The 72089-nt window shown below is 40.8% G+C and overlaps 2 protein-coding genes across 10 annotated transcripts; one reads left to right on the top strand and one right to left on the bottom strand.

Annotated features, from left to right (window-relative positions):
- Positions 1-3679: 3679 nt before the first annotated feature.
- znf831 (zinc finger protein 831) lies at positions 3680-15806 on the bottom strand. 6 transcript variants are annotated; one of them, XR_013788088.1, is made up of 6 exons: positions 15668-15806; positions 10323-14617; positions 7962-8143; positions 6076-6988; positions 5910-5983; positions 3705-5625 (listed from the first exon to the last, which is right to left on the bottom strand). XR_013788088.1 is itself a non-coding variant. In XM_079483356.1 (5 exons), exons 2-5 carry the CDS (start codon positions 14569-14571, stop codon positions 6251-6253), a joined length of 5064 nt encoding a protein of 1687 aa, XP_079339482.1. In that variant the 5' UTR covers positions 14572-14617; positions 15668-15806; the 3' UTR covers positions 3699-6250. The 6 variants fall into 6 exon arrangements, 3 of the variants coding, with proteins under 3 accessions (XP_079339482.1, XP_079339481.1, XP_079339483.1); XR_013788086.1 differs by having other exon boundaries at positions 3680-5625; positions 5910-6988; XM_079483356.1 differs by having other exon boundaries at positions 3699-6988; positions 10323-10637; positions 10743-14617.
- A 9933-nt stretch (positions 15807-25739) lies between these two features.
- dtx3lb.2 (deltex E3 ubiquitin ligase 3L b, tandem duplicate 2) lies at positions 25740-53176 on the top strand. 4 transcript variants are annotated; one of them, XM_079483111.1, is made up of 8 exons: positions 25740-25796; positions 26561-26671; positions 30155-30227; positions 41252-41474; positions 42279-42415; positions 42540-43955; positions 44451-44668; positions 51195-53176. In XM_079483111.1, exons 3-8 carry the CDS (start codon positions 30192-30194, stop codon positions 51262-51264), a joined length of 2100 nt encoding a protein of 699 aa, XP_079339237.1. In that variant the 5' UTR covers positions 25740-25796; positions 26561-26671; positions 30155-30191; the 3' UTR covers positions 51265-53176. The 4 variants fall into 4 exon arrangements, with proteins under 4 accessions (XP_079339237.1, XP_079339236.1, XP_079339238.1 ...); XM_079483110.1 differs by lacking the exons at positions 25740-25796; positions 26561-26671 and adding an exon at positions 26844-27133; XM_079483112.1 differs by lacking the exons at positions 25740-25796; positions 26561-26671; positions 44451-44668 and adding an exon at positions 26844-27133 and having other exon boundaries at positions 51195-51528.
- Positions 53177-72089: the final 18913 nt, after the last annotated feature.

Raw genomic sequence — 72089 nt, 5'->3', positions numbered from 1 at the left:
ATGAAAAGAATACAAAATAATTGTATTTAGGATTAGACTTCTGAGAAATACTAAAAGAGTTACGGTAAAGTGCAGCAACACCTCCCCCTCTGCCTTTTAGGCGAGGCTCGTGTTTATAATAATAATCTTGGGGGACAGACTCATTTAAAGCAATATAATCATCTGGCTTCAGCCATGTTTCTGTTAGACAGAGCATGTCTATTTTATGATCTGTTATCATATCATTAACAAAAAGTGCTTTATTAGAGAGAGATCTAATATTTAGCAATCCGAGTCGTAACAGTTGATTATCTGTATTATGTTTGTGTTTAGTTAGTTTAACGTTAATTAAATTACCTTTGAGAGGTTTACGCATTATTTTATGTTTGCTAATCCGGGGGACAGACACAGTCTCTATTTTATGATGTTTGGGAGAAAGTATTATCACATGTTGTGTATTTAGTGTGTTCTGCAACGTGAGATGGCAAGCAGACCGTTGGTTAAGCCATTCTGTCTGCTCCCTGACCTGGGCCCCAGTGAGTCAAGTTTTAGCATTAAGACTATGTGCCATATTTCTAGACAGTAGAAAGGCACCAGCCCAGGAGGGGTGGAGACCATCACTTTTCAACAGGTCAGGTCTGCCCTCAAAATTCTTCCAGTTATTTATAAAAACTATATCATTCTGTAGGCACCACTCAGACAACCAGCCATTTAGATATGATAATCTGCTATGTATCTCATCACCACGATAAGCGGGGAGGGGGTCAGAGAATATTACAGTGTCTGACATCGTGCTTGCGAGCTCACACACCTCTTTAATATTATCTTTTGTGATCTCCGATTGACGGAGTCGAACATCATTTGTGCCGACGTGAATAACAATCTTACTAAATTTACGATTAGCCTTAGCCAGGACATTTAAATTTGACTTGATGTCAGGCGCTCTGGCTCCCGGTAAACATTTGACTATGGTGGCTGGTGCCTCTATGTTAACGTTCCGAACAATAGAATCACCGATAACTAGGGCACTTTCAGCAGGTTTCTCAGTCGGTGCGTCACTGAGCGGGGCAAACCTGTTCGAGACTGTAGTCGGAACGGTTGAGTGGTGTTTTGACCTGCGACTACACCGTCTCACAGTCACAAAGCTTCCCAGCTGCAGGGGTTATTCAACCGGAACCGAACTGTGCGCGCTAATATTGTACATGAGCTTTGTACAAAATCTGTGCGTTTCAGAGAGGGGGGGATGTATTCATGAGGGATACTGTGCAGAATTCCTAAAAGCAGTAGTGCACATAGTTTTCCACCATGTTTTTCTGAATAGCCTTCATTATAGCTTTTTTTTTTTTGTGCTTACATTGTGGTTACGGCAAAATGAAATGAAGGTCTCAGTATAGCATCTCTCTTGTTCCCTCTTCTCTGTTCTGATGCAGGTTTATTCAAGGTTACAAAGCAGAATATACTGAACATTATTAACAAATATTCTTTAGTGATGACTGTGGTGGATAAACTACTGTCACGATTGTGTTTGGCCAAGGCCAAATTTGGGTTCCTCGTCACTGGGCCGTGTTGGCTTGCTCGCCGGGAGTTTGCTGCATGTACTGTATTGTATTTGACCTATTTTTCTTTCTGTTTCGTTTTTCTTCCTGCAAAGCTGCTTTGAAACAATGCATTATTGTGTTATATAAGGCTATAGAAATAAAATTGAATACGACTTGAATTTATGAGAATCATTTGTAAACACAAAATCTGAGTTATAACAACAATGTATCATTATGTTGACCTAAAACAGAACAGTCTAAATAAATGATCATGTCATATTAATAAGTACAGTAGTGCTGTATGTATGGGCTTCTCAGCTTCTCAGATCCAGTCCAGTATACTTTTGCATTACATAATGTCAAAAACAGTGGTTTACGAGCTGCTGGTGATGATTGTGCCAGTGTGGTTTAGATCTCATTCCTATATGGTCTTCTTTTCTCTTGTTGGAAAGTGTTCACATTCCTCTGGAGGTCTTCAGATCTACCACACAGGCTAGACAGTGGTGGAAAGTGTGGTTTGTCGGATTAACGGAAGTTCTATTAACTTTTCAATGGTGAATAATGTCACAATGTAGACTTATTCTTTCACCACAGAATATGGAAATAAACAAAAACATACAGTTTGTTTAAGTGGCAGTGGAAACCAAAAATATCCCAAAAATGTATGTTAATGTTGCATTAATGAACGCAAACAACATTTAGAGCCTAAACTATTGTGCACAGCAAAATCAGTGCTAAACCGAACACGGCTCGATCACTCTCTTCAAATCCTCGTCCGGTGAAGATCTCTTTATATATTCCCATTTGAAGTTGATGTTCATCTAAGGCCATGTGGATGTAAGTCAGTTGTCGTTGTTTTCTTCTGTTCTTGTTAAACTGCGACACAATGTAACACTGCCGATGCATTTACAGAAATCTGTCAGTTTCAATGAGTTCCTGATCTGTCGCAAAACACATCATATGGCTAATCCAAATACGAATGCTTGTTTCTACGGTTTACACACACATAACACATCTTCATTAGACATCATTTGAATCTTATCTTCACAATGTCATGTAGTTATTTTGTGTAAATGACGTTAATATCTGCTTAAACTCACTGCTTCATTTTTTTTGCTGCGCACTGGTTAGATGACAAAACATACATAAACTGTTTGGACTTCTTGTTTCATGGAGGAAAAGGTTTTATCTTCTCTAAAAAATGCTCTGCTGGACAGAAAGTGATTACATTAGCATAAATAAATGATGCAGTCATTTACAGACCTATTCCAACATTTTAACAGCCCTCTGCCTCTTATCAAAGTGTTTTAATGGCTTTAAGAAATTAGTTCACACCAGATGATAAGAAATAGTATACAACGTTTACACTATTGATTAAGTTTATCAGTTTAGCACTTTAGCAGTTAAAGCCAGCACCTAATCTCAAAATGCCTGGCTAAAAGCAACTGCCAATTCCTATGAAGGCATCAATCAATCTGTTATCTCATCCTAGAGCATCTATTCCAAGAGGATGTACAGATTTGACTGTAGATCAGAGGGTTGAAAAGAGGAACCAAATATACTGTTTTGAGGTGAGCTGGTGATGTATCCACTATCATGATTGATTTGACAAGTTAGTCGCAGATTCTTCACACGGTTTGGATTATATAATAATCCGGAAAATCCCACAAAAAAACAGGAACTCCGTTGCTGATTTAAGAGTTGAAAACACATTATCCTCTCTCAGGGCTTAAATAAAGTTTCAGAAGTGAAATCATAAGCATTTGTTTTGGTAAAAGAAATAGTAACTTTTAACATTAGAAATGTTTTATATTGAAAGTTAATTCTGCCCTAATCCTCCAAGCAGAGTTATTATAGTTTTGAATAATATTTAGTTTCATTAATATTTCATTTTTACATCTTTCGTTTTAATGTTCATTTTAGTAAAATTTTGTGCAATTTTGTTTTATGATTTTTTTGTCATTTAATTATTTATTTGTTTATGTTTTATGTTGCTATATAAGATTTTTCATTTTTATTTTAGTTTTATTTGATCTTTTGTTTATTATTATCATTTTAGTGCTTCAAAACTTTTTCAGTTAATTTCTGAGGGAACATTTCAAATTTTCATTTAGTTCAAGTTTTTCCAAAAATGTTAAGGCGAATATTTCTTTGATTTATTTCAATGAACAGAAATGTTTTCAAAGTTTTTATTATAGCAAACTAAAATAACTTTGCCTCCAATTGTTTAAAGGGAAATTCTTGCATGAATTGGTGGTGTGGATTGTTCCCAGTTTTACATTTACATTCCACAATCTACAAGCATTATAATTGGCAAGAGTGAATCTGTATTTTAGCACCTTATGACCCTGGCAATAATTTACAACAGACTATAAAGATATACTAGAAATATATACAAACCTTTAACCTAAAAAGAGATTTCCTGCATAGCCATATTAAACACTGATGAACAGGGAAAATGTCAAAGCCAGGGTCTCCACAGATGTGAAAAATGTTGATCTCTATAATTTTTTTTCTCTGTTTAGAAAGAACAGTAGCGTTGATATTTTGAGAAGTACAATATACATTTATATATTCAATATGGCTTTAATCAGACTTGACATGTCTTTTCACTGAACACCCTTTCAGAAAGCACATAGATGGCATATATCAAAAATGAAAAACAATGTACTGGTGATATTAACGGTACATTAACTCAAAAACATTTCACTTTATGGTACTTCCGTGGTTATTGCACAGAGACGGTCCATCAAAAGTCTTTGTGTAAGCCTGCACTGACATTCAGTCAAAGCTGAGGAGTTTGTAATGTCTGTGATGAGTAAACATTGTTTTTAATCTCATTGCCAGAGGCCCGATGACTGATCTCTGTGAAGCACCACTATGAAAATGTTTTTTCAGCCCACAACTTTGTGCTTGTGCTGACTCAGCCAGCGGGAATCACATAAAGATCATGCACTAAAGAGAAAGTATACATTCCAGTGCGTGTCTTCTCCAGGTGCCCTCACAGAACCGAGCCACAAACCCCTACAGGTTTTCAAATGATTCACAGCACAGGTTGCACCTCTTGACATATATATGTGTGGATGCTGGGACTGTCTGGTTTTTTTGGAAGTGTAAACACAATTGGAAGCAGCTGTGGGAATGAAATTCAACCACAAATGGTTGTATGCTTAAGCAAGGCTGTAGGAACATTCAGAAAATTGTGTGTGTGTTATACGGAGAGGGGATGCACATTATTGACTAATTAATACTATGATGTCATATTCAGGTAAGGAAGTATTAATTATAGAAGAGTATGACGGATTGCTTGCACATTCTGTTTACTGTAGAAATTATGAATTTCTTTCATCTCACAGTGACCAAACCTCTTAAAGGCATAGTCCACCCATTAATTCTGTCATGAATTACTCACCCTCAAGTTGTTCCAAACCTGTGTAAATGTCTTTGTTTGGTTGAACACAAAGAAAGATATTTGGAAGAATGTTAGCAACTGACATTTATTGGACACCATTGACTACCATAATAGAAAAAAGTGAAGTTTTTGTTCTGTTTAATACAAAATAAGTTATTTTAAGGAATTTTGGAAAGCAAAAAATCTCTTGGGGTACTTTTTTTACTATGGTAGTCAATCTTGCTCACATTTTTCAAAAGATCTTACTTTGTGCTCAACCAAACAAAGATATTGATCAAGTTTGGGAGTAATTTTTGGGTGAACTAAACTTTTAAAATATTATAAACATTTTAAATATTAAGTTATTTTCTCAAATGCAAAGGTGAGAACTAACTGAGAAATTGTAAAGGGGGAATAGACCTCAAAAATATTACTTGCTACACCCCGTTCATAACCTACACTACATCATAAAGGTTTGACTGATTTATGTTTGTCATGATTTATAATAGCATTAATAATGAGCATTGAGGTTTGATTTCAACGTTTCATTTCACTATGATTTGGCATTTATCGGTCAATATATCAAGGTTATATTTTTACAGAAAACTATGACTTAAGTTGGGTTTTCATAGACTGGCTCACAAATCACTCTTTTACTCATACAATGGGAACTCCCGATGAACCCAGTTGGTTGAGATCTGTAAGACTGGTTACCATCTGAAATAGATAAAATATATATTTTCTTATTTTGTTCAACCTTTACAGTTTCCAGAACACTAGTAGTCTTCCAAATTGTAGAAAAGGTTACTAAAGAATAAATGAGTTGACATTATGTGGAGCAGTGGGAAAACAGCTTGATAAACTGACTAATTAATAAAGAATCTCGAATTGTAAAAAGGTTTCCGTATAAATCATAATATCATAATATATATTGGCAACTGATGGCCATAAAATGTTCCCAGCATAATATAAAAACAGTATGCGTATACAGTGTTTCTTACCTTTTAGTTATCTCACTTTGGCATAATTGTGATACCTCCGGCAGCTATTTCAGTCACATGAGACCAAGTCCTATCTACTTGAATGGGGAAAGACTGATATCTTTAAAATTGCTAGGATCACAATAAAACAAAAGATTTCAAACATTAAACCTGAGATTATATGTACCGTAAATCTTTTTTTATTTGCTCCAGGTACTGAGCGTGACACTCAGTCCAGAGCCCCTGGCCTAAAGAATTGATGATCCGCATTTTTTACTCTGGGGGGGGATGTGCTAGCGGCCATATTGAGAGTTGCACATTTATAGAGATGAAACATCTTATAAATATTTATAATTTTGGCCTTACTCAAGTTCAATGACTAATTTTTGCTCATCGTCACTGCTGCTATTACTGTCCTCATGTTCCAGGTAAGTTTTACTGGCTGAATAGAAAAGTTTGGAGTCCGTCTGTGAGTTACTAACTGTGGCCGGGGAATGTTTTTGGTTAGTGTGAGTGATTTGATTGTATGTTTTATGTGGTGCGTTGGAACGCATCAGTCCGGCACATGATGATGAAGTCATACTTGTGTTGACCACCTCAGTCGTTGAATCACTGCAGTGGTGTTGCAATACACTGCCTGATACAGTCGTGCTATCCGGTTTGTTTTGTGGTGAGATCAACTGGACTTCAGAGCCTTTTGCACAGGTCCAATGGGTCATAATGTTCCTTGTAAGTGTCTCCCTTTGGTTGGCATTCACCAGGATTGGACGTACCAACGGATGTCTGCATGTTTGATTGGTAAATCCTGGAGAAGGTGAAACAAGCGCATATCCAGGAGAAGCTGTCTCTCTTTGACTGGCCTCTGGAGAAGTGCCTTTTCCAAAGACTCCATCCTCGCTGTCTCTCCTGGTGTAGTTGTTACACCCCTCTTGACCTTGAGGGTGACAGGTCTGTGAAGGGATGTTGCAAACAGATGCTGCTGGATTGTTTGGAACATTGAATTTGTCATGCTGAGTCGGGTTTACACTGTTGAGGGACGCATTAATCACTTCCTTGGAGAGCTGACGCTCAGCTTGAGCTGCTGTCTGACTGGACTCTTCCTGTTTTTAATGGAAACATAAGGTTACTACACATTAAAGAATGCCTCACATTATTTTCTCTCCAGAATCCTTTCGTTATTATTAACATTATTCAGGTTCTAAAATAACTGACTGCCCAAAAAATGACATTCAGTTACACTGTGTAATATGTCAACAGGACTACTGAACATAGTGTTTTACATCTGCACGGATTGAATTATGCTTGAAACCTAATAGTTTTTAGAGATATTAGCGTGTAAAATGCACGCATTGCATGTATGATCATTATCTCTGTTGTTTCTCTTAGAATTTCTTAGAAGGGAGACACTCAAGTATGGGACAGTAGAACATTTGGCAATTCTTTTGAAAGTCATATTAAGACGTAAGAAAATATGAACTTGTTTTCCTTACTGTATTCAAGATCTGCAAATATTGCATCTTTTTTTGGCTATTTTGTAGCGTTTCAATTTTCTAGATCTGAATAAGAACATTCATTTAATTTGCAATATTGAAATAATAAAAAAGGACACTTTCTTGAAGTGGTCTTGCATTTTTTTGAGGCCGGTGTTTTGTTCAACAGCTCGGCACATGCAGCGCAAAGTACTGTGATTTGGGCTAAAACACATGCAATTTAACAACTGAGATAAATGAGATAGAAGCCGTAAACAGAACCAAATTGTATGGTTTCTATAGCAACCGCATATTCATCTTTCATCGACAGTTAGGTGGAGGAAATAGTGAATGGGATAGTCTTATTTAACCAACACATTCTCACTCCAGACTCACTATTTATACTTCTCCTGATTTTAGTGTAAGCTAAAATAAACGTGCATATTTTGGCAATAAAATATGAATGAATGCAATGCAATATCAAAAAGTCGCAATGAAGACAATTATGCTGGTGACCATGCCATGTCATTTCTTACGGAGTATTGTGTTTTTTACAGAGGTTCATCCGTGTGCATCCTCCAAAGCTATTCTTTATTTCTCTCACCTCTCGTTTGTCTTGTTTATCATTGTTCCCACAACTCTGGCATGTGTTGTTGTTATCTGCCATCTTTGTGTCTGATTTCTCCTTATCTGCATACTCAGATTCCTTGTAGACTGATTCTTTCCTCTCAGTCTCCGGATCCTTCTCAAACCACAAGCTGTTGAGAACCCCATCCTCTCCATGTCCTAAGAGTAGAACATTGAATACAAAAATAAATAAATTATTGAACGCAGCATAATTTAGATGTTTTCGGCGGCTCCGTCTCTAACGGTGGGTCTCAGTTTGCCTGATAGTTCCTATAGGGGAGATTTAAGTATTGGAGTCATTTCACCTAGTTGAGTTTGGGCAGACAGGTGTATATATTAAGGAAAGTGTTATTTGGTTCACAGCTGCGGTGGGTTGTTTGAACATCCCAATGCATGCAGCTAAACTCTGTTATTTTGCCATTCTAATAGGCTCAAGGTTTTATGAAAACTGAATCCTTCTGAAGTAGAAGCTGATACATTGGACATAAATGGTTTTATAGCCGAACATAAAACTGATATCTGATTGCAAATGTTAAAGCCAGACCGCTTAAAATGCAGATTCCTTCCGTTCAGTCTTGTGGAACATGTGGCTAGTCATCAGCCAAATAATGACAAAAAAATGTAATGATAGTTTCACATTTTATGTCAAGACACACCTACCAACACATGCTACTATACAGTTTATTATGGTGGTGGAGATATAAAATCATGATAAACAATCAGTCAGATTCTCTGGGGTAGATTTGGTTTGGCTGAACTCTTGCGCATGCCTCTGTGCCGCAGTGCTTAGAAGAGGAGGCTGTGGTTGGCTGTCAGATTGCATGTCAGCTGTCTGGAATGGAGACATCATATCCCCCTTTTACCTCTGGTTCGGTGCACCGGTGGGTCTTTATCTTCTTGTGACCTCTACTTAACACTCTGTCCTTTCCCCGGAGACATCTGATCAATCAAACACATTCCAATCCAGGCTGCTCGAGGAATCAAGAAGTACATCTTAAAAGAGCCGGACCACCTTTCACTTTAATGATAGATGCATCCATACACTTTTCTTCCTTATGAAGCTTTAAGGAAAGAATGTTTGCAAAGATGGGATGGGAAGCATGTAAATCCTGAGCCCATCCGATCGACTTTTCTACTCACATTTGTTATAGTGACTTGAAAGTGAATGTGAATGAGTTGTATTCGAACCACAAAGACCGCAAGGATCAAATGTTTCCTGCAACAGGTGGCTGCAACTGATAAGAGAAACCTCAGGTCAGTAGGGATGCGCAAGGGTAAAAAAGTACAAAGGTTAAAAGAAAAAAGCTACGTGATGACAAGTTAATGGTGTTCACCTCAAATTCACATACTCAGACTCAAATCCTTGTGATCCTATTGGATTGAAACCAGATTCTGCTTGTGAAATTGTTGCATAGTTCATGGGCATGGGCATTTGTTGTGTGTTAAACTGACAACACTAGAAAACAGATCCCACTGACCAGACTGGAAGACCATCTGAAGCCAGCAAAGAGACCTTAGGTTGGTTTATTGCTTTATGCATTTATTTAAGCATATTTATAAGACTCTGTCAAATCTGTAATAAAACTGACGTAATTAAGACATTTGTGCAAGTACAGTATATTCTTCTATTATTTAAATTTACATTAATGCATTTGGGAGATGCTTTTTTTCCAAAGCGGCTTACATTGCATTATACTACACATTTGTGCAATCCCTGGGATCGAACCTATGACAGTGGCGTTGCTAGTGCCAAACAGTAACAACTGAGCCACAGGAAAGTGTATACAATTATATTATATTAAAACTGCACGTGTCTTGGAATAACATTGATATGAATGTAACAATAATATGTCTATAATTGAATTAATATTCATAAACCAGAAGAGGCTTTTTAGCATAGGCACACTTAAGTACTTAAGTCAGTCAGGCCAAGAGCAACAACGAGTGATGACATTCTTCCTGAATGTTGAAGGTCACACCTGCAAAAGTTATACATGGGAAAATAATTTGTGAAGTCGAATTATTCCTGTGGGTGGAAAATTACTTCATTGAAATGATTGCTAGTGTTCCCAAATATTCGGCTCAGATGGCATGAAATAAGGTAGTAAGAGGCAAATGGTTAGTTCATAATGGCTTTTCTAGTCAAATTGAGAGATTGAAGTTATGATATCTTGTCACCACCTGGTGGAGAGAACGTGTCATGTGACCATGTGATATGAAAGTTAATCGTGTGCACATGTTTACGCATGGCTGCTCTGTCACATGCAAACACTTCACTTCATCTGAAATAATATGATAATATAGGCTTTGACAATTAAATAATAAAAAAGGTTCCCACCTGTATCCAGATTGACATGGACATCTTCACATTTAGAGTTGTCTCCAGGAACGAAGTTTGAAGTCCTGTTTGGCACCATGCTGTACGCTTTAAAACAGTCTATATAATTCCCAAAGGCTTGCTGGATTTCATACTGTGTAGATGCTTCATTCCCCTGGGCTCCAAGCTTGAGCTCACCTGTGTCACATTCTTTCATTTCTTTCGCATCTGAACATGCAGCCCAGCACGACTTGCTCTGGCATGGTTGTATTGTGGAGATGATCGCTTTGTCCATCTTTGGTGTTTCCGGGGGAGTTGTTATTGGGATAGTTTTGTCTGCAAAATAAAATCCGAACTGTGTTGTTTTCGCTGTTTGAACCCCTTCAGCATCTTTTAATAATGTGACCGGCATGAGTTGCCTTGTTTTGTTAGGCTCAGTACTTTTTATAATCGGCGTGTGATTTGACTCCATTAAACAATCTGATGTTTCAATGTTAAGTTCTTGCTTCCTGTCTGTAGATGTTTGATCCTGGATGAAAGCAACCTTGGGGCCAGAACAGTTGATCGTATCTAGGCTGTGAACTGAAGAGGGCTCTTTGCCATCCTGGTTTTTAAAAAAGGTTTTGTCCACTAAATCAAGTTCACTCAGTTTGTCACCAGCATCTTGTTTGTGATGTGACTCTGCGCTGAAATCAAACCCAACAGATTCGCTGTCTTGGAAGTTCTTTGATATTTTATGCGAATCGTAGAATCGTCTTGCTGGATCTGTCCTGTTGTTCACTGAGGCTGAGATAGGAAGTTTTGTCTGTGAATGTGACCAAGATGAAACGTATGTCGGGCTGATGTTGGCCTCAGCTGAATTATGAACATTTTGAAATATTAAACCACCAGCATTTTCAAATCCACAAGGCTTTAAAGTCGTTGTTTCAGAATTTTGGCCTATCTTGTCATTATTTACCATGTTTTGTGTCACGCACACATTGATCCCACTATCCCCGTACGCATCCTGTAAAAGAGATATCTGGTTTGTACAAATGCTAGACGTCACAGAACTTTCCACTGGCTTGATTTCTGGTTTTTCAATATGAGGCTCTATTAGCGCTAACTGTTCATCTGAAATGAGCTGCATGACAATCTGAAGATCTGCCGTTCGTACGTAAAACATGTTTTGAGCCTGTGACTGAATCATTTTTGCTTCAGACTGGGAGCCTTGAAAGTCACCAGTGGTCATTTTAGAGACAGTGCTGTTCAGAGTACTCTCAAATACTGAGGATTGTGTGTCTTCTGTAAAACCTGGAGGTATTTCAAATGTGAAAACAGGGTAGTTTTGGACTGTGGGTGACATCTTTGATGAAGAGTCGATATTTACAGTTGTATCAGCAGATCCACTAACTGTTGATACTGCGTCAGGTAACTTAAACGACTGCATGTCATCTGAAGCTTTGAGAGGATGCAGGGATGAGACAGGACCCGTTGACTGATTTTCCGCCATATCTCTTGTGCAGTTACTCTGTGACAAAGAAATCTGATGCTTCATTATTGGAAGTGCAGAAGGTGAGACGAATGAAAATGATGTAGGCGTTGTAGGCTGAATCTGTGTCAGTACTTTGGATAAAGTGTTTGTTTGATTCTGCCCTGAGGAGGAAAACGATAACACAGGTACTGAAGTGGTTTCACACACCGTACCTTGCATACTTTTGTCAAACGGTGAAACTTTTGAAACAGCTTGGCACTGTTTTGAGGATTGTAAACTGTTCACAGGATGACACTGGCTTTGACCGAGAGCTGGAAGGGTTTGAGGAGTGTTATGTTCCAAAGTGGAGCTAAAAGCAGGAACTCCATCTGTAGAAGGAGGAATCTTCAGCTGGTACTTGGGAGGAAAGCTGGTCCTGGCTTCAGGGAGAGCAAGGCTGCTGGTAGAAACAGATGGGCTGCCAGATGTCATATTGATCAAACAAAAAGGAGGGTTGGGTGTCTTACACAACGACTGACTCGGATTTGAGAATTGATGTGTTAAGCTGCTCTGCCAGTGGAGGTTTTGCGCCGGAACTGCGATGGGTGCGTGCTTTGCACAAGTTGGCACCCGTGGTTGACTTATTAAACCAAACAGATTTGCATTCACTTGTCCCATTCTAGGATGTGACATACTGAGCATGTGCACATCATCTGCAGTGCGCTGTTTCTTTCTCTCTGATGGGATATGGCAGTCTTTGGCTTGTATTCTTAATTGTTCCCTTTCCGCATCTGTACTATTGATGTTACTTTTCTCAAAACTGGTATATGAGCATTTAGGATTATTCTGTAACGTTAAAAACTCTAAAGATTCTTCCTTGTTCTCCAAAGATGAATTTTTTAGAAGGATGTATGAAGAAGTGGCCTGGTTCGGTGTGTGTGCTAATGACGTATTGCCAGTTTGGGAAAGACACACAACAGAACAGGAAGTAAAGTTCAGAGACACAGACGTATTGTCTCCTGGTTGGCTAATTTGAATGCCCTCTGTTGGCTCAATGCTAGGCGGAGTCCTTTTGGTCTTAAGAGGACAGTCTCTGTCAGTGTTGTAGAGTTTCCTAAATGTTCCCCCTTTGTAAGTGTGCCATTTTGTGTAGTCAAACTTCCGTGTTTTCTTCCTGTAGATCGCTTTCATACTTGATTCTGTTGCAATGTCAATGCTGTCTCCATCTGAACTAAGACTGCTGATGATAGCTCTGTCGACCGAGGATCCGTCTGAAGTAGGATGACAATCGACCGCTACCTGTCTCACTAGTGAGCGATGACATGGTGCTTGTTGGTATGTTGATATGGATGGGTAAACGTGCCCTGCACTACATCTTCTGCTAAGATTGTTTTTGCCACCCACGGTAAAAGGTAAAGAACTGCTTCGTGTTAACGGTGCATGCTCCAGGCTAGTGGAGTGTTGTGTAGGCACAGATCTGTAAATAGCCCCACCTCCTCGGTCTTGTTTTTGTGAGCTTGCGATTTGTTTGCTGCTCCTTATTTCAAAATGGAAGGAGTCTTTGTAAGTGTACGGCACGGGAAGATCAATGCTTCCTTGTTTCGACAATACCGTCTTTCTCGGACGCACATTTTCCAGTCGCTTATCCTCCACCAAAACGCTGTTTTCATATATGAGCTTTGAAATTCGTTCTTCCAGCTTCTGTTTCTCCTGAATAGATACTTTGCTTTTGGGGTCAACAGGGGTCATGTTTGAGGACGCCTGGGAGGCATCGAGTTCTTGATGCTTAATGGTGGTTTCTGGCATTGATTCTATACTAGGATCGTGCAAGCTTGAGCCCGGACTGCTGGATAAATGATGCTCGCAGCTGTCGCTAAAACCAGAATCTGTACTGTCGTGGCTTTGAGACTTTCCACGGAATGTCGGGGACTCCCATGGCTTGGAAAATAAAGCTTCTTGCCTCTGAAGGGGTGTCCGATTAGGTGTCAGTGGTCCTCGTCCATTTTCACTAGATGCACTCGTGTTTTTGCGAGCACAATTATCCGTTACATCAGGCGATAAATGCACAGTTGCGCTTAAAGAGTGGACTTTTTCCTGTAGTGTAGTGCTCAATCGGTCCACTGCAGCCTTGTGTAATGGCCATCCTGTCCCAGACTTGGTCTTACCCTCCACAGGGCGCTCTGCCGTCACTGACACTGCAGGACAAACTTCATCACTCTTTTTCATATCAGCTGACTCTTCACAATGCATCTCAGAGGTTGAACTGCCAGAGTTGTCCTTTGAAATATCCGTACTCTCCTGGCTGCTGAAAGTGCCTTTGTCAGATTCATTGGAGAGGCGTGCATGAGCCTGGGTGCGCTTGTGCTTGTAAAGGTTACTCTGCGTCTTGAAAGAAATGCCACAGGTGGTACACGGATACGGCCTCTCTCCTGTGTGGCAGCGAAGGTGTTTCTCAAGCACGCTGGGCTTCAGACAGTCCTTGCCGCAGTGTGGACAAACATGTTTCCCGGTAGACTTGGGTCTGGATGAGGCCGCTGAAGCACTTTGTTGCCGAAAAGGAGTGCTGCTGGCTATATGCAATGTCAGAGCAGATAGAGGCTGGTTGGTACACATCCTCGGCAGGAACACTGGAACAACCGTTGCATCCTGCAAGGCCCGGGGTTGAGCCTGAGGATATGGCTGCAGGCCAGTGGCAGAACCGTTGTGGACATACATAGTCGTGAAAGGGGCCTTAACGTGCATCTCTTCCTCTCTCTGCGCAGACACTGAACACTGAGGCTCGGCAGCTCTCACAAAGCTCTGCTTGCTAGTTGCCATGGTAACACAGTCCTTGTGATGCTGGGAGACGGAGCTCTCTAATTACCTAAAAAAATAAAAAATATATATTATTCTTTTTTATAAGACCTGCACTTCTGCGGATCAAAGGACACAACCCCCCTTGAAATGGAATGCAGGTTATGGAAGGCTGAATATACCAGTTGCACACATTATACAAAAAATCTTCACAGCATCATTGGAGTGGACTGAGTGGGTAGACAGTACAGAATGTAACATAGTATCAGAGAAGGCTGGTTACTCTGGGTGTTCAAAAGAAAAAGACAGCAGAAACACTTGTTGACTATTGCTTGTATTTTACACGGGTGTGCTCATAGTATACTTATGTCTACTGACTTCATACTCCATGGATATTTCACAACTATAGTCATTGTGGGTCTAACAGGTATTTACTGCAAACACATTTTCAATATTTGCATACTGCAGAAGCATCAGAGTAGTAAAAAAACGTGGCGGTAAAGTTATGACTAATTTCTAGAAAGATGACAGATAGCACAATGGAGGAGCTCCCATCTCAAAAACGTGTTTATTTTCACATTCATGGGTATGTGGAGGCACACACTTACAATTTGTGAAAAATACATTATCAGATTTTTTATCTTTATCGTGTTTCTTTCAGTTTCTGTCAAACGTGATCGCTCTTGTACTGTTAGGGCCTCTTTCTGCCTTTACACTTGAGACACAACGCCCTATTTAAAACCCCTTCCTAGATAAGAGTTGTTTTTTTATTTTCAATAAGATTTAGTTTCATGTGTAGTTTTTACTTGTTGATGCTGGTTTACATGGTAGAAACTATTATACAAATTGCATTCTTATTAAAATGCATAAAAACAAAACTGAAGGCCGAATTGACAGCCAATGCATTTAGGTTGCTTAATATCTCAACATTAACTTTAGCTCTATCTGAGTTCCTCTGAAAAAAGAAAGACATATCTTAACTACTCATAGACGTAATTCTTTGTTTTGTTCACAACCCTTTGTGAGCTGCAGCATATCTTCGATGCATCAGACCGCTACACTTATAAAAGATAAGTCACATCACAAGACACATCAACAAATGCAAGCAAAGGTCACTCACCAGAGCTTGAAACCTAACGAAACACTGCAGCGTCTAAAGGTTGCCCATTTAAATCCACAGTGTGAAAACCATTGGCTGTCTTTGGAAGAGTGTGAGGCGAAATGAACTCGTAGAGCGCATGTGACTGTGGCACCCACTCACACCACACAGGCCCTTGGTTCCTCTTCCTTGGTTCTGTTGCTGGTGGAGGAAATACAAACGTCACTCATGCAAATGACGGTGAAAACACAAATTGACATAAGAGTGAAAGAGAGAGAGGAGGGACGCTTAGAGTGACAACACTTTGAGACAAAAGAACCCAAAGTTAAGACCATGCCATGAAATGGAGAGCCACAGAGGACCGTTGAATGAGATGGACACAGATGAAGAGAGCAGATGAAGGGAGGGCGACAGAAAGAGAGATAGCGAGCGCAACACAGAACAGAATTGAACTGAAAAACAAAATTGCTTGCTTAAAGAGGAAGTACACTGAACACGCAGATCCACCTCGAACAGATTATTTCACCCACACACGCGCACACACACACACCCACAAACACCCCCACACACACTCACGGTGTGTTTGCTGTACGTAACAAACTCCTATTGAAGGCTTCTATCATTCCTCCAGTCACCCACACACTAAGGAGGAGAAATGTAACAGAATTTGTGACATTGATGGTGCACGTTTTTTATTTTGTTTATTTATTAGAAACGTTAGCTGCAACTCATCAAGTGGCTCATGTCCATGAGTCCCAATATTAGTACATCACGACCATCTGTGCTACATCAGAGCGAGGGAGGCCTTATTAAACCCTGTAAACAAAATCAAACCCTCAGGAGAAATAAAGCATCGGAATCTGTTATATTTCTCTGAATAACTGCATAGGCCTTCAGTCTCTGCTACTCGCGAAGCTGTAATATCAACATTAAATGATAAAATAAGGAGTCATATACAGGTTTAGAATCACATGGTGAATAAATGATGACAGAATTTTATTTTGAGGCGAACTATCCCTTTACTGCCTAATGTGACAGGAAAAGGGATGTTTCATCACGACTTTTCATAATTTCCTACACTTCTCAAAGCTCTGTATTTCTAGCACTATGGATATTTGTTGTTGATCAGGACGCACAGCCGTTAATCTAATTGCTAATGAGTCTTTCATACCAACGGGGTTTGATTTGTGAAACAGAAAGGTTCTTCAAATGTTAAAGGTTTTTCAGATGTTAAAGGTTCTTCAGATGTTAAAGGTTCTTTTGCATCTAAGAACCTTTTAAGCACTTTTTTAAGAGTGTATTTAATTTCCTCTAGGTGCATAAACTTGACAAACATGTTGACAGATCCAGGTTTAGTTTAAGTAGTCAAAGTTTTTAGCCTTTCTGATGGAACTATGACAGGTAACATCCAATGTCATTTTTGGTTGTTCTTAGCAGGGAGAATGAAATACACACTGTAGATGACTTCATCTTTTTATTTCTGTTTTACATTTTATGCCTAATCTGGTTGGTTAAATTTTTTACTTTTCATTTATAATGGTTTGGCTACCCTCTGGTGGCCGGCAACATTTATGTTTAATTCATGCATTTACTGTAGATCACCTACTCCTCTGATCCCTCCTGGTGTACCAAAAGCCTTGGTTGCAACACATGGGGAGGTGGGATCTTACCAGCATTCAGACAGACTGAAGCTGTTTCTGAATTCACCCACATGTTCACTAATTCGAATATATATACAGGTATATATAGCAAATGCTAAATAGTCCACTATAGGGGGAAGAAGTGAATAAAAATGAGTGAATGATTTCGGACACTGACGTAATATAACCTGCATCTGACAGGATCTGGCATCTGTCACGGATATTCATCATAACGCTTATAATGCACCAGTGTGGCTTTATGGATTGTTTAATAAAATGGTTACTTTATTAGTCACGTTTTTCTATTAGTTTTAATAAAGAGAACAAAACAATGGTGTGCCACGTTTATTTTATTACATTTATTAGGTTTATATTTTAGATTTTTAGATTTAGATTCAACTTTATTGTCATTACACATATACAAGTACAGTGTAACGAAATGTAGTCTAGGTCTAACCAGAAGTGCAATCAGCAAGTGCAGGATATACAGTTAGAATAAATACAGAATACAATATTAGGAAAATATTATACAGTGGGCATGGATTATGAAAAATATTTTACTGTAGGTATGTTCTTATGAAAATATGACAGTAGGTATGTACTATGAACAATATATACAGATGGCTATATACTATGAACATTAATGTACAGGTAGCTATGAACAGATAATAATTTAGACAATACAATAGTGCAAGTGACTTAAGTGTGCATAAATTTTTGACATTAGCTGTTAAAGTTGCAATGCAATAGGTGAGTTAATGCAGTTGTTGAAGTTACAGTGCAGTGGATGAGTTAATGAGGTTATTAAAGTTACGGTGCAGTATACGAGTTAATGCAGTTAATAAGTTGCAGTCCATAAGATAAGTAAATGCAGTTAATAAGGTTACAGTGCAGTAGATTAGTTAATGCAGTTATTGAAGTTACAGTGCAATAGATGAGTAGATGCAGTTAATAGAGATACAGTGCAGTAGATAAGTTAGTGCAGTTATGAAAGTGGTCCATTAGTGCAAATGAGCATTCAGTATAATATTCCTGGTGTACAAGTGAGCAGTATAGACTGCAAATGATGCTGTGTGTGTGTAAACAGGTAGAGCAGATAACATGAAGTACTGGTGTGTACAGTTCAGTCATGCATGGCAGCCCTGTAGTGCAATGTAAACAATGTTATAGCAGCGATGAAGTTAAAGGTAAGAGAGGTAATCAGTGGGGGGCAGAGTTCAATAATGAAACAGCTCTGGGAAAAAAGCTGTTTCTTAGTCAAGTCAAGTCAGCTTTATTTATATAGCGCTTTTTACAATTTTCATTATTACAAAGCAGCTGTACAAGAAAACATTGACTATAAGTAAAACATAAAAGGTTATGGAAGTCAAAACACAGGTCAAATAATTAGTCTGCTGGTTCTTGTCCGGAGGCACCTGAAGCGCCTACCGGAAGGCAGGAGAGTAAACAGTCTATGAGCGGGGTGAGAGGAGTCCTTGAAAATGCTGCGAGCTCGACGCAGACAGCGTTTCTTCTGGATGTCCTCAATGGGAGAAAGTGTAGTCCCTGTGATGCGCTGGGCTGTTTTCACCACCCGCTGCAGTGCCTTGTGCTCAGCATTGAACAGATCCTGTACCAGACTGTGACACAGTTGGTCAGGATGCTCTCTATCGTGCAGCGATAGAAGTTCACCAGGATAGTTGAAGACAGTTGGTTCTTCTTCAGTGTCCTCAGAAAGAAGAGACGCTGGTGAGCCTTCTTGACCAGGCATGAGGTGTTGGTGGTCCAGGACAGGTCCTTCGAAATATGAGTACCCAGGAACTTAAAACTGGAAACACGTTCAACAGCCATCCCATTAATGTGGATGGGGTCTGGTGTGCCTCCTTTCGCCTTCCTGAAGTCCACGATGATCTCCTTTGTCTTGGAGTTGTGAAGAAGCAGGTTGTTGTCTGAGCACCGTGTGGCCAGGTGTCGGACCTCCTCCCTGTATGCAGTCTCATCGTTGTTGCTGATGAGACCAATCACTGTTGTATCATCTGCAAACCTGATGAAGGAGTTAGATCCGTTCACAGGCCTGCAGTCGAGTGTGAAAAGGGAGTAGAGAAAGGGGCTCAGTACGCAGCCCTGTGGTACACCAGTGTTGAGGGTGATGGTGGTGGAGCAGATGTGGCCTAACCTAACAAGCTGAGGTTTCCAAGTTTGATGATTAGCTTGGAAGGGATGACGGTATTGAAAGCAGAGCTGAAGTCTACAAACAGCATGCATGCATAAGTGTCCTTATTGTGCAAATGTGTGAGCACGGAGTGCAGGACACTGCATCATCTGTGTTCCTATTGTTACGATAGACAAATTGGTATGGGTCCAGTGTGGGTGGTAGAGAGTCCTTTAGGTGTGCCAGGACCAGCCGCTCAAAGCACTTCATAACAATGGGTGTGAGTGCTACAGGGGCGGTAGTCGTTCAGGCACGTCAGGTTAGAATGTTTCGGAACGGGCACAATGGAGGTGGATTTAAAACATGCTGGAACTGCTGCTTGGGCAAGGGACAGGTTGAAGATGTCCGTGAAGACCCCAGCGAGCTGCTCCGCACATGCCCTGAGTACGTGACCAGGGATGCCATCTGGGCCAGCAGCCTTGCACGCGTTGATCCGGCTTAGTGCAGTGTGAACATCAGTGCATTTTAATGTGATGATTGGGTGGTCAGCAGAGGTGTGAGCTTGGTAGCGGTTTCCTTATTGTCTCTCTCAAAGCGAGCATAAAAGTCATTAAGCTCGTTCAGGAAGACGGCATCTGTGGCTATGGGGGTGTAGTGGTTGGGTTTGTAGTCACTGATGGCCTGGATACCCTGCCACATGCGTCAAGGGTCAGAATTGGAAAAATGCTCCTCTAGCTTCAGCTTGTAGCAGTTCTTGGCCTTTTTGATGCCCCTCTTCAGATTTGCCCTGGAAGTACTGTAGGCCTGTGCATCATCCGATCGTAAGGCAGTGTTGCATGATTTCAAGAGGAGGCGCACTTCCTTGTTCATCCATGGCTTCTGATTGGGGTATGTGGTGATCTGTTTCTGGGTTCTGACACCATCAATGGTGGAATTGATGTAGTCCAATACAGAGGCGGTGTAACTGTCTATGTCCGTGTGAGAGCCACTGGTGGCCTGAGAAGCAAACATACTCCAGTCTGTGTGTAGAAACCTTTCCTGGAGTGAAAAGTCTGCCCCCGCAGGCCACACCTTGATGGTCTTCATTGATGGCTTCACACGATTGATGAGAGGTGAATATTTGGGGTTGAGGAACAAGGAAAGGTGATCAGATTGACCCAGGTGGGGGAGGGGGGGTCCTGGCGTAAGCTTCAGCCATGTTTGTGTAGATATGATCCAAAGTTTTGTTTCGTCTTGTGTGGCAGGAAACATGCTGGTGAAATTTAGGTAGCACTGTCTTTAAGTTTGAGTTATAAAAGTCTGTTGTTTACTGACAGCTGCATGAAGTTCTTTCATAGCAAGCTTGGCATCAGCATCCGGTGGAATATAAGCTGCCGTTATAATGGTGGAAGTGAATTCCCGTGGCAGATGAAACGGTCTACATTTAACCATTTAATACAATTATTTAATGTATTTAAAATAAAGCACCACTGTCTATACATTCATTTAATCTATTTATTCTCAGAAAGCAGAAAGTAACGTTCAACTGTCAATACTAATATCAAAACACTTAATAAAATTAAATTCGTAATGACATCAACCCTAAAAAATGCATACATTTTGTCATACAGCTAAAAATGTCTTCATTTTAGGTGTTCCAATAACAAAAACATTTATTGTAGTACTCATAATTGAGTGTCTTATACGTGACTAAACACATGTGTTTACTACCACCTATATTTCCACATCTAAGACCAGGAACAGCATTAGACGCCCCAGCTGTGTAGTCCAAAGCATTGAGGTTTATCTTCACTTCCTGTTTATACCTGTTTATAAGAGCTTAAGCTGAGGCTATGGTTTAGAGGTGGTCATTTCCAGAGCAGATACCTGATCACAACACACTTGGTCAATTTCACCAGTCAGAGTGTTTCAGGCAGAAGCGCTTCACAGAGACTACAACAGTGTGTTTGACACAGTGATAAGAGATAAAGCAATATAATTTGCTGTTATCACTTTAAGTGCATTTTCTACTTGAAAGAATCCATGCTAAACTTGTAGATCAACTATTTAGGCGTTTTTACTTTGGAGATAATTTGAGTATTTCAGGTCAGAAATGAAAGCGAAGACGTCATGACACTCAGGGCATTCAAACAGGGCCAAACTTCACTGTGGTGTGTGAGCTTTTAGGAGAGAGAGGATGTCAGTTTCCAGAAAAAGAAAAGTTGACGAAGAAAACAAAGTTTTCAAAGATGACTGGAGACAGAGGTATGCATTCCTCTTGACCCAATCCAGCACCAAGCCGTTCTGTTTGATTTGTACAACAAACAGCACTATAAAATGTGACACATATACAGACACTTAAATAATTGTGCTACTTTTGCACTTGTCATTTATGTATTTTGTATACAAAATATAACAAATAAACTTTAAAAAAATTTAAGCATGTTTATTAAAAAGACAGTTACACCCAGACCTAGAGGGTGCTAGGGGAGAGAGGGCGCGAAGATTCAGTCTAAAATAAACAGGTGGTGGTGTTGGTGAAGTTCATGTAGAGAGGAGCATGTTGAAAGTGATGAAGTGGTCAGAAATGTGAGGTGTGACTTTAATGTTGTCTGTGGTGCAGTTATGGGTGTAGATGGCAGTGAGGGAGAGGAAGTCAGAAGCATCGGGGGACAAGACGAACACCAGAAACAGCGGCCTGCAAGAGTTCAAAGGCCGATGACATCAAGGACAAGGGTCGTTCAGCCCCCGATTAATCAATGCAGGGACAGAGGGAACCATCCTTCTCCATGAAGAAAACCCTGCCACAGCCGGAGAGGAAGGACAAACATTGCCAAATAACCTGATACGTACTTCTCCATAGCCTCCCTCTCGGGCCCAGAGAGAGAATACAGACGACCCTTAGGTGGAGACGTGCCGGGTAACATGTAGATTGCACAGTCGTACAGGCGGTGTGGAGGCAGAGATGCCGCCCCAGACTTGCTGAAAACCGCTCTCAGATCGTGATAAACCGGGGGTACCCCAGTGAGCACAACCGGATCATCCTGAAACGAAGGAATAGAAATTAAGGGAGACAGGGCAGCAGATTTGAGGAAGTCTTATCGAGGTGTTGAGCAATGGCCGTGAATTGCTGGGACATGGCGGTGACACACTGCCGAATCTCCGCTACCTCCAGCTGTTGACGACCCAGTAACACTCCATGATTGGTGACAGCGAGACAAATGGCCTGATCCCCTGCTGAGTTCATTCTTGATGACATTGTACTGTCACAGGTGTGAAAAGGGCTCAGATGCAGGAGATGAAGGCAACAAAAGGTTTATTCAAACACGGGCGAATAATCCAGAAAACAGGGGGACAGGGAACTCCTGACCCGAAAACATAAAACAAACAATAATCCAGAGTGTGCACCGAATCCATCCGGTAGAAGAAGTAGCCCAATGGGAGAGGAGAAATCCAAACCGGCTTCAGCGACACTAGTAGAGGGTGATGGAACATAAACCAAACCGCAATCCACTTGGGAGAATGAGCAAAGAATTCATAGCGACATTAATAAGGAGGCTGGTAATGGGGAACATGTGTGGGTAATGACAATGATAATTAGCTAAAACAGAGACCAGGCAGGAGGGTAGTAGGGAATTTGAAAAGTAAATTAATAAAGACAATATATAAATAATAAATAATTAAAAAAAGAGTGAAACAAACTTAACAATTTGCTGTTTATGAACAAAAAAAGAAGCTATTTTGAAGAATGTTGGCAACCAAACAACAGCCATTCACTTATATTGAATGGACCAATGCAAGTCAATGGTTACCACCATTGTTCTGTTACCAAAATTCTTCACAATATCTTCTCTTGAAAGTCATACATGTTTAAAATGCCAAAACGGTGAGTACATTCATTTTAAGTTAAGACTACAGACACGTTTATACTTTACTTTACTGTCAAAGACAGCTAGTCAGACAAAACCGTACCAAACACTATTCTGTTTACAAACAACATAATTACAATATTATGCCTAAAATATTATGAAATTGTCACTATTTTAGAGATGAAATTGTAAAATGAGAGAAGTGTACATAGAATCAAACACATTTGATACTTTACATATGTATACATGGATGAATATGTTATTTTGTATTTGCAGTTTATATACAATATATATTAGAATTGGAATATTACAATTTAAATGTGCTAAATAACTCAATTGTGTGTGCATACTAGCCACCTGTCTATGTTTATATATATATTTGTAATACAAACTCAAGAAAAATGTACTCCAAACATTGCACAGCTGTTAGTATACTCTGTCTGCACTGGTTGTTGTACTGGTTTGTTCAAGTGTACAGCAATGAAGAGACTTCATGACATCAGTAGCATCCGTCCTCATGAACAAGTACAATACACAGTCAGCAAGAGGATTCAGAAACAGGAGACATGCAGAAAAAAGTAAACATGATTGAAAAGTTGAGGCCCATTTCAATTTGAAGACACGCATAGAAAACATTATAATCGAGTAAGGATGAGAAATGTGTAACTGAGCGTCACAAGGAACAAACTCCCTAAAATGAGCCTGCGTTTCTGAGAATTTAGTGATAATGAGTGAGCTAGAACCCTCCAAGTGCCAACAAAACACAGAATGATTATTAGGTAGGGAACCAAAGATGCAATAGATCTGGGCAGGGGATCAAAAAACAGCTCGGGAGGGTCCATTTTTGCGAAGATCAGAGGCACAAACCAGATGACCAAAGAAATCAAAGGGGAGGATTTCTGTGAGTGGTGAGAAACCAGTGTACCCGTGTACCAATGGTGTACCAGATCGAATGAGAAACCAAAATATATCTTTCCAAAGCGATACATACCCACAATCAGAGAATATTGATATGCGCCAAACAACATGTCTGTCCAGATGCATGTTGATATTATGAGACAAATCATCTGTATCAGATCCGCAAGAATCAAATGAATCACATAAACTGAAGCAGCCCGATGAGACTTGATGAGGAAACACAATGCAAACAGAGTTAAGAGCATGACAATGACAGAAAACGTCCAGATAAACACAGATTCTGCAAAATCAGGTTGTACATGGAAGCTCTTACATAATTTAAAAGGTTTCCCATCTTTTAATGTCCCACTGAGCCAAGATAATGTGTTGATGCTGATGTTGTTTTGTGTCATGGTCTCAAAATCTTGACAGTCAGAACTGATATAACAAACCTGTCATTAGTTTTCCATGTAAAGAAGTGCGTGTTTAAAAAAAGAAACATTCTTTTATACAAATATTATATAGTTGACATTTATTATATACATTATATACTATAACAGTTTCTCTTAATTGCGATCAGCCAAGTTATTCATAATGTTTCTGTGTTACATTTTCATTAATACAATTAAAATTACATTATCTAAAATGTATTTGTGTTTTACATGCCTTTACATAAACAAACAAGCGTCACTAGAGTCTGACAGCTGACAATATGAAGACACACAATGATCTTACCTGGAATCAGATTTCAGATTCACTTACAGAACTGTGATGGTCATTTATTGAAATATTTTCTTGTTAAAAATGTGTGTTTTACTTTTGTGTTTCAACAGAGTTATTGCAAGTTCACATTCAGATTATTCATTATTTAATCATTAGGTTGTTAGGATTTTGGAGCAAAGAAGGTCAACCAGCATCAGCGTTATTAAATCTTTCACACATGAATCCTGGCAAATCAATTTATCAGAATGACTTTACCAGTAAATACAGATTTGCTGGTCACACAAGCAACAGAATTACATCCTTTTGTCGAGACAGGATCCAAGTGCAGCAGTTAAATCCAAACAGGGAAATCCCAAATGGAAAAACAACAAAAATCTAAAACTTAAACAATTTTTGGAAATGTCACCATAAAAATATTATAATTATAAAAGTTCTGTTGGATACTTTGTCTCTATTGACTATTTGTCCCCACTGTTGTTTGCAGCTTTATGGTATATGGTTATTGGATACATTTGAAAATAAAATAAACAATCAACAGAAACTTACTACAAATACAAGATAAAAGTCCACAGAGCATAGAAAAACCCAAGCTGCTTCTGTCATGACATTTGTTACACTGCTTAAGGCTGTTCAAATGTAAAAAATCTACTTACAAATTTATTGCATAATGTTATGAAATTAATTCAATTCAATTTTATTTATTAAGCACCTTTAAGAATGTTGCATAGCTTAACAGGAAGAAAGACAAAAACAGACAAAAATGTAGTATTAGTATTAAAATAACAAGGGTCCATTTCTGCAATTGGATGTTGACGGAGATTGCCTGAGCTGGTATGATCACATCAGTCAATTCCACAGGATCGCCCATGGAGGATGTCACGTGACGATCAGCTGGTGCAGGTGTATGTGTAGTTCATAGGCGGAGTTTGACATTCGAGCCAGGGGGGGCAAAAAAAAAAAATCATTGTAGCAGCTGGGACCTGGGCTATCAATTGGGGAACACAGCACTAACACATATGGACACAACAAACATGCTAAATAAACACATATATTTATTTTTAACCCAAAGAAGAAGAAAAAACAGTACAACAATACAATCATTCTATTAGTAAACAGGTAAGCCACTTGACTTTGCATCGCATCTTCGGACACAATTGGGATCAACACAATAAAATGCGGACCACTTTTGTTAAAATATTATCTTCAACCAAAACGAAAAGATTTTTAAAGTTTTTCTTTCCTTTTTTCAAAACACATTGTGGCAATGAGAGCGATTAAAAAACAAGTTATATTTCGCATTTTGTTGTACTTCATGAAACATTTAAAACATTTTGAGACAAGGGGAAAAAATACGCCATGTGAGAGGCTACAGTATGCATAGATACAAAATCTCCTTATGTCCATATTTTTGTCCATAGCTAGCTGAGAATCGCTGGACTTACGTTACTTGTCACATGACCCAGAGCCCTGAATTTTTTTTTACTAAAGGAGTATATGAAATCAGATGTATTACCTACCACCATTTAGTTGTTTTGTTTTATTTAAGATATTTATAATATATAATTTTTTAAAGAATGCAATTATTTTTTTTGTTGAAACAATGCAATTACCCGTTTCAGCCGCCAGGGGGGGCAATGCTCCCCCTGCCCCCCCGCAAACTCCGCGCATGGTGTAGTTTCCTCTAGATGAGTTCCGTCGTTCAAGCATAGTTCAACGATTTAAGTGTTTCCCAAAACCGTCGTTCAAACGACCAATCGCAAGCTGGAACTCCACGTCTAGAGCTGTGGTTAGTAGCATCGTTCTTTATTATTGTGACATGACTTACTTACATCAAGCTTTTGATCAAACTTAGCAAACAACACGCGATGCATTCAATGTCAATCATTCTAAATATAGAAAAATGACATTTTACGTATTGTAGTTTCTCAAGAAAGTAGAAGCGCTGTTGTTTGAGAACCGCGCATGCGCAAGAATGACAAAAGCTAACGACTAGACCTACACCTACCCCAAGCCTAAAACCTAACCTTACAATAAATAAAAAAAATGAATCTACAGTTATCAGCGTGACAAAAAAGATGCGGTATTGAAGTGCGCATGCCCAGTGCAGGTAGCTGTATCCCTTTCTAGTCAACTCGACCTCACTTGATTGTTGTGGACAACTTTTGGTTTCGTTATATCCAAAGCCAGCTGTACTGGTCTATCGCTTCAGTTAAGAGGTTGACAGCTCGTGTGTACGCATCTTTCTTCGGTAAGTACAAAATGGAACTAATAGGCCTTCTAGTTAGTAGTAAATTATGACTATATCACATTCTTTGAAATAGTAACCTACGGTTACGGGTGTCTAGAGTTACTCGAACGGCGCTGTGAAGCGATTGTAAAGGGAGTCATTTAAACTGACATTTAAAGTATAAAACACTTACATATATAATACGATCGGTTACGGAATTCTTTATACACGTGATTAAAACGTTTTAAAGCACTTTTACTTCCGAGTACGTCAAAAATAAATCCATCTGTTACTGTAAAACGAAAATGAAAGTTAACACATTTCTCTGAAAACGCCATGGCTTTCCGAGAAGAATGGTAAGCAAAGCAAATAGGTAAACGTATTTACAAAAGCACCATCTAGATCAGGTCTAATAGGTTAATTTAAAGTGTAGTAAATGACAGATGCAGTATTGGGATACTGTGGTTAAGACGAACATTTATTGATGCAACATTTGTAGGCCTAGAAAATTGGAGGTATGGACTAAAGGGAAATTAAATGTGAGACCAGCAGAACATATAGGCTAATGCTATACACGAATTAGTAGACCAATCCTTTAAACCCAATGGTCTTACATTATAGAGATAAAAAGCATGGTTTGAGATATATAAGATGAGGGAATAGGATAAGAAAGTTCAAACGGAGAGTCTTTTGGAGCTATACATTTAAGGCAACATTTCCAGTTTTAAATGGAGAATTAGACTTTTTTCTCCGTTTTCTTCATTCTTTGTAATTTAAATTATATTAGCTATTATATTTATGAAAACTAATTTGTTTTGAGTTGCTTTTATACTTAATCAGGTGACCGTGTCATGTGACTAGATGATTGTTTAAAGGGACTTTGGCTGCGTTCAGCCCCGACAAAACGTTTTTTACTGTTGTGATGACGCAAGAGTTACAACTAATGGCAGCTCTGAAGGCCATTCTTTGTTCTTTATGAAGTATTTATACCGATTTCCTTAGGCTCTGACAATTCATGTTTAATACAGCAATTCTTCTTATACTTTCAAATGTTGGATATACCGAATAAACGACACTTCCATTAAAGTATAAAGAATAATCAGAAGCAAATAAAAGCCCAAACTATTAAAGTATAACACAAAAATACAACATTAAAATATATAACATACCGTTGCTAGATCGTCCATTATCTTAACAATTATTTGTGAATAATTTTGAAAAAGTGATTTAATTAATCATTCAAATTAATATAATTTAGAATAAACTAGAACGTGTTTTCCTGTAGCTTCCCGAATGTATTTAATTCTGATCACTTAAACAAAACTGTTATTAAATACCGGAGTGTGAGACGCTAGTATTGCTGGCAACAGCTGTAAGTTATGTGGAGCGTAGCAGCAGGAGGACTCGAGGCTGAGAGACTCCTTTAGATGAATGACGTGTTTTATCCCCGAGATAACTTTACCACACATATTGCATGTGGCAATGCTATCATGGTCTCTAATATTTTCTTTGTGACGGATGTCCAGACAAAATATTTTTTTAATAATTAATATTTAATCAGTTGAACCCAGTTAAATATATATATATATATATATATATATATATATATATATATAAAAGCCATCAGGCCATTTAATTTATATTCTGATACCCACGGTATGTATGAAATATAGAAAGCCTGCTAACTGAGAAACTGTGTTGTAGTCTCTGGTGCTAAAGTGAAGTCCTAGTGGTTTATTTGAATTAAAAATAAACTACTGACAACTAAATGTAACAACTGAAATGAATTTATCATGGGCAGAAGTACTTACAAAGTTACTAACAAGTAGCCTTAATGCCATTCTACATTGAATTGCACCCCGGGCGAGACCACCTTTGAGCGCCCCCCCCCCCCCCCTCCCCGAAAAATGTATAAATAAAAATAAAACACACACAAAACAACATAAGTGAAAGAGAAAATTATATTTCTCAATTGCACAAATCCATTTTTTTTGTGCACCTGATGACCTTTTCCTGTCCATCTCTGTTTATTTGGCACTCAACAATCAACAGATTTCCCACCCCCCCCAACACTGTCACTCAGGAAACGAGTCACGGCCATAATCATTTTGTATTACTTATTTCTTATTAGCCATTTCACACAATTCAGAAAAGAAAAACCTGCAGGCCCTGTGTTTTTTTACTGCTCGTGCCGGTGCCGCCCCTCATGTGACATGAAAAAATACCTCCCCGGTCGACTGCCCGGTCTGCCCGTGCCTAAAACCGCTAGAACTGATTGTAAATAATCTTTCCAATTAAAAACACGATTCAATATGCACTTAACATGCTGATTATTAATGCTATTAATATTATTAATATGATTAATGCTGAATGTAGATACAAGACGTTATGGTTTATAATCTGTCACAAACCTAAATGACATACAATTTAACTTGAGCTTCAGGGGGGCTGGGTGCTATTGGAGGGCGTTGTACCCCCCTAAGGTAATGGTAGAGTAAACACTATTCATGTTGCTGATTGGGCTGACATTCTTAACACACCCTCCAAACAAGAGAAATGTCACGCATTTCTTAAACTCCATCAAAAACAGCACCCAGTTTCAACTCATTCCATCATAATTTCTTATCTATTCATTCAAATATAATTTATTCTAACATCGTTTATTTACCCTTATGTTGTTGAAAACCTGTATATGACTACACAAAAGAAGATATTTAGAAAAATTTCTCAATGGTTTTGTGTCCATACAATGGATGTGAGGTTCAGTATTAACATCGTTCTTTAACAAATCTTTCTTTTAAGTTCTGTACAAGTAATAGTCAAAGGTTGACACGAGTGAATGATGACAGGATTTGACGAGAAAATCTTTTTCATTCTCTATCAATAATATCAACAATGAATGTCCTGGTAACATGTAGGATGGAGCTAATACTGTTGGATGCAAAAAAATTATCCATCATAAAATCCCAGAAAAACAATTCGCTAAAATTAACAACGAAACCGTTTGCGTTTATCTTCTATTCATTGCTTTTTTTCTGTCAGTTTTGTTTCAGTTGCTCTTGTCTGCTGGAGATTCATAATGTACGGGGATTTGCAAGAAGCCATGGAGATTGATGTGAGTAACAATGCAAACCTTAATAACATATCAATTCAGTAGCTATTAATAATAAATATATAGCTACTTTAAAGAAATTGAAAATAGTGAATAAACATTGTTCGAGTTCTACGGTCATTGCAGAACAATGTACAGCCATTACATGCTTGGTTTCTGTTCTTAGATGACAATTTAATGTAGTTTTATCAAAGATAGAGAATCAAAATAATGATAATTATTGAACAGTAGGTTTTTTTTTTGAAGTATGGAGTTTATTCAAAATAAATTGCTGAGCTATGTAAGTCACACTGTTTTTCGAAAACTGGAAATTTTGTACCAGCAGACAAAACCAAGACAGAAATAGCCAAAGCTTTCCTGTAACTCAGTGGTTAGAGCATGGTGCTAGCAACGCTAAGGTCATGGATTCGATCCCAAGGATTGCACATACATAGATACAATTGTATTATGCCAAGCGCATAAATGTAAATGGAAACTGTATTACCATTTTGTTGGGGAAAGGAGGGGCTCGGAACCCTTCCCTACCTCCAAATGGGGAATGGCAGAAAAAGTTTGAGAAACACTGCTTTAGAGCCGCCGCTGCTGCACCAGACTGGACCCCGACTGCTGGATGTGATGGACAGGCTTCTGGCACCATGGCCGGACCCAGACTGGGTGCCGGTGCTGCTGGACCGGACTGGACTGGATAGATAATTCTGTCGTGAATGGAGTGGTGAGCATGGACAGAGGACCCAGGAGCAGACAGCAGGTAAGTGTTTTTTAAGGTTTTAACCTTACTCAGACAGTGTCTGCACCTGGGTCCTCTGTCCATGCTCCCCACCCCGTTCATGACACAGAAGTCAGGGGTTATCAGTTCTTGACAGTGATTCCGTTGATACCCCAGTAATATATAAAAGAATGTACAATATATGACTAGATGTATATGTATTTGACTATACCATTAGCTGAGTACAAACTAAGATTTAAATAAACTCCTTGCAATAACACATTCTTTATCTATCAGATTTTCACCAACACTTATAGTTATACAGCGTATTTAGGATTAGGCTTGGAAACCCAGACTAATGTAGAACAGTACTTCAACTTTTGAGCAGTTCGCTTAGCAGGAATGATTTTCTCAGCAGGAAGTGCATCGTTAGACATTGTTCCTGTCTGGCACAGATTTTAATCTTGACAGAAAGTCCTCCAGATCAACATGCACAGTTGGAGTAGTTCTTTTACATGAAGTAGATGTTGAGAATTCTGTACTCTTTGCCTGTCATACTCCACAACTAACGATCTGGGCTCGGTGAGAGTGCTCTTAACAAGTCCAATCTTGTCCCGTTCATGCGTTGTTTGCATCCTTACTACTTGAGATTCATGTAGTGAAGAGAGTGGTTTGCTCTTTTCTTCAAAGGACGTGTTTTTGCATTCGTCTTTTTTTAGAAAGCTGAACTTTGACCTCTGCAGTGTTGACATTGGCTTCAACATCTGCACACTTGGATCGATCTTGTTCGTGCTTATGCATGGCGACTATTTTTTTAATTAATTCCATGCTCTTCTTTGAGAGATTTCAAGTTTATTTCTAAACAGGCCCAGCAATGATTTTACATTTTTCAACCAATTGAAATTACAACTGGTGTGATGTTAGTTTGCTAACATTGTAGCATCACATTTCCTTTTGATTCAATCACTGTGCCTACATTAACCACTAATGTTGCTTTTGAGTTTTCTTGAATTTTCTTGTTGTTTCTCACTGCTTAATACGTTTCAGTTTAAATTACATTTCATGTAGCTCCTGTGTAAATTTTAAGCACAAGGGGCTTTCCATTACCTGTCAGGCGCAGTGTATTTCTTGCTTCTCTGAGCACACCAGTCTGTCAATTTATCTGTGAGGACACCAAAGTTACATGTTTTTGCTTTATTTCTTAGTGTAATCATTCTAAGCCTCAATGATTTCTCCTGGTTTTTTAAATCCTGGTGTTGTCAAGTTTGTCTGTCAATTGCATTCTTCTCTGAATTTGAGCTTTAAACATTTTGGATCCTCTCTTGATTCGGCTGATGTAATTACATGGTGCCCTTTGACAGCCAGTATCGCTAGAGCATATGTAAATGAATGCTCTTTTTCAGTCGCCTCTGGTCCCTTAAGAATGAGGAGTATGTAGGCTTTAGTTTTATCTGGCTTTTCGCTGTGGGCTGCTGGAATAAATATGTTCCAGTTCTGTTGCTGTCGAAGATCAACAGGTTTGGTCGCCTGAATCCCTCGGCCATTGTGTCCTCTTCTATCATCTTTCTTTGTAAATAAGGTACACTTCCTACATCATATAGTTAGTTACAGAAAATGGGACTTGTTTCCCTAAATTTCCTTAAACTCATCCTGAACATCTCTTAACTGGGTTGCACATAATAATGTATTTTGCACACAATTTGCAAATATTTTCTTCATTTTATTGAAAAAAAATGCCTTTACAATCTGAAATGTGATGGAAAGAGGTAAAAGAGATTGCATAATTGTCATTCTTACAGGAAGCACAAGGTTAGTATCAGTAGCAGCATTCAACAAGCATCAAAAATGAAACAATAATCTAAAAGTCAAGTACAAAACAGGCAGAGAAAATCATTCACATGGCCATAAAAACAATAACAGAAACACTCTCCTCGTGTTCTTGCTCAACGTCATCAATAACCGTCAACAAGTCCCAGAAGTTGCTTCGGCGCATCCAAGACCAGTCTCCATGAGAACTAGGGATATGCATCGTCACTGGTCTCCAGATTAGATTACGATTACGATTATTATGTCAGCGATTTGATATCCCGATGCATCACATTGCATAGCATCATCAATTATATATATCACTCCACAAGGATGTCTGTGTCCCTCTCGCTTTAACACTCAATATTCAAGATTTTACTTTTGATATGTACACTTTATAAACATGCAGTGATACAGTGCAGTACTTAAAACTGTGCAACATAGAGGAGAGTATAGAAAATATATATACAAAGGAAAATAACAATAATAATGTATTCACATACTAAGTTTAAAGATTGTTCTCTTATGATAAATAGGTGTTTAAATAGGAGATCAGAGTTGAGGTAGACAGCGGATGGCAATGGAATCAGAAATATGCAAATATATGTGACTGTGTTATAAGTACAATGGTAAAGTGCAATGAGCTGATGAATGACATTACACTGTCAGAGTCCTTAAAGTGAGGGATGTGTCCTTATTAAGGAGTCTTATGGCCTCAGGTCGTAACTCCGCGCATACACTCATCTGAATGGGCCAGAAAGAAGAGAGCGAGGGAGGGAGAGAGAAAGAGACGCGCAAGCACTGGTCTGGTCAAGCCAGAATAAAGCTGTTTCTCTATATGTATTCTTCAGCACTCTTGTGTTCTCGCTCTACATTATCAAAAAGTCAAAGTCTGGTTCCAATACTCAAGAACAGAGAACGCATGGAAGTACCCAGATGTGTTCTCGATATCAAGGATGCATCGAACGCAGCCTTTTGCGCATACTGAACCCACTCAAAGTCCCAGAACTCATTGCAGCGCGTCCTTCCGAGTTAGTTCTTCTGACTAAAACTGAGGAGGAGTCAAGTCGCAGTCGGACACTCCTGCTTACTTCTCCGCGCTTTACTCTGTCGCTTTTACTCTGTCGCTTTTATACTTTTATATTTTATCTCCTTTTATCACCTAATTTTAACTTCAGCAAATCAGCACAGTGCTCAAACGCTTGTATTACTACAAAAATCCGAATTATTATCTTATTTGACAAGCCTCCCACTGAAAGCTTACATTCCGGGGGAAGAGAAAACACAACTGTCTACACTCATAAGGATAAGAGAAAATGCCTTCTCTGGAATCTACTTGCTGCATAAACTGCCACAAACTTTTACAAAGGATTGCAGTTCTTGAAACAAAGTTACTTGTGGGACCACCAAACCATACGGAACACAAATCAGAGCTCCGTCATGGACGCCCTCAGCACACAGCCGGTGAGTCCCATAAATCTAGCACTCCTCGACTGGCCTTTCTGAGTGTAGAGAAACAAGCCGATTGACTTACAAATCGATGGCATAAACAGGGAGCTGTCACGAGTATCACATATTGCCGCAGCAGCATCCTCTACCCCAAATACGGCTACAAGGATTGCAAATACTGATCTCTGAACACCGCCTATACATCTTGAGAACAGATTTGAAGTATTATTCAATGAGGAATCCCCAAACTTGATGAATGTGTCCGAACACAGACTAAATCAGCCAGCAGCTAACTCTGGCGCTTTTTAACAGGCGCTCAAGGTCGAACAGACAGCGGCACTCAGCTCAAAGGGCAGCTGAGCCCAGGACTCTGATAGTGGGTGACTCCATAATCAGAAACATTAGTAGCAGGGATACAACTACGTGCTGCCTTCCACAAGCAACAACTTCTGATGTAAACAGGGAACTTCAGAACATTCTGATGAAACATAAGACTGCAAATTGACTCATCATTCATGTGGGGAAAAATGATATTTATAAAGAACAGTCAGAACTTCTGAAGGACTTCAATGAACTCTTTGAAACACTAAAAAGACTGAATGTTCAAACATTCATCAGTGGACCAATCCCAGCAAGAGGAACAAACAGGTTTTCACGTTTGCTTGGGCTTAATACATGGCTGCAAAAAACCTGCAATATAAAAGGAGTGAACTTCATTGACAATATATTTTCTGGAGTCAGAGGCAACTGTTTCAACAAAATTGTCACCAGCCAAACAAACTGTGTTCAAGAGTGCTTAAGGACAATATCTACTTCTCCCTCAGTCATCCTTCTGCCAATCCACTCAACCAGAATGGCACACACACACCCGAACACAGTGTGAATGACCACATGTCTTCACCTCAGCACTTGGTTGGACATGCGGCTGACACGTCACACAATGATAACACCCCTCAGTTCATGGACACCATCTCAGCTGAGCCCTGCCCACCGAGCTCAACACAGACAGACTGTGACATATTAGAACTGCTCCAAGATTCAGCACCCAAGGACGACTTCCTGGAAAACAGCCAGGGAAACCAGGACAGCGTATTACAGCCTCCGATAACACCAGAGATACAGCCCCTCTCACCAGACATGTTATCTCTCTCCCCAGCATCTCCACTTCTGTGCTTCTCAGAGAAAATGGAAAAACTGATGTATGCTGGAACCAAACTTGCTGGAAGCCCCCAGATATCGACCAAAAAACGACAAGCCCCACGGCCACCAAAGCCTGCGGACCCAGCTCGCCTTCACACTCCTCTGTGAGAGCTCTTTGGCTTCTGCCACAACGCCAGGGCCCACACCCTCCTCCATCTGCTCGAGGTCAACCAAAAACAACTAATACCAGCTCTAAGTGATATGTGTCAGGTCCCCGCTATGATAACAGTAACTTTCTCAAATGTTTACAGAACAAGCGGGAATCCAGTGTGCCTGTGTCTTTTTCTATTGCTGTGCTATCACATGACAGAAAGTCTAAGGCCTTCAATAGTCGTACATCAAACCAGACTAATCTGGTGCCCATTGCACGTTGTTATGTCCCCGGCTTGCTAGGGGTTTGGGACATACAAATAAATCTTCCCGGGAGGAAAACCTCAAGGATGACTCGAAACAGGTGTCAAGTTTGTGTATTTATTAATGAATTAACAAAAGAAAAGAAACCTTAAACGTTAACTATAAAATATTATAAACAACGCCACACATAGTCTCCACGGTTCCCACCGCGCAGTTGAAATACACACGCGAGTGGTCCGCTGCTCATCACACCTCCCCAGCTGATCACGAACACTGGTCCGGCAGCTGGTTCCACACAGACGGTGCAGGGCAAAGATTACGATCAGCTGCAACCAGCCGATCTCATAGTCCACACAGCAGTCCACACAGCAGTCCACACAGCAGTCCACACAGCAGTCCACACAGCAGTCCACACAGCAGTCCCAAATCGGTAATTCACACCGACGTCAAGGGAAAAGGAAGAGCTCTCGATCAGCTGCACTCAGCCGATCTCCCCCCCCTTTCTGTTCACACAGCACTCCACTAGCCCTGTTTATACACCTCACTGATTCCCGCTGATCAGCCTCAGCTGCGGAATTATCCGGATCAACCTCCAAACACCTGCAGGAGAGAGAGAGAAACACAGACCCACACACAACACCCACAGACCTCACAGGTCGTAACACACGTCAAACCAAGATTGCTATGGGGGCAAAAAGCAAGACTGTTAAGTTAGTACTTTTAAACATTTTGAATATCTGGGTATTGTGCTAAAAGGTGCTCCTCGCATTCTACTTATCACTATTTACAGGCCTCCAAAATACTCTTCATCCTTTGCTGAGGACTTTACAGAACCGTTATCAACAATTTCCTCAGTTTGACTGTTTTTCTATTGCGGGAGATTTTAACATTCACATAGATAATGCAGAAAACAATATGGCAAAAGAACACAAACGGTTTTAAAAACTTTTGACCTGACTCAGCATGTACATGGACCCACACACAATCGTGGACACACTCTAGATTTACTTATCAGTAAGGGTCTAAACATTCCATCTATTGTTATTAAGGATGTAGCACTATCTGATCATTTCTGTATTTTTTGATATAATGATCTCCCCTGCCATTGAAGTTAGATCTGTGTCTGTCAAGAAGAGATGCTTAATTGAGAACACTAGTGTACTATTTATGAAGGCCATATCTTTAACACCAAGCATATCTGCTGTCTCTGTTGATTCTCTCCTTGATTCTTTTAACTCGAAGGTTAAAAGTGTAATTGATGATATTGCTCCTGTGAAAGTCAGGAAGAGTGGTAGACAAAAAGCACCTTGGAGAAACTCAACAGCAGTGCAAAATATGAAAAGACAATGCAGAAAAGCAGAGCGATTGTGGCAGAAGACAAAACTTGTAGTCCATTATAACATCTACAAAGACACCATCCATACTTTCAATGTGGAACTAGGCAAAGATAGACAGACTTTCTTCTCAAATATTATAAACATCAACTTAAACAACACCCGGACTCTTTTCGCCACTATAGACAGACTGACAAACCCCCCAAGCCAGATTCCCAGTGAAATGCTCTCAGACAGCAAGTGCAGTGAGTTTGCTTCTTTCTTCTCTGATAAAATCAATAACATTAGAAAGGTGATCAGCACATACTTGAGTAGCGCTGGGGTCGGGCAGATCACACCACAACCTGAGAAAGTAGTTACAATGTCTGATTTTGAAGAAATTGATGGCAAAAATTTGGAAGAAACCGTTCAACACCTTAAAACATCAACCTGCGCCCTTGACGCACTTCCCACATCTTTTTTTCAAAAGTGTTTAGAAGCAGATCTCCTAGATGTGGTAAATGCCTCGCTTCTCTCTGGAAGTTTCCCAAACTCCCTGAAAACTGCTGTTGTCAAAACCCTCCTGAAAAAGAGCAATCTGGATAAGACCATATTAAACAACTATAGACCGATCTCAAATCTTCCCTTCATAGGTAAGATCATTGAAAAAGTTGTCTTCAACCAGCTGAACAAATTCTTAAGCTCAAACGGATACTTTGACAATTTTCAATCTGAGTTCCGCCCGCATCACAGCACAGAGACAGCACTCATTAAGATAGTAAACGACATTCGTTTAAGTACTGATTCAGGCAAATTATCCGTGCTGGTCCTACTTGACCTCAGTGCTGCATTTGACACGGTCGATCACAACATACTTATAGACAGGCTGGAAAACTGGGTGGGGCTTTCTAGGATAGTCCTAAAATGGTTCAGGTCATACCTAGAAGCAAGAGGTTATTATGTGAGTATCGGTGACCATAAGTCTGAGTGGACATCCATGACATGCGGAGACCTTCACTCTTAAGGTCAAACAACAAAAACTCAAGTCAGGAATCTCGGTGTGTCTTTAGAGTCAGACCTTAGCTTCAGTAGAAAAAAACCCCATCTGGACCCTGGAGAACTAGTTAACCATAGACCTATTTCGAATCTACCTTTCTTATCTAAAGTTCTGGAAAAAGTAGTCTCAATTCAAATATGCTCCTTCCTCCAAAGGAATGAGATTAATGAAGATTTCCATGGATTTAGAGCACATCACAGTACAGAGACTGCTCTGATTAGAGTTACAAATGATCTGCTTATGGCGTCTGACCGAGGTTGTATCTCCTTATTGGTGCTGCTAGATCTTAGTGCTGCATTCGACACCATTGACCACAGCATGCTCCTACATAGACTTGAAAATGATGTCGGTATTAAGGAAATAGCTTTGAAATGGCTTAGATCTTATTTATGCGACCGTTTCCAATATGTAAAAATAAACAATGAGGTATCACGCAAATCGCAAGTCCAGTACGGTGTACCACAGGGCTCAGTACTAGGGCCTATGCTCTTCGCATTATACATGTTACCCCTAGGAGATATAATAAAGCGACACGGAATAAGCTTTCACTGCTATGCTGATGATACGCAACTTTATATTTCCTCGAAGCCTCACGAAACACAGCAATTCCATCGAATAGTGGAATGCATAGTCGATATAAAAAAGTGGATGAGTAGCAATTTTTTATTACTGAACTCGGACAAAACTGAGGTGTTACTTATCGGACCGAAAACCGCCCTACGTAACAACCAAGAATACTGCTTAACTATTGATGGATGTTCCATAAAACCCTCATCTTCAGCTAAGAATCTTGGCTTTATATTCGATAGTACTCTGTCATTTGAGAACCAGGTCGCCAACACCTGTAAGATTGCGTTTTTCCATCTTAAAAATATATCTAAATTACGTCATATGCTGTCATCATCAGATGCGGAGAAGCTTATACATGCCTTTATGACATCAAGACTAGATTACTGTAATGCACTATTAGGTGGTTGCCCTGCAGGCCTATTACAAAAACTCCAACTGGTCCAAAATGCGGCAGCTCGAGTTCTTACACGTACAAAAGAGTATGAGCATATTAGCCCGGTTATGTCAACCTTGCACTGGTTACCTATAAAGCATCGCATAAATTTTAAAATCTTGCTTATTACCTATAAAGCCTTGCATGGTTTAGCTCCTCACTACTTGAGAGAACTTCTAACGTATTATAGTCCATCACGTGCACTACGCTCTCAGGCGTCAGGTCAGTTGGTAATACCTAGAATTTCAAAATCAAGTGCAGGCGGCAGATCCTTTTCTTATCTAGCGCCTAAACTTTGGAACAGTCTTCCCTGCAATATCCGGGAGGCGGACACACTCTGTCAGTTTAAATCTAGACTAAAGACGCATCTTTTTAATCTTGCATACACTACATTATCATAATATATGTATTTCAAAGATCTAGGCTGCACTAGTTAGATCAACCGGAACCAGGGACACTTCCAATAACAACTGATGCATTTGTTGCATCAAAGAGTGCAGAACAGTACTCTACTCTCAGCCAGTCTTGTCTCATTGTTCCAAGGTTACAAGAGCGGAGCGGGCATCCATTCCTAGACCTGACAAATGCTGGACGAAGGAAGTGACGTCCCTACAAAACTTCAGCCACTATTAGATTATCAATGATAATTTTAAATCTAATTTTTTTTATTTTGCCTTGTTGTGCAAGCACTGTTGAGCTTGTGCAGAGGCAGCAGTTTTTGCCAGAGGGGAACTGGAATCCCCTGGTTAGGCCTGGTTTCCCTCCGAGGTTTTTTTTCTCCTCCAATGGAGTTTTGGGTTCCTCGCCACCGTTTGCATACTGTTTTGCACTGTTTTGCCTAGCCGGGGGGGCTGCTAGAATTTGGTAGTCTTAATTAATTAACACTGCATATAGGAATTTATTGTGTGTCTGATATTTGACCTGTGTTTTGAATTCCATAACCTTTTATGTTTTACTTATAGTCATTTTTTCTTGTACAGCTGCTTTGTAACAATGAAAATTGTAAAAAGCGCTATATAAATAAAGCTGACTTGACTTGACTTGACTAGTCATGTCAAAGCAATAACTAAATCAGCATACTATCATCTGAAAATTATTGCAAGAATTAGATGCTTTGTTTCCAGGCAAGACTTAGAGAAACTTGTGCATGCTTTCATCACCAGCAGGGTGGATTATTGTAATGGCCTCCCCAAAAAGACCATAAGACAGATGCAGCTCATACAGAACGCTGCGGCAAGGATTCTGAGCAGAACCAGAAAATATGATCATATCACACCAGTCCTCAGGTCCTTACACTGGCTACCAGTTACATATAGGATAGATTTTAAAGTTTTATTACTGGTATATAAATCGTTCAATGGCCTAGGACCTCAATACATTGCAGACATGCTCATTGAATACAGACCCAAAAGAACACTCAGGTCTTTTATGCGAGCCGCAGCTGGAACCAGCTTCCAGAAGAGATCAGATGTGCTCCCACAGTAGTCACATTCAAATCCAGACTCAAAACACATCTGTTTAACTTTGCATTTAATGAATGTGCACTGTGCCTCTGACCGTCCGACTGTTTGTGCTGTACTTTATTTTAGTTATTATCTATTCTAAACTATATTTTATTTTATTTTTATTCTTAACTGGTTAATTTTTATTTTTCTTATTTCTTCACTGTTTTATCAAATGTATATTTTTTAATTTCTTCTATGTAAAGCACTTTGAATTGCCATTGTGTATGAAATGTGCTATACAAATAAACTTGCCTTGAGGCTGCCTTGCAAGACACAAGTGCCCCTTTAATTTAGAATTTTATAGTTTTATTTTATTAACACTGCATAAAGGAATTTTAGTGTGTCTGATACCTGTGTTTTGACTTGCATAACCTTATATGTTTTGCTTATAGTCAATGTTTTATGTACAGCTGCTTTGTAACAATGAAAATTGTCAAAGCTGACTTGACATGACTTTAAGAACACAAGTCCGTTCTTTGCATTCTTGGAATTAAGAAACGGACAGAATTAATTAGATAAAAACAGGACATGAGGCATGAAGAAACAGTACATTTTCAGAGGATGGCTCCCTTTGGTGGATGGAGGAATGGATGGTGGTATCAGATGTTACTTATACACCTTTTCTCTTCAACAGGACATCTATACAGCACCCTCTGCTCCACCAAAAACGGCCAAATTTCAAGTCAGAGTGGACTGGAAAGGACCATTTCCAGACAGATGGGGTATATCGTTACAAAAAGCCCTCCAGAGCTGGTGTAACTCGGATTTGTCCAGAGGCAAGAAAAAATATGACATCCACAGTGTTACTATCAAGGATGATCAACGCTCTGCAGACGTGCAAATAATACCATTCGAAGGTGAACCATTATAACTCACTTATTGGTGCTGGTTCATCATTTTATTTTGTATTTTAAATACAAAGTTTAATTCAGAGTTTAAAAGACTAGTTTTTTTATTTTCTATGTTGTTGTAACGGTTAATGCGTAATCGTGTTAAATAATCGGGATCTCAATATTGGCCAAAATAATTTCAATTATGATTTGTCATAATCGAGCAGCCTTTCTTCTGTTTCCAATAGCGTTCTGTGAACCAAAAACTATCATTAGGGCAACGTTCCCTAACGTTATAGAAACCATAAAAGGAAAGTTTTATTTCCGTAAAGACCAAAAACAAACCTTACAAAAACTTTCTGGTAACCAGAAACTAACGTCAGGGGAACGTTCCCAGAACATTAGCCTAAAATATTTCTCTTCTCTTCTGTCTGGAGAATATAACGCTATGCAGCTTGGCCTCCTATGATCCACGGCCATCTCCCTGGTCTTGGTGGTGTTTAAATGCAGGTAGTTGAGGTCAATCCATGTCACAAAGTCCTGTATCAGTTTCCTATATTCCTCCTCCTGTCCATTTCTAATACATCCCACAATACAGTGTCATCAAGTTTAGTTCTACATTTCTTATTATTCTACATATATGTCGCACTGTACAGCCCAAGCTACTTGTCAAGTCAGGCAAGTAAAATCCTCTCTCACTTGCCAATAAAAAACATTCACTTGTGCCGGACATGTGTTAATGTCGACCCCTGCGTGCAGAATAGGGAAGTAAAAACCTTCCGGTTCACGGGGACTTTAAGGATAAATGTGTCCTTTTGTTTTTTTTTGCAGCTATTGAAAATTTAAAAAATGACACAACTGTAGAATTAAAGTTTAAGGATCAAAATAATACAGTCCAATTGGTGGCTGCAACGATTTCATTTGATGAAGCTGAAGCTATGGAGGATGAGAAAACCCCATCACTGAAGGTATCATATTTATTCTCTTTGGCATACAGCAAAAATCCTAATATCATATTAATGACCAATAAAATACTGTAAATTAACTGTTTAAAATATTATAATATTTCTCTTCTGCACCTAAAATGTTAAGGTGAACAGCACTATGACATCTGCAGTAGAAACAAATGGTGCTGAAATGACCCCAGACATGAACTTGGCTACATTTCCTATCCCCCTTCATCACTACTGGTACCTACATCATGTTTACAAAAATGAGTTGGAGCAAATTACGAAACTGCATGGGGTCAACATTTCTGCGGAAGTGTTGGTCTCATTCAAAAATACCACAAGCATAAACCCTGGTTCTGTGTCTAAAGCCTCAGAGGAGTTTCAGAAACTTGTTCAGGGATGTACGGCTAATTTGAGTGATGTCAATATTTCCTATGCTCATAAAGATTCAGAAATTGTTAAGGAAACCATGCATAACATCCAGGCAGAAGACACAAAGGTGATGATGAGCTTATCTGCAAGTAATATCCAGGTCTCTGGACCGAAACGGATCATAGACATGATAAGCAAAAAGGTAAATGGTATAAGACCGGACCGCCAGTTGACAGACAATGTAAAAGAAAGGGGTGCAGTTAAGAAAGTTTACCCACAAACGTTTTCTTTGGAAATGGACGTGAAGGATCTTCAAAATCAAATTGAGATGGATAAGATTCATTGGGATCTGGTGAATCTTTCTTATAAGGAAGAGTTATTAAACCTTCAAACTAAGTTCGGAGTGTCGTTCCACAATGAAGAACTGAAGGACAACTTAACTGTTAAGGTAAGAGCTCAGTCTAAAGTAGGTCAACATACTGACCTTGAAAATCATGCCACGAGAGCTTTAATGCAACTCTATCAGAAAATTGCCTTGGCTACTGTGAGCTGTGGACTCAAAGATCCCAAAGATACGGATATTGTGGTAAAGATTAAAGAGATACTTGGCAAACAGCAATATTGTGTTGCTGCAGTGGATGTTTACGGTCCCTGGAGGCTTGTTGGACTGCCAGAGCACCTTGGCCCATCAATGAAAGATATTGAGAAAGAAATTGGGAAGAGTGTGTTTGATGAAGAGACAAAGGCATTAATTGGTTATTCAGAGAGCATCCATCAAGGAACAGGAAAGACATGGGAAGACACATTAACCTATGGACAAGGAGCAGCAGGCGGCTCAATACAAGATGAGACAGCTCCTGGTTTCAGTGGAGAGTCACAAGAAAAAGGAAACAGAAAAGACAGTGAAGGTGCACAGGGTGAAGAGGAGGAATGTGTTATTTGCATGGACATCATCAAGAACAAGGAAAAACTGAAATGTGGGCATGAATTCTGTAAGGACTGTATAACGGAAGCAGTGAAACACAGTGGATGCATCTGTCCTTTGTGTAAGAAGGTTTTTGGGAAAATTGAGGGGTACCAGCCTGATGGAAAAATGCATGTTACAAAACACAGATCAGATCTTCCTGGTTATCTAGGCTCTGGTTTAATTGAAATATTCTACAATATACCAGGAGGTTCTCAAACGGTAAGAATATAAAAAAATATTATTGAAAATATAAAACTCACGTTTTGATTTTGAAAGTAGGTCCAATGTGTTTGTGGAAGTATTTGAATGAGCTACTGTTGATATTATTACTGAAAATAGTTTATGCCTGATCATACAGGAATTGTTATAAATGTTGCTAATTGGTATGAATTCATTCCATGTGAACTGTACAAATACGTACGATTAGTAGAAAAAGCTAAACGGAAGCCCCACCCCTAAACGTAACCGTCACTGGGGCAAAAGCAAATTATAGTAAAATATTTGTCAATTGCTGTGAATTTTTGTTGGCTATTTTACCTGACACAGCAGTCACATGACCACATGACTAAGCTTCAAAGTTGACAAACATTTTTATCAAATGTTTCCTATAAGATCATGTGCTGTTTCATTAAGAATTATTTGTTGCATTTTAAGTAACATCATTATTTTGTTGAGGATTGGTATGATGCCTCACAGATGTCATATTTTTTTAAGAGTAAGCATCCAAATCCTGGACAACGTTATACTGGGACACAACGCACTGCTTATCTGCCTGATAATAAAGAAGGAAATCATGTACTCAAACTCCTACAGAGGGCTTTTAAGCAGAAACTGATTTTCACCATTGGAACATCTACAACCTCTGGTGCAACAAATTCTGTCACATGGAATGACATCCATCATAAGACCAATATATTTGGTGGACCTGAAAAGTAAGAGATTATTAAGTGTTCTCTATGAGCAAATCTTCAGTGATTCTTTAGTTCCCTTTCTGTCGGTCTCTCGACGTTGTGTCGAAGCCGAGAGATGGGGTTCGCCCTTGAGAACCAATCGTCTCTGACTATTTTGAAAAGGCCAAATTGGCGAATGAAATTTGCATGCCGGGCTCCGCCCCCGGAAATCCGGGTATAAAAGGGGAGCCGGCGGCCCATTCATTCACCTTTTGTTCTTCGGAGCCTTCGCATCGAATGACGACTACTGCAGCTGAATTCTTGGCGTGGTGCAGCGGATTGTCCCTTCCAGCGATCATCCCCCCCGGCGTTTCAGCAGTTCCAGAGGTGTTTTCTGAAACAGATATTTCCTAAAAGAGCAAATTTCTCAGCGTGGCATGTCCCGCTGCTCTCGTGGTTGCGGTTCCCTCATTGAGGAGGGGGACGGACACGATGCTTGCGTCAGGTGTTTGGGGGTCCAACACGCTGAGGCAGCCTTTGTGGAGTCATCCTGCCCGCACTGCGGGCGGATGGCGATACAGACGTTGCGGTCACGGGTGGCTGCGCTCTTTCGAGAGCCAGCCACCACCTCGTCTGCTTCCCGCTCTGCGACCGCGGTGGCCACGGCCCCGCCGTCAGCAGCGGCGAGCAGCTTGGGCGGCATGGGGATTTCCGTGAGCGTAAATCCGTCAGCCGATGGCTCGCGGACCGTTCACGCCCCGATTCGCTCGTCTGGCCGTTCCCAGGAAGGCGGTTCCACACCGTCTTACTCCTCCGTCACGCAATCGGCCTCGATGCGTGACGACGATGAGATGTCCCTCGCAGCATCGGAGGGCGACCTTCTGGCATCCGACCCTGACGATTCCTTTGAGCCGTCTCCGTCCGGAGATAGAGTTCGGGAAAAAGCAGACGTCGAGATGTCGGCCATGCTCTATCGGGCCTAATTGGTACATCGGGTCCGAGCACGGCTCCAAGCCGCGAACGCCCCCTGTACCTTTTTTCCCCGAGGTGCATGAGGAGCTCAGCAAGACCTGGAACGCCCCCTTTTCGGCTCGTTCCCGTCATGCTGACTCTGTCGCCCTCTCTTCCCTCGATGGCGGGGCAGCTAGAGGCTACGTCGATGTCCCCCAGGCTGAACGTGCAGTCGCGGTGCACCTGTGCCCGCAGACGGCGGCCACCTGGAGGTCTCGACCTAGACTCCCGTCTAAGCCGTGTAGGGTTTCGGCATCGCTGGTGTCGAAATCCTATAACGCTGCTGGACAAGCTGCCTCAGCTCTTCATGCCATGGCCATCCTGCAGGTCCATCAGGCCAAGGCACTGAAAGAGCTCCACGAGGGTAAGACCGACCCAAAGATCATGCAGGAGCTCCGCGCTGCCACCGACCCTGCCCTCCGGGCGACGAAGGTGACAGCGCGAGCTTTGGGTCGGACGATGTCCACACTAGTGGTCCACGAGAGACACCTCTGGCTTAACCTTGCGCAGATGCGTGAAGCCGAGAAAGTTCGCTTTCTCGATGCTCCCATCTCGCAAGGAGGGCTGTTTGGTGACACTGTCGAGGATTTCTCTCATCAGTTCTCGGCAGTGCAGAAGCAGACAGAGGCGATCAAGCACATCTTGCCCCGCCGCGACCCGACCGCCTCTCGGCCGTCGAGGTCCCGTGGAATGTCTGCCTCCCAGCAGCCCCGGCCTTCTTCATCGTCAGCTCCGGCAACGGTGCCCCCTCCTCAGGCGGCCCCCCGGAAGAGGACGGAGAGGAAGCGACCACCGTCTCGTCAGCAGCCGCCGCGGAAGCAGAAGCGTTCCTGACGAGCCGGACCAGGGGAGATCGAGATCGGGCCCGACCCCAGCCATTCTATCGCTGACGGGTCGGAAAGGGACGGTCCCTGCCCCGTCCCAACATCTGCTAAGCCCTTTTCAGGGCCTAGCGCCCACTTCCTCACAAAAAGAGCAGTCTTTCTCTCTGGGTCCCCCTTCCAGCCGCACTCACCCTCCACAGGACGGTGTTCGGCAACTCGACGTTGCGTTGTGGCGACACGCAAGGCCGAGTATAAAACTGCGCAGCCCTCAGCACTCTCACCTCGACGGTGCGTTGAGCTGCGCCACCGCCAGGCAGGTAAGTCAGCGGAGCCAGCCCCCCCACGAGGTGGGGCCGGCACCGCTAGCCAGCGAACCGCCCTCCCCAGGGGCGATGAAGCAGATCGTACCTCTAGTGCCCCTGTCGCAGTCTTTGAGTGCTTGGTTAGCACTCACCAGACCGTCAAGGTGGCTGGAGAACACGATCCGTCTCGGCTACTCGATCCAGTTTGCCAGACCTCCGCCCAAGTTTCGGGGCATCCTCTTTACCTCGGTCAGAGGCAGGGATGCTCCCGTGCTGCGGGAGGAGGTGGCAACCCTTCTGGTGAAGGGAGCGATCGAGCCCGTCCCCTCGGCCGAGATGTCCAGCGGGTTCTACAGCCCGTACTTCATCGTCCCCAAGAAGGGTGGAGGGTTGCGCCCCATTCTAGATCTGCGTACCCTGAACAAGCACCTCCAGAAGCTGCCGTTCAGGATGCTCACGCAGAGGCGCATCTTGACGTCCGTCAGGCGTCAAGATTGGTTTGTGGCTATCGACCTGAAGGACGCGTACTTTCATATCTCGATTCTCCCTCGTCACCGGCCGTACTCCCATCAGGGAGAGAGGTGTGCGGGTACTCAACTATCTCGACGACTGGCTTATCTTAGCGCACTCGCGAGAACTGTTGTGTACACACAGGGATCTGGTGCTCCAGCACCTAGACCGTTTGGGGTTACGGGTCAACCGAGAGAAGAGCCAACTCTCCCCTGCGCAGAGTTCTCCATGACGGCACGGCTCACGGCAGAGCGTGCACAGTCAGTGCTGAACTGCCTGAAACTCTTCAAGCAGCGACCAGCGTTACCCCTGAAACTTTTTCAGAGGCTCCTGGGCCACATGTCGTCCTCGGCGGGGGTAATTCCCCTCGGGTTGATGCACATGAGACCGCTGCAGCACTGGCTACAGAGACGAGTTCCCTGGAGAGCGTGGCACGCAGGCAGGAGGTTGATCGTCATTTCACCTCTCTGCCGTCGTATCCTAACCCCGTGGTCATCAGTGACCTTTCTACGGGCTGGCGTCCCCATGGGGCAGGTCCCGAGGCGCGTCGTGGTAACGACCGACGCCTCCTTACGGGGTTGGGGTGCGGTGTGCAAGGGGCACACAGTGTCGGGTCTCTGGACGTCCCAGCTGTGTTGGCACATCAACCGCCTAGAGTTGTTAGCTGTTCTGTTGGCACTAAGGGGACTACGGTCCCTCGTGCAGGGCCAGCACGTACTGGTCCAATCAGACAGCACGACTGCCGTAGCGTATATCAACCACCAGGGGGGGTATAGGCTCACGACAGTTAACGCAACTTGCCCGACGCCTCCTCCTGTGGAGTCAGCAGGTGACGAGGTCTCTGCATGCCACTCACATACCGGGCGACCTGAACCAGACAGCCGATGCGCTCTCTCGTCAGTCGACGCCCTGTGGCGACTCCACCCCCGTGCGGTCCAGTTTATTTGGGTGCAGTTCGGGCGGGCACAGGTGGACCTGTTTGCCTCCCTGGACACCACCCATTGCCCGCTTTGGTACTCCCTGACCGAGGGCCCCCTCGGCACGGATGCCCTAGCGCACAGCTGGCCACGGAACAAGTGGAGGTACGCCTTCCCCCCAGTGAGCCTCATTGCACAGGTCCTGTGCAAGGTCAGGGAAGAGGAGCATCAAGTGGTACTAGTTGGCCCGTACTGGCCCAACCGGACTTGGTTCTCGGAGCTAATGCTCCTGACGACAACTCCCCCCTGGCCAATTCCCCTGACGAAGGACCTTCTCTCGCAGGGGAAGGGCATGTTGCGGCACCCGAGACCAGACCTCTGGAACCTCCACGTCTGGCTCCTGGATGGGACGAGGAGATCCTGAGTGGTCTACCCACCGCGGTGGTGGAGACCATCACTCAGGCTAGGGCACCTGCCACGAGGCGGCTGTACGCCTTTAAGTGGCGCCTCTTTTCGTCTTGGTGTTCTTCTCGCGGAGAAGACCCACGGATTTGCTCGGTCAGGCACGTGCTGTCCTTCCTGCAGGAGAGGTTGGAGAGTAAGCTCTCTCCGTCCACACTGAAAGTGTATGTAGCCGCTATCGCCGCTCATCACGAACCAGTTGCTGGAAAACCTCTAGGGCAGCATGACCTGATCATCAGGTTCCTCAGGGGCGCGAGGAGGCTTAACCCACCTCAACCGCGCTCCGTACCCTCTTGGGACCTCAATGTGGTCCTGGCGGGCCTTCAGAGGCCTCCCTTTGAGCCCCTCGGAGAGACCGATCTTTCTCATCTCACGATGAAGACGGCTCTCCTGACGGCGCTCGCCTCCATCAAGAGGGTGGGGGATCTGCAAGCATTTTCCGTATCCACAGAGTGCTTAAATTTCGGGCCCGGTGATTCTCACGTGATCCTGAGACCTCGGCCCGGCTACGTGCCCAAGGTTCCCACCACTCCCTTCCGGGACCAGGTGGTGACCTTGCAGGCGCTCCCCATCGGGGAGGAAGACCCAACCCCGTCCGTGTTGTGTCCAGTACGCGCCTTGCGCCTCTACGTGGACCGCACGCAGAGTTTCAGAGGCTCTGAGCAGCTCTTTGTTTGTTTTGGTGGTCAGCAGAAGGGGAAAGCTGTCTCCAAGCAGAGACTGGCGCACTGGATCGTGGACGCCGTCACGACGGCGTACCGATCTCAGGATTGCCCGTGTCCGTTGGCAGTGAGGGCACACTCCACCAGGGGTGTTGCCTCCTCGTGGCCACTGGCTCGGGGCGCCTCTCTGGCAGACATATGCAGAGCTGCGGGTTGGGCTACGCCCCACACCTTCGCAAGGTTCTACAACCTCCGCGTGGACCCGGTTTCAGCTCGAGTCCTGCAGGATAACACCAGGTAAGACCGGCGACCGGCAGGGCGTACGCCTGCGACGAGCGCCAGCCCCCCTCTTTAGGTGGGTCAGTGCGCACTCGCCTGCCTCCCTTCTTTCCCCTCGGGCGAAGAATAGGCATTCCATCCATCACTAAGCACTCAAGGCAGCGGCTGGGCGGAGCAGCCTGCCACCTTTGGCGGGTACAAGTTGAGTTGTCGACGTGTGACTCTAACCGACCTCAGTGCTCCAGACGTGCTAACCCCCCAGCAGTGTGTTTCCGTCTGAGATTCCGTCATGAGTCGTTCCCCCCGGAACCCATGACCTTCCCCGGGTGGGCATCCACCCTGCGGATTCTCGCACATACCTCCCATGAGTTCTTCCCTGCCGGTAAGACCATGCTGTTTCTCCACCGTATTCCCCCCCGAGGGTGGGAAGTGGTCTCCGTAGCGCACCTCCCCCTTGAGGGAATAGCGCTTACCCAGTGGCCTATGGCCGGACGGATCTCACCAATGGGGCCGTCTGAGTTGACAGAGGGCAGGGGCTACCCATCTTTTCTGAAAGCTCTGGGTCCCCCTGTCTACCTACTGGAAGGTTACAATCTCCCGAGAGCGCTACGTCTGACTCGCCTAGGCTGGTCAACGTCGCTTCGCTGGAGATTGTGACGCGGCTATTGCCGTGGCGTTTTCAATAGGAACCCCATCTGTCGGCTTCGACACAACGTCGAGAGACCGACAGAAAGGGAACGTCTCGGTTACGTATGCAACCTCTGTTCCCTGATGGAGGGAACAAGACGAATTGTCCTTCTTGCCACGACAATAGCCGTTCCGCTGCAGCAGTCACGAGATGCTCTCAGGCTCCTCAGCACAAGAGGTGAATGAATGGGCACGCCGGCTCCCCTTTTATACCCGGATTTCCGGGGGCGTAGCCCGGCATGCAAATTTCATTCGCCAATTTTCATTGGCCTTTTCAAAATAGTCACAGACGATTGGTTCTCAAAGACGAACCCCATCTGTCGGCTTCGACACAACGTCTTGTTCCCTCCATCAGGGAACAGAGGTTACATACGTAACCGAGACGTTTCTACTATAGCAGTGATGATATTTGTGAATGTGTAGATCCGTGGATGTATCTTTAGTAAAACACCATACCTGTCATATGTTGTCACTTGACTTAAATGTTTTTCATAACCTTTGAAATCTTTTGAACCGAAGGTGTATGCTTAATAATTTTTTTAACAAATGTCAAACATTTATGACGACATATTTATTATCTTCATGAACTTTTATATGATTTTTTTAACGTGAATTTGACTCAATAATGAAGGAAAAGCAGACGATAAAAGCATAGAATAGATAAATAGATATGAACCTCTTCAAAGCATCTTATGGTGACCGTGAGACCTTAAGAAGCACAAGTACATTTATTTAAATTATAGGCGAAGAGTGACTACATTGAACGAGTCTAAATTTAATTTTAGATTGGAAATTTGTGTTTACCAAGCTACTAAGATGTGGTAAACAATATTAATAAAGAATGAGTAATTCACCCAAAACATTTGACCGGTAGTTTATCTGTTTGATCTAATGTCATTATTTTACATCCACAGCTATGGTTACCCAGATCCAGGCTACCTGAAGAGAGTGAAAGATGAATTAAAAGCCAAAGGCATTGAATAAATGATGACACATGCTGCATTTGTGTTTGTAAATGAAGAAAGCAATTATTTTGGTTTGCTGTTTTTAGATCTATGTTTGATATGCATATAACAGTCTTTACATTAATTCTTTTTCAGTTAGTTTTAAGTTTTTCGAAATGAGAATTGTATGATGTTGGAAATATGAATATAAATATGACTAGTAACTACTTGAAGTAAATAAAAATAGAAGTGTATGACATACTTTAATTTGAGACATGGACATTGCTACTTTCATGCTATCCTTAAAATAAAAATGAGAGAAAAAGTGGGTAATTTACTGTCTCCCAAATATGTACATAATGAGTGTGGAATAATCAACGTATCAGATTAAAAATCTAATTGTAAAAATTTAACCTTTAATAGCTTTTATTGATCTGAAGTTCTCTAGGCTCTTAATACAAACCAATGATGGCCACATGATGCATATGTTTAGTTTGTTACATGTAACTTCTATTGTATTTGATCCTAGAGAACATTTGGTACTTAATACAACTAGTGGGCCTGACATCTTTTATAGTCTCAATTACTTTCTAATGTTTCCTAAGTTTGATATTGTGCTTACAGCAGGTTTTAAAATCAGTGTTTTATGGCTGCCAGTCAAAGAAGTAATCACAACAAACAGACCACATACTTTGTGGTAGTTTATATAAAATGATGGAATATAATGTTAGAAAAGCAACAATAACTCTTATTTTAGTGCAAAAGAAAATAACACTATTAGCATATAACACATTAGCATATAACATAAGTTCTAAAAATAACTTGCGCTAGATAAATTGTGCAAAATAATATAACTCATCAAAGATCTAGGTGTAATCCATTTATTTCATCTCCAATCCCAGATTTCACCGCGATCCATTGCTTGAACAGCCGCTGGAGCATTTCAAAGATGGAGTTCCATTGAGCCATACAGTCAGTCTGAAGTTTGTTGGCTCTTATGAAAAGTTTCTCCTGCCATTTTCTCAGAGCATATGTAGCGCTGGGTAGCAAGAGTTTGACAATTCTCCTTGCTGCATCTTCACAATGTCAGGCAAGACTAATCCATTCTTTATTGCTAGTTCCACAGCTAAGTTCATGTTATTGACATTATCGTGACTAAATTGTTTTTACCAACGCCTACATACAGGTTGTTGTTGTTGATTCGTCATAGGTCAAAAAGCATGTGGGTCATGTGACAATAATTCATGGCAGAAGCGATCCAAAATGTGTTTAACTGGTACCCACGCATAGAGCAGGGGGTATCAAGCTCGGTCCTGGAAGGTTCAGCTACAGTCCTAATAAAACACACCTGAACCAGCAAATCAAGGTACTACTAGGCAGGGTCTGGGCATCTCCTTTTTTTCCAATAATGCGCAATAAATAATGATTCTAAATAAATGCATGGAAAACATTTACATTCACACAACGTAAAATGTGTAGAAAGTATGTCGATAACACTGTTATGGTAAACAAAATCAATTTACCTGAGTTTGACATGAAATGGCTAGCACACATTTACGTTTCAGAGTTCCATTTGGTTCATTTTGATCTGTCGGCAATCTTTAAAAATGCATTTTAAATATGTTTGTGTTCAATCTTTTCCCATTCTAAATCAAGCACTGCTGCATTCAGACTAACTGCTACTCAGTGGGCATGACTCGCTTGACCTCTGTATGCAGTGATGTCACGTGCATACCCTTTATTTAGACCTTCTATAAAGAAGCTTTTGATTGTTGTATGTAAAAAAACAGACATGCCACTACTTATGTGGTTAGAGAAGAATATAATGATATGCTTAAAAATAATGTTTATTCATCTCTGTCTATAAATATCTGCTTTAAATCATCTATATTGTGTTGAAGTCTTTGGTTATTTGTCATATATAGTACTTCAGTAAATAAAATGTCATGTGCAGTGCTGCGTTGAGCTTTATTGATCGTTATACCAACCCGCCCGCACAGACTCTAGGCAACCCATAACTTTAGAATGATTAAAAAAAATTGTGTTTTGTTGTTTTACTCCCTCGTGGTTTTTTTTTCATGTCAAGTCATCTTTATTTATATAGCTCTTTTTACCATTTTCATCGTTACAAAGCAGCTGTACAAGAAAACATTGACTATAAGCAAAACATTAAAAGATTATGCAAGTCAAAACAAAGGTCAAATATCAGACAGACTATAAATTCCTATATGCAGTGTTCATTAAATAAGACTATAAAATTCTAGCAGCCCCCCCGGCCAGGCAAACAGTGCAAACCAGTATGCAAAAGGTGGCGAGGAACCCAAAACTCCATTGGAGGAGACAAAAAAACCTCAGAGGGAAACTAGGCCAAACCAGGGGATTCCAGTTCCCCTCTGGCAAAAGCTGCAGCTTCTGCACAAGCTCGACAGTACTTGCACAACAAGCTAAAATAAAACAAAAGTTAGATTTAAGATTATCATTAATAATAGCGTCTGAAGTTTTGTGGAGTCGCCACGTCCTTCGTCCAGCTCTATCATCACAGCATTTGTCAGGTCTGGGTATGGATTGCGCCCTCCCCGCTCCGGTAACCTTGGACTGCATCCTGCTCGCTCTAGTAACCTTGGAACAATGAGACAAGACTGGCTGTGAGTAGAGTACTGTTCTGCACTCTTTGATGCAACAAATGCATCAGTTGGTATTGTTAGTATTCCTTGTTCCGGTTGATCTAACTAGTGTAGCAGCCTGAATCTTTGGAATATATATATTATGATGGTGTAGTGTATGCAAGATAAAAAAGATGCGTCTTTAGTCTAGATTTAAACTGACAGAGTGTGTCTGCCTCCCGGACAGTGCAGGGAAGACTGTTCCAAAGTTCAGGCGCTAGATAGGAAAAGGATCTGCCGCCTGCACTTGATTTTGAAATTCTAGGTATTACCAACTGACCTGACACCTGAGAGCATAGTGCACGTGATGGACTATAATACGTTAGAAGTTCTCTCAAGTATTGAGGAGATAAACCATGTAGGGCTTTATAGGCAATAAGCAAGATTTTAAAGTTAATGCGATGCTTTATAGGTAACCAGTGCAAGGTTGACAGAACCGGACTATATGCTCATACTTTTTTGTACGTGTAAGAACTCGAGCTGCCATCAATAGTTAAGCGGTATTCTTGGTTGTTACGTATGACGGTTTTCGGTCCAATAAGTAACACTTCAGTTTTGTCCGAGTTCAGTAATAAAAAATTGCTAATCATCCACTATTTTATATCGACTATGCATTCCACTATTCAATGGAATTGCTGTGTTTCATGAGGCTTCAAGGAAATATAAAGTTGCGTATCATCATCATCAGCCTACTCTGTGTCGCTTTATTATATCTCCTAGAGGTAGCATGTATAATGCGAAGAGCATAGGCACTAAGACTGAGCCCTGTGGTACACTGTACTGGACTTGTGATTTGCGTGATACCTCATTGTTTATTGCTACATATTGAAAACGGTCGCATAAATAAGATCTAAGCCATTTCAAAGCTATTTCTTTAATACCGACATAATTTTCGAGTCTATGTAGGAGCGTGCTGTGGTCAATGGTGTCAAATGCAGCACTAAGATCTAGCAACACCAATAAGGAGATATAACCATGGTCAGACGCCATAAGCAGATCATTTGTAACTCTTATCAGAGCAGTCTCTGTACTGTGATGTGCTCTAAATTCAGACTGGAAGTCTTCATTATTCATCTCATTCCTTTTGAGGAAGGAACATATTTGAGTTGAGACTACTTTTTCCAGAACTTTAGATAAGAAAGGTAGATTTGAAATAGGTCTGTAGTTAACAAGTTCTCCAGGGTCGAGATGGGTTTTTTTGACAAGGGGCCTTATAACAGCCACCTTATATGCTTTAGGCTCCTGTCCTAGTGTCAGAGATGAGTTAATAATGCTAAGTAGAGGATCTATAATTTCTGGGAGCATCTCTTTCAGTAGATTTGTAGGTATAGGGTCTAGCATTCATGTAGTTGATTTAGATGATCTAATGATTTTAGAGAGTTCATTGTGATCCATAGTAGAAAATAATCGCAATTTCTCCTTAGGGGCGCAGTAGTTAGTCGTTTGTTCAGCGGGATTCACTTCTGGTTGCATAGTTATAATTATTTCTCTAATATCTTGGATTTTATTTGTGAAATAGTTCATAAATTCATCACTGCTATGCTGGTATACAGAATCAGAAGTCGCTGACGAATTATTTTTGGTTAATTTAGCCCCTGTATCAAATGAAAACCTAGAGTTATGCTGGTTTTCTTCTATCAGTGATGAAAGGTAGGCGGATCTAGACGTTTTTAGGGCTTTCCTGTATTTTTTAATACTATCTTTCTATGCTGTACGAGATACCGCTAATTTAGTTTTCTTAAAGTCGTGCTTCATTTTTCGTGTCGCTTTCTTTAGAGCCTGAGTGTGTTCATATCATTAACAAAAATAACACAGCACTAAAACTGCACTTTTAAAAATGGTAAATTTCTTACTGGAAACAGATAAAGGGCATGCTGTAGCGTTGCATGGTGCTTTTAGACTTGAACTCTGCATTTGACATGGTTGACCACAATATTTTGATTGCGAGGTTAGAGAGCTGTGTTGGGTTACAGGGTAAGGTGCTGACATGGTTTCAATCATTTTTAACAAACAGAAATGTAAGTGTTTCCATTGGCCAACATAGTTCGTCCTCACAACCACTTGCTTGTGGGGTACCACAGGGCTCAATTCTCGCTCCAGTTTTATTTTCTCTTTTTGTTACCCTTGGGAGCTATATTTTAGAAATATGGAGTGGCCTTCCACCTATATACGGATGCTACTCAACTGTATTAAATTTTTTCATTCATCAAATAATGACTTTGCCCCTCACTCCATTCATCTCTCTTCCTATTTAACACCTTGTGCCAAAACTCTTGGTGTTCTTTTTGATTGCAACCTGGGTTTTAACAAATTAGTCCAGTGGTCAAATCAAGTTTTGACCTATAGTGTTTATGTAAAATCAAACCTCTACTCTCTTTTAAACAATTTGAACAGATCATTCACTTGTTTGTTCTAAGACGCTTAGATTAGATACAAACTAACTTTACGATGTTATAAATCAATCCTCTATGATGCATTTACAGATGGTCCGAAATGCAGCTGCAAGGATGCTAACATGCAGACGGAGGTTCTATCATATCTCGTCAATTGGCTACCAGTCAAACTTAGAATTAATTTAAAATGTTATCTTTGGGTTTTAAAATCTTTGCATAATCAAGCCCCTACATTCCCCTACATTTCTCTCTGAGGCAATCTCTATTTACAAACCAAAAAGGTTGCTAAAATCCAGTAATCTTGGTCTCCTTACTGTTCATACAACGAGTTACCACTGCAGATGTAATCGAGCTTTCGCTGCTGTTGGTCCTAGTCTATGGAATAAATTACCTGCTTCCATTAGAGCTGCGCCTTCTTTGCTTGTATTTACAGTTAATACCTGCTTAATAAACATATTTTGTCAATAGCAAAGTACATCACTATGAATTAATCCAGCCTCTTCATGTACTGAATCCTCTATACAAGCAAATATTACATATCAGTCACTGAGATGGTCTCTGTGTGATCAAAATGTGTGTCATGAATGACTGTATTAATGAATGAATGAGGTACACCACTTGTGCTTTAAAATGTGGAGGAGATCGAAATAAACTCTGGGTTTACCAAAGAAAACGTGCTCCCGACCCGACATAACTCGCTGGTTAACCACCATAGTACGATGCAAAGTTGATGAAACTAACTAGTCACAACTGTTTCCTGAAATCATAGTACCTGTATCGAAGATCCATCGTTGGAACCACATTGGTCTGAGCTGGTCATTATGACATCCTTCTTATTCTTCTTCGATGAAATGGCGAACTGGTACATACTGCCATTTACTGTCTCTTCTTCTGCTCACATTCAATGCGCTTTCGAAGTGAAGTTATGTTGATGTGGAATAATAACGTAACCATGTAACATTCATTATTTGTACATTAAAACATTTATAGGTCTACACAGAGTTCAAATGTGCTCTTTTCTGATCACAAAGTCTATAACTGTTGATTTTATTTAATATGATCTCATTTTTATTAAAGTATTTATTTACTTTTATTTTCAAATTGATAAATTAGCACAATTGAAAGAAAACGCAATGATGGGTGTGGCGAGCAGGGCGGCACGAGAACTGTGAGGGAATGGCGCGGTCTCACATCTCTCATGGAGGGGCTCCGGGAAGCATAAGAGAGGAGTGACAACAGGGAAGGGCGAGAAAGGACCAGGGGCATTTTTAGAAAGAAGAGCAACACCGCTGCAGCAGCAAAAGAAAGAGAGTCGGCGTAAGAGAAAATTGCTTTACGTGTCAATGCGTAAGTTTAATTGTCAATCACTTTTATATTCATTTTGATGATACCGTCAAAATGTGAATCTCTCTCTCTCTCTCTCTCTCTCTCTCTCTATATATATATATATATATATAGACTGTATATATATTAATCCACATTATTGCTGTGGGTGGACTTCCGATTGACATAATCGCCTCATTTTGGGAAGGAGCAATGATGGGAATATGCCATCAATGCACTTAATACAACAACATGTACACCATTTACCTTGAACGGTTTTATGTACAGGTCTGAATTATATGTGATGTATTATGTATTATGTTTGTGTGGCCGGCAGTCGACCGTGAGGGAGCTGCTGGCATTTTAAGTTTGTTTTTGTTATATTAAAAGCTTGTGCTATGTTTGCCGGTTTACGCCTCCTTCCTTCCTTACATTATACCTTGTTACAATGGGTTTTAAGAAAAGACTGTGGTTGATCTACTGTTGTGCACATCTGTTGCTTATTTTGCTTAAGAACATTTTCTATTTAAATGCCATACAGCCATGGTTTAATGAGAGTTGACAGAAAAATGCCACAATTTACAAAGTCACAATTTGGAGGAGGTGGAAATGTATAAAATCCATCTGTTCTCCAAGTTAAAAAACACTATTTCAAATTCTGACAAAAAGAAAATTTGACCAAATCACACAAAAAATAAATGCTTCTGGTGTGTGTGAAGCCCTGACGAAGTTAAGAATAAGTGGAGGGATTTGGCAAGTGTTACCAAACGGAGGGCTGCGGCACGAAGAAGGGAAGAAAAAAGACTGGTGGGGGTATCAATTCAGTTTCCCCTCTGAGTGCAGAGGAAGAGACAGTATTGGCCATCCTGGGGCCTGAGGCATTGGAATAAATCCTCGGAGGCATTGATGCATGTGCATCAACCAGGCCTTTGCCTTCAAAATTGAACCCGCCAACATCAGGCCTCCTCCAGTCTGACCCTTCCATATTATGGAGGGATTTTTCAGTCAGAATATAAACAAAGTCTAAAATTCAAATTTTAAACCAAAACTAAAAGTCTAAATTTGAAACTAAAAGTCGAAGTTGAAAATTAATTTGGTATATAGGATTGGGCATTTGGTATATAGGATTGGGCATTTTGTATGTAGGATTGGGCATTTAATCATTTAGCCATTTAGGTTTGAGGACTTGGGGATTTAGGATTGGGCATTTGAGGATTGAGGAGTTAGGGTTGGGTTGGGTTGGGTTGGGTTAGGGTTAGGGCTTAGAAGGCGTGGCCCAAATACTGGAGGATGGGTTTGAAATGGCTGGTGCGCAGAGTCACCTTATGGACAGCAGATGGAGCTCCCAGTGCTAAGGAACACACTGTAATGAAACCAGAGCGAGTGAGTGGCTGGAGCGAGGATATGAGGCCCCGTATAGGGTTCAAACTGCGCTTATGAATACATATATAAAAGCGTGCATACACACATATACATATTGTATATATATAAAACACTCGCACATACATATAAACTCTGCACACACGTTTATAAAATTGTGTTTTATAGATGTGTTTTGCACGCATCGAGTTTATATGTATGCGTGAAAAACTGTACATGCATGCATTACTAACATAATAGCCTATGTATTGGTATGGAATTCACATTAGTGCGCACATGTGTTTGCTTGAACATCCAATACTATACATGTATATGTGAGCAATGTACAGTTAGGTCCATATATATTTGGACACAGGCACAATTTTTATTTTTGTTAGGTTTTTACCTAAACCTATTCAAGCTATAGTGATATAGTGGATATGGGCTGAAAGTGCACACACTCAGGTTTAATTTGAGCATATTTACATCCAAATTGGAAGAAGGGTTTAGGAATTACAGCTATTGAGAGTAGCTACCCCCCTTTTTCAAGGGACCAAAAGTAATTGGACTATTGAATCAAAAGCTGTTTTATGGACAGCTGTGGGCTATTCCTTCGTTATTTCTTCATCAATTAAGCAGGTAAAAGGTATGAAGTTGATTCTAAGTGTGGTATTTGCATTTTGAAACTATTGCTGTGAACCTTCATCATGCGTTCAAAGGAGCTCAACATGCAGGTCAAACAGGCCATCATTAGGCTTAAAAAACAAAAAAAATCCATCAGAGAGATAGCCGGAACATTAGGAGTGGCCAAATCAACTGTTTGGTACATTCTGAAAAAAAAAGAATGCACTGGTGAGCTCAGCAACATAAAAAGGCTTGGACGTCCAAGGAAGACAGTGGTTGATGATCGCAGGATTCTCTACTTAGTAAAGAAAAACCCATTCACAACTTCCAGCCAAGCGAAGGAGACCCTCCAGGAGGTAGGAGTGTCATTGTCAAAGTCTACAATCAAGAGAAGACTCCACGAGAGCAAATACAGAGGGTTCACCACAAGGTGCAAACCATTAATAAGCATCAAGAATAGAAAGCCCAGATTAGACTTTGCCAAAAAACACCTAAAAAAGCCTGACCAGTTCTGGAAAAGCATTCTTTGGACGGATGAAACTAAGATCAACCTGTACCAAAATGATGGGCAGAAAAAAGTATGGAGAAGGCTTGGGACAGCTCATGATCCAAAGCATACTACTTCATCTGTAAAACATGGTGGAGGCAGTGTGATGGCATGGGCATGCATGGCTTCCAGTGGCACTGGATCACTGGTGTTTATTGATGATGTGACAGAAGACAGAAGCAGCCGGAAATTCCACCTCAATATCATACACCAATACTGACCTGCTTAAACCTTCATCACTTGCTTAAACCTTCATCACTTGCTTATTCCCACTCTTCTTGGGAAGTTCCTTCCGTTCCCTCATAATTCAGATTTTTCTGAGTTAGAGCTAGTCTCTTTCCTTTTTATTTGGCCGTCCCAGGGGACATAATGGCCCACATTTTCAAATTTTGTTGCCTTATCCACATCACCTGAGGTACACGTGCCTCTACACAAATACATATTTGTTCCCCAGTACCTAGCAGAATTAGGGTAACACTGTCCCTCCCCATACCATCTTATCAAACTTGAAATATAGTGTTGCACAGAAACAAAATTCTATAATCTCTAATTTCTCGGGGTTCGATGTGTCCCGACTCGAACTGTGGATTCCCTTTGTGAGCACCAATAGTGCCCCTCCTGTCGCTTGCACGACCATTGCGAAGAGCCATTGTGGATGCCATTTTGATGGCCTACGGTTGGAGTTGCCACTCCTTGGACACCTTTTTGCATTGGGAGGCATGTCTTTCCTACGACTTCCTGGAAGCTGTGTAATGATTTGTCAGCTCCATTTGCTCCTGCTCTTTTGACCTGCACAAACATTTTGAGAGCAAAAACACAAAACACATTGCTTGTAACATCCCCCCTTTTGACGCGTGGTCTATGCCATGCGTCAAAATCGCAAAAGCAGGGAAAAATTTTTTTGGCAAACAGGTCAAGCCATTTGGGCCCCCCCAAACATTGTCTGTGTATATAAATGAGCACTCCTTGCAGAGTGCATGCTTATCCGGTTCTGCAAAATGTTTACATCTCTGCAAAAGAAAAAGTTTTGTTAGTGATTTCTGGAGAAAATCTGTCTGTGGCTCCGATGTTGCTTGCTTTGCTACAAGGTCAGCTTGTCGGCTTCCTGCAAAAAAATAGTTTCAGATACAAAAGTGTGTGTGTCACAGTCACACACAACAATGGCTGATGGGAGAAGAATGGCAGATAGCATATCAGCAACCTGTGTGTGATTAAGAATGTTTTTTACCATCAGCTTTTAAAAAGTTTCTGTTTCCAGAGTGTGCCAAAATCATGAGTTACACCAAATGCATATCTACTATCTGTGTGAATGTCTACATTTTTATTCTTTGCTAATTCGCATGCACGTGTGAGTGCAATGAGCTCTGCTGTCTGAGCAGAGAAATGGTCCCTAAAAATGATATCAATTGCTTCTTTGCTTTTGGACTTGCAATGTCTGTAATTGCAGACACGCTTTGCGGACAGCTGCCTGCCGCGGTCAGTAATTTCGTGACCCAAAAAACGAACAACTTGTTTTGCCAGCTGGACTTTGGAGACATTTACTTTGTGTTATTTTCTCTTATCTTTTAAACTGGAAACAAAGGCCTGCGCACCGATAAATTTGGGCATGGCACAACTATGCCTTTATTTTTTAATCTTTTTAAACTAATTAAATATTGGCCTTATGCCATTGAGGGCTTCTGGTTTGAGGCTTCTTTTTTGTCAACAAAACAGGACGTATTTGTCAACAAAACACCCACAGCTCCCCACACCATTGTAATCAACGTCATGAGGCTCTGTGAGGCAAAACTTTCGACATCATATTTACGTAATTCAAAACTACATCGTACAGCTGTACGAGCACTGCACTCGGGTCGTGTTGGTATCATGCTCAATCTGTCATCATACACATTATGACTCTGCCCAGCAAATGAATCGGGCAGCAGTCAGACATGAGAAACCTGTGTTGAAATTTGACACTCCCCAACTCGCATTGCACCCTTTTGACATAAATTATTTTACATTAGAGCCACTAGCATTTAGGGAAAACACAGCTAGTTTAGACTCTGGCAAATTTAAACACTTCTTGTGAATCCCAGTAGGCTATTTGTTGCCCCTGAATCTATCAAAAATTCAAGCGGTTTGTTGCACACAAGCATTGTGCATTTTAGCAAAGTTCAGAAAGCAGTTTCATTCATCATGGAATGTGAGCTAAGCAGATCTTCATTGCATACAGTAGGAAAAAGCATTTCTTCATTGCATATGCTAAGGGAAATCATACTCACCACCCTCGGAATGATGCCTCACCTCCTCACTTCCATCTACCTTTTGTTTTGACCTCAGTGGTCTCAGAGGCTCAGGACAATCATTTCGCCAGTGCCCCGTCTTTCCACAATTGAAACACTTCTCTGGATCATAATTACTAGAGGGTTTAAAACCTCCTCTCCCTCGCCATCTTCCTATTCTTCCGTGTTCTCCTCCGATATTCATTAGAGCCATGTGGAGTTCTTTATCTTGGGTGTTTTTCTTCTGAAACTGTTTCTTGTCTGTTTGTCTTTCGGCGTGTACAGCATGACGGATGATCTCGCTCATTCTCGCGCGATCTGGCTCGATGCATGATTTTTCCACTTCTCCTCTCAGCTCTTCTCTGAGGTTCCACAGAAAAGCGGATCTGAGATGTCCTTCGAACGGACCAATGTCTGGTCCGTCTGCATCAGGTTGAAGTCCAGAATGTTCTTTAAATACTTCCTCCAGTCTGGCCAAGAAATCCTCCACTCTTTCATCCGTTTTTTGCACACAAGCAGCAATCTTGTCCAGGTTCAGAGATTTGTGAAACGTAGTTATTAGTCCTTCTAAGAATTCTTCCAGAATTCTCCTGTACTCTGCATTGTCTGCATGCGACCAGTTGACATGTTCCCTTCTATAATCCTCCACAGGCCATTTACCCTGTAACTTTCTTAGTTCAGATGGTTTCAGTTTGACTTTCAACAGTCTCTCTACTTCTTTCATTGAGGGTGAGAATTCTTTGCAAAATGTCAAAAGTTCTTTGTCTGTCGGTGCTGGACGCGCTCTTTCTTGCTTTTGACGCACCACGGGCTGCGGTGGAGACGGCACTTGTGCTGGTGGAGACACTGGTGGGGGCACTGGAGCTGCCTCGATCGGGTTCAGATGTCGGTGAGGAGGGACACAATCATCCTCCGGTTGGTGTTTGTAACAAGTCATAGATGGGGCTAAAGAAGACAGAGGGGTTAAATCATTATATTCAAGCAAAACAGGGTACAATGGAGTTTTCGGTGGTGGCAGTTCTTCCAATGCCATTTCTTTAAAAACATAGTCACGTCTATTAGCTTCCCTCTCCCATAACTCTAAACATTTACACGCTTCATCATATTTTTCCCTTTCTTTTTTGGACATTTTAAATATGTCTTTTTTTCCCATGTGTTCTCTTATTTTCTCTAATTTTGTGGTACTAAATGTACCGTTTTCTGGAAAGTTAGCTTTTTCTTTTAAATAGGGTACACCTTGTAAACTTCCCGTTCCCCACCTTTTCCTCATTTCTCTGTATGTTGGTTTATCCATAATTCTGAATAGTCTCCCAGACTGTTTAGAATCTATCTCGATTCTGAGTAGTCTCCCCTCTTTAACTGTCTTAAGCAGTCCTCCAGACTGTTTAGAATCTATCTTGATTCTGAGTAGTCTCCCCTCTTTAACCAGACTGTTTAGAATCTATCTTGATTCTGAGTAGTCTCCCCTCTTTAACCAGAATGTTTAGCGCTAAGTAGTCTCCCCTTTTTTCCCTAGACTGTTCAGAATATTTTCAACTCACCGTTTTTCAATTTTGTGCCTTGCACTGAGTTCTTTTGGGATCACGTCAGCCTGGGGTCCGGAGTAGAGTTCTCTCGTCCCTGTATGGGGTTAGAGCTGGATTTGCTATGTCCAGGATGATCAGTCAACTCTAATCCGTTCTCCATCAGCCTTGTGATCCCATGCCTCGTCGGCAAATTGTTGTGGAATTTTCTTATTCCTTAATCAAGGTGAGTCAATTTTGACAAACGCAACACACAGAGACATCAGGTACTTTGCAAAGTAGTTTTATTGACATTCAGTCTGCATCAAAATACATATGCAGAGTGAAGGTGCCTCCCTGCTCATTTACAGGGGCTTTTATATGATCCAAACATGACACCCCTTCTTCTCCCCTCCCTTGAGCAAGAACGTATCTTTGGTAACACAAATGTGTCGCCATCCCTTATATTTACCAGAACCTCTTGGTCTTTGCTCAAGGGCAAAGGAGCTGAGTGCTCTGCCACGTAGCAAAACATTTCTCAGGAATTTAAGAACAACAAGATAGACAGTCTTGAATCAATTTTTACAGAGATTAGCATGAAGAAACCCACGTCATGAAAATTTCCATCACAGATGCTTTTATATATGTATTCATAAGCGCAGTTTGATTTAAACCCTATAAGGCGCCTCATATCCTCGCTCCAGCCACTCACCCGCTCTGGTTTCATTACAGTGTGTTGCTTAGCACTGGGAGCTGCTGTCCATAAGGTGCCTCTGCTCACCAGCCATTTCAAAACCATCCTCCAGTATTTGGGCCACGCCTCCTTATTTGCATACACTCCTCAAACCTCAAATGCCCAATCCTAAATCCCCAAATCCTCCATCCTAAATGGCTAAATAATTAAATGCCCAATCCTACATACAAAATGCCCAATCCTATATACCAAATGCCCAATCCTATATACCGAATTCATTTTCAACTTCGACTTTTAGTTTCAAATTTAGACTTTTAGTTTTGGTTTAAAACTTTTAGTTTATATTCTGACTGAAAAATCCCTCCATATAATATCAGCAATGAGACCTGGTCCTGGGCTATTGCTCTGAGGCCTCCTCATGTCCTGAGGAACATCCTCCTGATATTCCAGAACACCAGCCATTGATCTCTCGACAAAGGAGAAACAGGGGACGTTGTGGCTGCAGTGAAAAGCTGTTTCGGTCAGAGAAGAAGAAAATAACTGAACTCCAGGAAAGAACTGACAGCCCTGAGGGAGCAGAAAGACAGACATCATCAGGAGGTAATGATGTATATGTAACAACAGGCCAGCAACCATGTTTTTACCAACAAAATGCAGTAAGTGCAAATGGCATTATTAAAATAATGTGTGGCTGACAGCTTTATAACCTTTAATTAAAAATAATAATTATTGCATTAATAGGAAAATGCGGTACCAAATTACCATAACAAATCTTGTATAGATCACTTGTTTAGGTAGTTCATTTAGATTGATTATCAGCTAAGTTGTTTTTATCATCTATCTGATACATCAACAGCAGGTGTACTAAGAACTCCCCTAATAAAAGCAGCAAGTGCTCAACAATGGCAGCTTTAAGAAATCATTCTACAGCTTGAGCATAGAAGGCGGTGCAGAAGTCAGACAATGTATGCCTACATAAGGACACATTTTACCCCTCTTCACGATATCTGATGATGCCATCTTGAGAAAATTCCGGCTTCCAAGGAACAAGATTCTTGAATTACTAAGAGGGCCACAAGAAGAAACAATGTCTTAAGTCCAGCAGTGCAGTTGTTAGCTAGTTTATATGCTGTTGGAAGTTTTATGGAGGTGGTGGGTCTTCGGTCAGCAAAACTGTGACAGCAGTAACACCTTTGCTGTTACAGCTTATAAAGAACATCCTGATTTTCCCCAAAACACCCGAGGAAATCCAGCAGGCCAATCGAAACTTTTATAGTATTGCCAGCATCCCCAGAGTGATTGGAATCATTGATGGCACCCTTATTCCAGTGGCTAGCCCAGTCGCAAATGAGCCATTATACATTTGCAGGAAGGGCTATCCAGCTATTAATATTAAAATAGTGTATAATATAAATCACTAGGGCATCCAGCCACCATTGCAGAGGAAAGTTTTAATCAGGCCCATGGAAGGACACGCTGTACAGTGGAGAGGGCTATATGACTGTGGAAACAACAGTTTTGCTATATCAGCAAGTCCAGTGGAGGCCTGAAGCTGAACCCCTCCAAAAGCTGCTCTGTAATTGTGGTAACTGCGATCCTCCACAGCATTGCAGTCAAGGAAAATGTCCAGCTTCTTGATGAGGAAGAGGAGGGTCTTGCTGGTGCTGATGGTGAGGATGATGGGACTTCTGATGATAATGATCCTTTGAACACACATCAAGGCTAAATGCATTCACTGTTAATTCAGAATATGTTTGGTTATTTATTTTACAGTTTGGATACTGTAAATTTTGTTTAAATTAATCTGATATAACTTGTGTTAATTAATATTTTGTTTATTTGTCTATATGGTTTCCCCCTGCAGACTTAATTGAAATACTTTGGAAACAAGAAGTAGGCTTTATTTGTTTTATAAAGCCTATGAGAATATTCCATATTTTACTTCTTTTAACACGACACAATCGTTTCAAAGAGGATTTGTAATCAAAATAACCAAAAAAATGTATAACAAAATATCTGAGCACCTCAACATTAAGTCTTCCAAATCACTCAAAGTGGTTGGAGAACTTTTAGAAACAAATAGGGCATGGGGTCCTTAACTGTGCATAGAACACACCCCAGCCGCAGCAAAATCAATGACGCTGACACAGAAAACTAGCATGGAACTATGATTCTAACCACAGGCCGAGAGCTGTAATTCCAACCAAGCAGGTTTACGAATCTGTTTGCGAATGTTTGTTTGAACTATGGCTTCGGGAAACGCGAATTGTTGAACTATGCTAGTAATGACGAAAATTGTGACCATAGTTGGCTAACAATACTTATGGGAAACGCACCTCTGATTGTTGTAATGGCTTTATTTGAAATGGCTAAAGGGTATGCAGAACATATTAATCTTGAAATGCTTTCCATCTCAAAAATATTCTTCCTAGTAAGCTTACATCGCTCAATAATCAAGAGTTTACTTTATTTTGACATGTATCTTTTACTTTCCACACATTTTTGTGTTCATTTTCAATGGAATCATTTGAAATAAACATTTCTTATTATTTAACTTTATATTAAAATTTTTAGAAATATTATAAGCCTCAATTGAGGGACATTGATGAATTGGCATTATTCACACTCCTTTACATTTATTCTAAGCCCAGAGGCTTTAGAAAAGGTGTCAATTTGTAATATTTTGGGGATTTATCTAATTTGGGGATTAGATTAGATTAGATTCAACTTTATTGTCATTACACATATACAAGTACAGTGTAACGAAATGTAGTTTAGGTCTAACCAGAAGTGCAGTTAGCAAGTGCAGGATATACAGTTAGAATAAATACAGAATACAATAGTGAGAATATAATACAGTGGGCATGGACTATAAAAATATTTTGCAGTAGGAATGTTCTATGAAAATATGGCAGTAGGTATATACTATGAACAATATATACAGATGGCTATATACTATGAACATTAATGTACAGGTGGATATGAACAGATAATAATTTAGACTAAAATAGTGCAAGTGACTTAGGTATGCATAAATTATTGACATTGGCTATTAAAGTTGCAGTGCAATAGGTGAGTTAATGCAGTTGTTAAATTTGCAGTTATTAAAGTTACGGTGCAGTATATGAGTTAATGCAGTTATTAAAGTTACGGTGCAGTATATGAGTTAATGCAGTTAATAGGTTGCAGTCCAGAAGATGAGTTAATGCAGTTAATAAGGTTACAGAGCAGTAGATTATCTAATGGGAGTATGTTCAAGTTTTTGATAAAGGTATAAAGCACATCTGCGGTTATAAAAAGAAATAAATTGAGAAATAGGACAACCTTGTTTTGTGCCACGATTGATAGAAAATCTGGGTAATGTACCGTACTAGAAACCGTACTATTTTCACGAATGGCAAGTCTTACCATTTAGTCCTTGCTCTGCATTTTATGCCCTGCATAAAGAAGCATACAAGAGATCTGCTGGAGGCTTTGAAATTTGACAGTCGGCAAGTAATGTTCCAGAGGTGGTTGAATATCTTCCCAGTGATGCAAAGTCTGCCCACACAGAGCTATGGCTAAATCAAGACTGTGCAGATTTGGCACTGTGCAAAAGACACCTTGGGCTGTAAACACTGTACTGTTGAGTACAATACCCTTACCTTTCTCAATGTTTTTAGGGTCCTCGCAAGCCAATATGACCCTGTAGGATTCCTTATACCTTTTACCACCCAAGCAAAAGACCTGTTGCATCGATTGTGGATTAAAGGGAGGCAATGGGATGATCCAGTAGTATCAGAAGGTATTAAGAAACCATCCCAGCAAACACAATCACGTGGGGCCCACCTGGGCAACCCAACTGGGACCCAGCTAATTTTGTCCGCAGTTTCCATGGTGGCCCCACATGTGTTAGCCCACATGGGCTTATGATGGGCCCTTAATGGACACCATATAGGCCCCACCTGGGTTAACCAAATAGCTCCCATTTAGTGTCTACAGGAGTTTGCCTAGATGGGTTAATGATGGGACCTAGCTAGGTCTTATATGGGTCTCTTAAGGGCCACAATTAGTATAAATATGGGCTAATTTATTTGTATATACTGTATTGTTTGTATGGGTTAAAATATTTTACGCTAAATCCATAAATCCAAACATTTATCTCATTAAAATCCTAAAGGTATTTAATGAATCAAAACCAGTAGTGCATGCTTTTAAGCAAAGTTTATTTCAATTTAAAACTTTTCTTTTGAATCATACATACATCATTCATACATAAAATATAAATTCAAACTTTATAAAACACATGTACATTTAGAACTTTTAAAAAAATATGTACATTGACAACTTTGTGTATTATAATCTAAACTTTTAATACAATTTTCAGGAAAAAAGAATGAGTCCTCGTTCCTCTCTCTCCCAACAGCCCCGTGAAAAGACAATAATTACTCAACCATGATAACACAAGGGCTGTCAGGTTAGCATTTTGGCGCCAAACATCAAGATTTAAAATTAAAGAGTCTTTTACCGATCTTGTGCCCTTGCAGAACGATTTGTTTGCATGATAAATATGAAATAATGTTTTAATTGTATGTATTGTTAAAAGTTGTTAGAGCCTTTTTGTTTATCATTGACAGAGATCTGTCCCAAGCTGCTTTATACACTAGCGTATACTAGCTTCTCTGCTATGAGCCCTTTCATCTAATTATAACGCTAATCTTCCTCGATCGTGAACACACCGCATGGTGCCAAACTTGTAGTTTAAGTATAAGCTTTTTCGTGTCTTGAACTATTAGACGGCGTTGGGAACAAAGGCATAATTTACAGCATTATCGTTTAGCATTTGGCGCCAGAAATAAGAAAAATTATGCGATATTGTCTTAATTCTATCATGACAAGAATCAAAACTAAGTTTTTGAACCATAATGAAACAGTATTTTCATACTTAAAGAGTATATACATTGTGTACAGTGTATAGATATATATATATATTTTTTTTTTTTTAAACTTGTAATTCTTACCTTCTATAAACTGCAGGCAAAGTACTGCCAAGTCTGTGCACTTGCAGGAAAATGCGCGATTCAAATACTTATAGGGGGAGGGGAATTGCTAAAGGAAATCTCACCGGATCTTTCTGGGCTGCATCTCGCCATACTTTGATGACATACGCCAATCGTTCTGCGCAGTGAAGACCATTCTTTTTTTATTCAAATATAAATGTTGGGTACATTATGCAAATACATTAAAAAATCAAACACAATATTTAAATTATAGCAATATCAAAATAAAAAAATAAAAAAGGTTAAATTAACACTAAGTAAAAAAAAACTTTTATATTTGCTATACATTACATTGAATTAGATAGGATTTCCGCCTTAACAACTATATAGGTTTGTCTCCTCGAAATGTACATTTGTGGATACTAAATTTGGCTAGAAAAAGAAAACAAATTAATTAAATAATACTCCTTGTGAAAAGACATAACTGTAGCCCATTTTAAACACATTTCCCATGAATTGCCCAACTAGAAACCACATGGGGAGCCCACCTGGGTTCACCCATGTAGGTCCTATCTGGGTCACCCAAGTGGGACCCAGATAAGATGCCCATTTTGAGCCCATGCCCAGTCTGCACCCCTGTAGTCCATTTACAACCCATGTGGGCCCCACATACACGTGTATGCTGGGATGGACCGCCTGGGAAAATGAAACATCTGCTATGACTTTAATTGAATTGCCAAGAAAATATGTTCCTGTTGAACTTATCAATAGTTCCATTAGGAGGGAGTTGCATGTATTTTGTAATGCCTCTGAACAAGCTTATGGCTCAGTAGCCTATCTGCGGATTGTCAAAGATAAAAGTAATGTTTTTGTTTCCTTTGTGATGGCCCGATCTAGAGTTGCCCCTTGTATGTCAGTTTCTATACCTCGTCTTGAATTGTGTGCAGCTCTTACTGGGGTCCGGTTGGCAAATTTGTTGCAGAGGGAACTTAACCTACTCATTCAGCAAATAATACTGTGACCGTATTGTTCAATGAACAAATCATTGACTGTACTGAACTTGATTCGCTCTGACAGTTGTCGCAACAAAGTATTTGTTGCATTACTGAAATTCTCTCATATTCTTCTCATGATCAATGGCGTTACGTTAACACCGCCAATAATCCCGCTGATCAACATCACCAGAGGCAAGTGTATTGTTGATCTAGCCCAGCCTTATCTTTGTAGTCCGGTTGCGAAATACTGAAAAATGGACCCATGAAACCATGTTGTCCAGGGTCACAAATGATGATTATTATTATTCTGCGCATCTGTGCAACTTCTATGTTCTCCGATAATTCTTAGAAGCTTTGGCAGATGTCTGTGTAAATGCCTCTCACAACCACATCACGCATGCAACAGCAAACTTGCTCGATAGCGAAGTGGAATGGACTCACATCCCCGCTAAAAGCATTCTGTTATCACTCCTCCAAATATCTGGGTATTCCGCTCCGGGTTTTCCAATTCCCGCTCACAGTCTTTGTTCACTGACTCCGCTCATTGCGGATGACGGACAGTCTCATTGACAGGTAGATGAAGAAAATACACTTTACAGCTAGTGCTTGATCCAAAAAAGTAGTATTTGGGTAGTTTGTTTTTAGTATTTGTTGTGGAGGAACTGCAGAGGGCATGGGATGGCGGAAAGTTGTATAAAAAAACACAAAAACCTTGCATTAGAAATATTGTTATAATTTCTTCACTTATCACATTAATTTTACGTGAACTATCCCTTTAAGTTTTGAGCACAGACCAGAGGTCACATTTGTCTACAGCATACATCATTGAGGTTGTCTCATTTTAGTTAAAAACGTTATAAAATTTACATTTATTTATCTTAAGATGTAATCATTGTAATTTAATTCTTACCTTGTAATGTAACGGTTGCCTTTCTAAAAGAAGACTAGAAAATACGTATGTGTGTACACGACGTATGTGTCATTACATGAATCACGTAAACTACATATTCTTCTCCCGCCTTCTTACATTTGACACCTTATTTTAACCTTGAGGTCCACTGATAGACCGCTGGGGAAAAACTTTTCAAAACTATGGATAGGATTTTAGGCATTTCTATCAAAAAACTTATTACACACCACATAAAAAATGGCGGGTGTGATCCTGCATGAGAAGATGGATGTGTGGCATGAGAGCGTGGAAGCCCTGTCAAAATGAACACCAAATTTGCTGTTCTTAGCCTTCACAAAAATTAGGCAGGATACTGTGAGAGTTATATTAAGCTGATAACCCCCCCCAAAAAAACCAAGGTGGAATTGAATATACAGGGTAGGCTGGTAACTTTAAAACAATCACTTGAAAACAATGCACACCGGGCAACAGAGCGCATGAAGGGACAAAAGCTTTTTGTTGTGTACTATTGAGGTAAACATTGGTTATGTACGACATTGAGGCAGTTCTTCTGACATATTCAATTTATCCCTGATAATATATAAACATTCAATTAAAATAATAACATGCCAA

The sequence above is a fragment of the Barbatula barbatula genome (assembly GCF_947034865.1).
Source record: "Barbatula barbatula genome assembly, chromosome: 20".
Classification (NCBI taxonomy): domain Eukaryota; kingdom Metazoa; phylum Chordata; class Actinopteri; order Cypriniformes; family Nemacheilidae; genus Barbatula; species Barbatula barbatula.
Note: the sequence above shows the minus strand (reverse complement) of the source record. Positions and strands in the feature narration are given on the sequence as shown.

Bases quoted from the DNA above. Each gene is read 5' to 3' on its own strand.
- dtx3lb.2 (XM_079483111.1), top strand. From the start codon at position 30,192: ATGTACGGGGATTTGCAAGAAGCCATGGAGATTGAT. The intron at 30,228-41,251 runs GTGAGTAACAAT...TCTCTTCAACAG, and splicing joins AAGAAGCCATGGAGATTGAT to GACATCTATACAGCACCCTC. The intron at 44,669-51,194 runs GTAAGAGATTAT...TTACATCCACAG, and splicing joins ATATTTGGTGGACCTGAAAA to CTATGGTTACCCAGATCCAG.
- znf831 (XM_079483355.1), bottom strand. From the start codon at position 14,571: ATGGCAACTAGCAAGCAGAGCTTTGTGAGAGCTGCCGAGCCTCAGTGT. The intron at 8,144-10,322 runs GTGGGAACCTTT...TTCTACTCTTAG, and splicing joins CCATGTCAATCTGGATACAG to GACATGGAGAGGATGGGGTT. The intron at 6,989-7,961 runs GTGAGAGAAATA...CATTAAAAACAG, and splicing joins ATAAACAAGACAAACGAGAG to GAAGAGTCCAGTCAGACAGC.